Source organism: Jaculus jaculus, chromosome 15 (genome assembly GCF_020740685.1).
Source record: "Jaculus jaculus isolate mJacJac1 chromosome 15, mJacJac1.mat.Y.cur, whole genome shotgun sequence".
In the NCBI taxonomy this organism is placed as follows: Eukaryota; Metazoa; Chordata; class Mammalia; order Rodentia; family Dipodidae; genus Jaculus; species Jaculus jaculus.
In genome coordinates this window covers 73,740,876-73,812,964 of record NC_059116.1, presented here as the reverse complement: position 1 = coordinate 73,812,964, position 72,089 = coordinate 73,740,876, and positions in this window count along the sequence as shown.

Here is a 72,089-nt window from a genome sequence, read left to right as displayed (position 1 = left end):
GTGCATGGACAGATGGAATATCCACACAGGTAGATAAATATGTGGATGATGGGTGGGTGGCCAGATAGCTATAAATGCATAATTGATAATAGCTGTAGTTACATACATATGTACATATACACTGTCAACATACATATGTACACAACAGAGATAAATGATATATATTGACTGGAGTTGTAAAAACTAAATTAAATAGCACATAAAAATACTTTATATAGTAGCTGAGGTTATGAATACTCAATAATAGTTAACATCAGGCCTGAAGAGATTGTTTAGTGGTTACAGTGCATGCTTGTGAAGTCTAAGGACCCAGGTTGGAGTCCCCAGAACCCACAAGGTATGCATGTGTCTTGAGTTCCTTTGCAGTGAATTGAGGCCCTAACATGCCTGTTCTTTCTCCCTCTCTCTCCATCTTTCTCCCTCTCAAATAAATAAATAAAATATAAAATAAAAAAGAAGCAGTAAACATCACTATTATTGCTGGCTGTGATTCTCTGCTTCCACGTGAGCTGAGCTTGCATATGGCTCTGACCCCTTTTGACCAGTGCTGATAAAAGATCCTTCAACTCAACACCTTGGCCGGTGCCAACCACTCTGCATTTTTTTGCTCAATTTATGAAGAGACGGAATGTGGCTGGTCACAGGCTATGCATGGTGAAGCACCTTCGGACAGGCTATCAAAGTCTGAGCACCTTCCACATCTCTCTTGCTGGGAAATCATCCCAGTGATGCTTGTTCTGCCTGTCATGAAAGCCATGCAAAAAGGCCACATGAGACAATGAAGAGGAAGAGTGTTTTATAAACCACACAGGATTATGAACGCTTCAATTATTACTGTAGTGCCTGGTGTTATATGGGTGCTAAAAATATCCCATGGGAAGTATAGATATAGTTCAACTCTGAGGGCTTTCTCAGCATAGTTTATTTCCTACTCATAATATATGAATATTCTTCTCTGAATAAAATACATACATACATACATATTTACTAGTTATGTACACAGTGTGTAAACAGTCATGTTGGTATCATCATTAGCCTCCTCCCTGCCCTCCCCGCTCCTCGTTGGAGAATGTGGGTCATGCATTGTGGGGTTCACCATAGGTTATGGGTAAGAAGCAATGTCTCCGTGCATAATGACCCAACGTGTGGCTCTAACATTCTTTCCTCCCCTTCTTCAGCAGATTTCCCTGAGCCATGTTGGGTTCATTTTAGGTCTGCTTCAGTGATGAGGTCTCGGGAGCCTCTGTGTCTCTGAATACCTGGTTTGGTAGGAGTTGAGTGTTCCCTGTGTCTACCTCCTTGTATGCATAAATTTAAGAGAAGAAAGTCACACCACCTCATTTTAATATCTGGAGCACTTTTAGTAACAAAACTTTGCACAAGAGAACCGGAAAGACCTTTGGGATGATTTCATGCAGGGCCTCATTTTCAAGGTCAAGGTCTGTCTCAGTGTGGTTTCGGCACCGACCGGGCTGTTTGGAACTTGCTATGTATGCAGACCCTAAGTTGGTGGTGATTCCTTTGCCTTTGCTTTCTGAGTACAGTGATTACAGGCGCCTCGGGCTGCTGGCATGATCCACCAGGCTGCCATGGAAGCTGTATTTTAGTGCTTGTTTTGTAGCTAAAAGATCTGCCATTCTCACAAAGGAAGTAGAAGCAAATAGTGGCTTCATAGGACATCATAATGACTATATATCAAAAGAAGGCAATTAAGCAAGATTTCTGGGTCAGAAAAAAACAAATGAAGTGAGATTTTTACTGGTTTTAGAGGAATAAATGTGAAAGGAATTGAAGCCATTGGTGAATGCTGATTTCACTTAGAGACATTGGTATATTTTTAAGTTCATTAAAAAAAAATAAAACTACAGCTTGGGTCACCAACTCTAGCCACGTGATTAGATTTGGTATTTATTGTCCTTCGAAATGAAATGTTATTGCATACAGCATGTTATGTGATTTTACCCTAATTTAACTGCTAATTTGCACTATTTTGCTCTCTTGCTCGCTCTCTCTCTCTCTCTCTCTCTCTCTTTCTTTTCTTTTTCTTTTTTTGGTGTTTTTGAGGTAGGGTTTTACTCTAGCCCAGGCTGACCTAGAATTCACTATGTAGTCTCAGGGTGGCCTCGAACTCACAGGAATCCTCCTACCTCTGCTGGGATTAAAGGTGTGCGCCACCACGCCTGGCAAATTTGTACTATTTAAAGGCAAATTTATTTCTTTCATGATGGGACATACATTAAGCCAAATGAAGTGGAAATGTTAGGGCCCAGAAAAGGCAAAGTGGGAAGCAGAGTTCACCAGGGATGCAGGACAAGACCTGATTACTATTTGCTTCTGGGGACATTGGGAAGCTGTATTCAGTGGATTTTCAATAACGGATTCATTTGTTATCTACTCAGTACACATAGATTGGGCATCTATTACTTTTTATGAAATCAATAAAAACAAGATGAGCCTATATTCGTTCTAGTGTGGGGGGGTCGAGAATACAAGGGAGTAAAAACAGAAACTGACATGGGCAGGACTACGAAGGAGTAATCAGGACAAAGTGCTGGTGACAGAGAGGGAGACCGGGAGGGGTTCTTTATGGATTCACAACAGAGCTGACGGAACTGCATCCAGGTCCCTGAGAAGCTGGTGCACAGAAAAGCCAAGACACTCGGTGCCACAAGCAGATCTGAACAGCAAATTCCAGAGGCCAGGTGGATGAGGCATGCAGTGAGATGGCAGAGGGTGCTGCATAAAGTTGCAAAGATGGGAAGGGGCGGGGAAGGGCTGGTGCAGAGCAGTGTTGGTAAAACGAGGAAGAAACACGAGATCTGACTTATATTTAAGAGCACTCCTCGATGGCTGGGCTGGAATTGCATTGCTGCGTGGTGAGGAGGCAGCGCAAGCAAAGCCTCGGAGCATGAAGAGCTCGGGGAGAAACGGTCCAAGAATGCAGGCCCAGTGGTATTGGTAACTGTGCGGCAGTGGGTAGTGAAAGGCTGAGGAATGAGTCAAGCTAAGTGCGTACAGCGCTGACATAGAGGTCTGGTTCTTGAAGGTGAGGGAAAGGCAGCAAGAAGGGAAAATATAGCCGGGCATGGCGGTGCACACCTTTACTCCCAGTACTCGGGAGGCAGAGGTAGGAGGATCACAGTGAGTTTGAGACCACCCTGAGACTACACAGCGAATTCCAGGTCAGCCTGAGCTAGAGTGAGACCCTGTCTCAAAAGAGAGAGAGAGAAAGAAAAAAAGAAACAAGGAAGGAAACAGGAAGGAAGGAAGGAAGGAAGGAAGGAAGGAAGGAAGGAAGGAAGGAAGGAAGGAAGGAAGGAAGGAAGGAAGGAAGGAAGGAAGGGAAAATATAGTGGTTGGATAAGTAGCTTGGATAAAGAGAAGGCACAGAGAGACGGGCACTCAGACTCTGCATTTTGACACTTTTGCTCACTAATTGCTTGTCCTGGCACTCTCTTGGGACATATCCGCCTACAGCAGCGTCTTTGAAGATGCCTTGGCACCGAGCGTTAGGTTACCAGGCGAAGCAGGTGATGTAAGGTGTGTGTGGTGTGTGTGTGTGTGTGTGTGTGTGTGTGTGTGTGTGTGTATGAAGATATTTACTGTGAAGAACTGGCATGCATGGTAATGAAGTCTGGCAAGAGCTGGGACGGTCGGGAGGAGCTGGTCACCTGAAGACCAGGATCGCTCATGGCTCAGCTTGAATCTGAGGACAACAGCCTTCAGACTGGGCAAGAGCCGTTTCAGGTCAGATCCAAAGTCTGGAAAATCCCATGTTCAAGTGTGGGGACTGCTGGGCGGAGGAATTCACCTTATTGAGAGGGGCCTTCGAGGCCCTGCGCGGAGCCTGTGCACATTAAGGAAAATAATTTCTCTCCTCTACTTGTTTAAATGTTAATCCCCCCAAAAGCTATCTCAAGAATATACTCAGAATAATGTCTCACCGAATATCTGGGTGCCCATGGCCCAATCGAGTTGACATACTCAATTAACCGTTGCGTATGGAGTTAATAACTCCTTGTTGAAGGTTGAGGACCAGGGTAGGTCCACGTGGGTATGTTGCCTTGGAAAGCTCTCTCCACCTGATAGAGTCCATGGTTGTAGGATCTACAGAATACTAACAAGTGAAACAAAAACTGTTCTGAGACCTAATTTAAAAACCACGCATTTTGTGTTGCAAGATTGCATCCACTATAAATATACATAGAGGTTAAGCAGCGAGCAGAGCCGGCTATCTAAGCACCGGTGCTCATAAAGCAAGAGGTGCGGGGCTTCCAGTCTTCTCTCTCCACCATGGGTCTGTCACAGAGGGTATCTAATTTCGTCTACAGGGCTGAGGGGAAGACCCGCGTCTCAGGGTGGGCATGGGCGCCGTCCCGTGCCCTCGGCCCGCGTGCCCGCTGCAGCCAGGGCTCCTCACCCGGCAGTTCCCGCACGCGCCGGCAGGTGGCAGCACGCTTCCGGGCAGTCGCCGGCCCTGGGCCCTTGCTCGCGCGGGCGTCGCGGCTTGAGACCCGGCGCGGCGGCGCGCGGAGGGCCGGCTGTGGATGCTTGCACGAACAGGCAAGTTTTCCTTCGCAAAGCAAAGCAAAGCGAAACAAAGTGGCGCTGCCCTGGACCACATTAAAATGTTTGTAATTTTAAATGAAACTAATGCTGCGGGTGGGAGATAGGTAGCGGACCCTAGTCTTTTTAACCTCTGGTCCACGAGCGTTCAAAAGCAGGTTGCAGTTTTGCACGTGCCACGTTCTTACCTTTGCTCAACAGCTGTAAGCATGAGGCATTGCACGCTGGCTTCCATCAGTTAAGAGCAGATGTCCACCTAGACGATGCCTCTCCTGCTGAACTTTAAAGAAAATGGATGTAGATAGAACTGAACAGCGGACACATCCGCTAAATACGGATGATTTCACGCGGCAGAAGTGTGTTGTATACATCACTAAACACGAAGGGTCAGGGGCTGGGGGAGTAGCTCAGTAAGCAAAGCGTCTGGCTTGCAAGCCCCAGGACTTGAGTTCAATCTCCAGTGCCCAGGAAAACGCTAAGCGTGGTGGGAAGGTGCCTGTAAGCCCAGCGCTGGGGAGGCAGAGACAGGGAGATCGCTGAGGCTCGAGGGTAGCCAGCCTAGCCGACTCAGCAAGCTGCAGGCCCATGAGCACGCCTTCCTTAAAAAGAGGGGGACTTGGGCTGGGGAAATGGCTTAGCAGTTAAGGCGTTTGCCTGTGAAGCCAAAAGATCACGGTTTGATTCCCTGGAACCCACGTAAGCCAGATGCACAAAGGGGCGCATACATCTGGAGATCTTTTTCAGTGGCTAGGGGCCCTGGTGTGCCCCTTCTCTCTTTCTCTCTATCTGCCTCTTCCTCTGTCTCTAAAATAAATAAATAAATAAAAGTATATATATATATAGACACATATATATATGTATGTATGTATATGTGTGTGTGTGTATACACACACACACACACACACACACACACATATATATATATATATATATATATATATATATATATGTATATATATATATCTGTGTATCTGAGAATGACACTCAAGGTTTTTCTGTAGCCTTCACAAACACACACATATAAACACACATATACACACAGATACCAAACACATACAAACAAAAATAAATAAATAAAATACGAAGACTGAAAACATCACAGCAGAATATGGAATTTCCAAATTAAAATAGCAGATATCGGTGGTAGGTGTTTATTTTTCCACATAGAATGTTATTGTTTCTCTAAATAAGTCTATAGGTTGCAGTGAACAATGGAACATTTTGAAAACCTCAGTCTATTCTAAGGAGATAACCAGCAACTGTCTGGGAAAGTGATTAATATTATGCTGATTTGGACAAGTCAGGAAATATAAATATGTGTTGTTCCCTTATAGCCATGTTTCAGGAAAAAAAGAAAACAAAAACTACTTTCCTATCTTGAGTAAATCAGAAACCTTCTAAGTTCTTTCACTGTTCCAACCAACCAACGTTCATGGACCAGCTCAAAATGCTGGATGATGGCATGGTGATAAAACACCTTAGGTTATCGCTAATGTGTATTGTTCTCTAAGCTCTTTGTGAAAGTGCTTTTATAAATAGTTTTCAATAGCTAATTTGCCCACCTAATTTAAAAAGTTAAAGATGGTCTAGCACAGTGGCCCACACCTTTCATCCCAGCACTCGGGAGGCAGAGGTAGGAGGATTACCATGAGTTCGAGGCCACCCTGAGACTACATAGTGACTTCCAGGGCAGCCTGGGTTAGAGCAAGACACTACCTCAAAAGCAAACAACAACAACAAAAAAAAAGTAAAGATGTACTAAAAGGAATACAATGAAAAGTTTCCCTCAGATGTCTGCTGCTCATCTTGAGGTTTTATTGCCATGAATTTTTGATGCGTCCTTCAAGAGCAGAAATGCATGCAAATGAAAGTAAGTGTCTGTCCCTATTTTCTCCCATTTTGACAACAAACTCTTGCCCCTTCAAGAGTTACTGTAGCTCAGACATCTTTCATATCCATATATAGAAAGTCCCATTATTCTGTTATATAGTTGCATGGTAATCCATTATTTAACAAATCAAAATATATCCCATGTATTATTGAATAGCTCCCCAATACTAGACAGTGTTGCAATTAGTTGTCTCAAAATACGTCTTTTCAATATGTGACAGGTCCATGACTTGCTGGGTCTAAGAGCAGAGGCCTATTGTGACTTTTCATCATGTCTTCAAAGTCTGGCACACTTTGTATTTATACTTGTCCACTCATCTCTGCACATGGGGTCTTGCTTCCATTAAGTCCTGTGACCACTGTGAGTTCAGATGAAGGCACTGATTTCTGTATAATAAATGTATACCTTATTATTTTAATAAATACTGTTATACCAAAGAAATGGTTAACAGATTGTGATGGTTAATTTTCATTGTGAAGTTGACTAGGTTTAGAAATACCTAGAAGATATGCCACTAGGTGTGTCTGGGAGGGTGTTAACAGAGACAATTCGCTGAGAGGAAAGACACCCTGAATGTGAGCAGCACCCCATGGTTTGGATGAGCCTCGCCCAGTTAAAAGGAAATAAGAAGCAAGCTCCTCGCTCTGCCTCTGCACATGCGCTGTGAGCAGCCCCCTCCCGCCCCTTCCAGCTACCTTGGCTGCCCTGCGGTGGCCAACTGTGCCCTCGGACTGTGCCCGCGAGAAGCCCGCCTCTCCTTCAGTGGCTTTTGTCAGAGTGAAAAGTAAAGCAACAAAAACACCGGTTCACTTGAGTGTTCCAGGTATCCGTTTTTATCTGTTTTCTGCAAATACTGCTGCTTTTCATTTTCATGTTCCTGTTTTGATTTGCTTCATTTTCTTTTGATTTCTGTGCTGTTGGCGCTTGGACATAGGGCCACGTGCATGTCAGGCAAGCATGCTGCCCCTGGGCTACACTTTTCTGTTCTATTTTTTTTTTAATTTTTACTTATTTATTTGAGAGCGACAGACACAGAGAGAAAGACAGATAGAGGGAGAGAGAGAGAATGGGCACGCCAGGGCTTCCAGCCTCTGCAAACGAACTCCAGACGCGTGCGCCCCCTTGTGCATCTGGCTAACGTGGGACCTGGGGAACCGAGCCTCGAACCGGGGTCCTTAGGCTTCACAGGCAAGCGCTTAACCGCTAAGCCATCTCTCCAGCCCTGTTCTATTTTTTTAATTTAAATTCTCTCATCCAATTTCAGGTGTAATTTCTATTTGCTATTATAAGATAATAATGATATTAACAGATATTCTTGCTGTGATCCTGATATCTAATGGAAATATTTCACAATGACATTTAACATACATATCTTTCATTATGTGCAAATGTCTGTGGATTCCTACTTTATTGAATATTTTCCTCAAGAAGGTTTATTGCATCTTTAAATTCCTTTAGAGACTATATAGATAGTGATGGCACTTTTTTGACTGCTAAGGTCAATTATATGAGTAGATTTCCTAATAGTGGATCATCTTTTAATTTCTTTTAGTGTTTTGGTGAATTCTGTTTATGAATATTTTATTAGGATTTTGGAATTGCTGTTCACAAGTAAAGCTTGTCTTTTTTTGTTTTTTTTTTTGTTTTTGTTTTTGTTTTTGTTGTTTTTGTTTTTTGAGCAGAGAATCCTTTAAGTAGCATTCTCCGTTCAGATATTTTCCTTTCTTTTTTATGAAAGGGAGAGAGAGAGAGAGAGAGAGAGAGAGAGAGAGAATTGGCACACCAGGGCCTCCAGACACTGCCATCTAACTCTAGACACATGCACCGCCTTGTGTGCATATGCAACTCTGTGCATGTGTCACCTAGTGCACTGGCTTATGTGGGATCTGGGGAGTCAAACATGGGTCTTTACACTTTGCAGGCAAGAACCTTAACCACTGAGCCATCTCTCCAGCCTTGTTGGTAGTTTTTAAATTTTACATTTTAGTATTGCCATTATATTTGCTTTAAACGGAAGATCTTGTATATTATTTTATGTCTAGACAATCATTTTTATAACATTGAAAATATCTGCTTTTTGGCTCTGTGAGGCTTTTAGCTCATTGTCATGATTCTTGTCTATAGCAATAGCCAGTTTAGACTTTTTTTAAAACTTCATCTTGTATTAGCTCTCAAATGATACTTTTTCCTGAAAAGTTATGCATTTCCTCCAGGTCTTCAAATAAGTTTCAGATAATTCATTAAAGTGGCCTCATTCTTTAAATTTTCTCTGTTATTTTGGTGTTCCATTTTTGCTTTATTTTTTATTTTTATTTATTGCCTTTTATAAAAAAGTAGGTTTTCAAAATTATATTTTCTTCATAAACATCTCAAGGATTTATTTATTTACTAGTGTACTGACTTTTTTGTCTTCTAAATCATCATTCTGCATTTACTTTTTCAAAAAATACTTTCTATGCATTTATTTGCGAGCAGGGAGCAATAGAAAAGAGACAGAGATTGGGTGTGACCGGTCTGTAGCCACTGCAAATGAACTTGAGATGCATGCACCACCTCCTGTATCTGGTTTATGTAGGTACTGGGGAATCGAAAATACAGCCTTATGCTTTCCAGGTAAGCATCTTAACTGCTAAGCCATCTCTCTAGCCCCGGCATCTACTTTCTTTTTATTTTTTCATTTTTATTTATTTAGCAATTTGACAGAGAAAGAGGGAGGGAGAGAAAGAGAGAGAGAGAAAGAGAGAGAGAATGGTCATGCCTGGGCCTCCAGCCACTGAAAACGAACTCCAGACTGGTGCACCCCATTGTGCATGTGGCTAACGTGGGTCTTGGGGAATCAAACCTGGGTCCTTTGGCTTTGCAGGCAAATGCCTTAACAGCTGAGCCATCCATCCAGCCCCCCTGCATTTACATTTTTATTTTTATTTATTTATTTTTTTTTTGGTCTTTTGAGGTAGGGTCTCACTCCAGCTGACCTGGAATTCACTATGGAGTCTCAAGGTGGCCTCGAACTCACGGCAATCCTACCTCTGCCTCCCGAGTGCTGGGATTAAAGGCGTGCGCCACCACTCCTGGCTGCATTTACTTTCAATAAGGCTATGTTGCAGATCTTTTGCTAAAATTTGGCTTGAAGTTCAAACTGTGTTTATGGACTCATTTAGACCTTGTCAGTGTGGTGAAGAGTCCACACTTCCAGACCCCACGAGCAGCGTCTCCCTCATAAGCGTGCTCTAGAGCAGACCTGTCAGAACCTCTCTCGGAAGTGTCCAGCTCTCTGCCTGCCCCGCTCAGCCCGGGGGTAGCAGCCACCCACGGCCACTGAATACCTGAAATGTGGTGAGGGTGTGTGAGGGAGAAACTCCATGCTCAACAAATTTAATTTTATATAGACATACTTGGATGTTGGTAACCGCACTGGGAAGTGTAATGTCTAGACATTATCCAATTTTCATTAGCATTTCCTCTTTTTATTCAAAAAATATTTAAGGGCTGGAACGATGGTTAGGCAATTAAAGGCAATAGCTTGCAGAGCCTGATAGCCTGGGTTTGATTCCCAGCACCCACATAAAGCCACAAAAAGCCAGATGCACAAAATTGGCACATGCATTTGGAGTTTATTTGCAATAGCAAGAGGCCCTGGCCCAGTCTCTCTCAGCTCTCTCTGTATGTTTTCTCCCTTTGCTTGAAAACAAAAATAAACTTTAAAAATGCTTAAAAAATAATACCATAAACTTAAAAGAAAAAGTTTTTTAAGAGATAGGGTTTGAAAACTTACTTTCGGGTTGAAAGACCCATTAGTTATCCTGTTATGTTAGCTCCTAGTTTTATTGTACTTTGATCAGAAAATATTGTCTTTGTAGTTTGGGGGACCCATTCAGGATTTTTGGCAGCATCCTAGGCTGACCTTCTGTTCACAGTGTAGTTGAGGGTGACCTTGGACTGACTGTCCCGTGCCCACCTGCCCAGTGCAGAGGTGGCAGATGTCCACCACAGCCTCTGGTTCATGCGGTGCTGGCGGTTGAGCCAAGTCCTCATTCATGCTCAGCAAGCAGTCTTCCAACTGAGCTACATCCCGGGGATTCCTTGTGACTCAGCTTGCAGCCTGTTTGGATGCGTGGCCTGGGGCCATTTTAAAAAACAGTCATATTCTCTTGGGCTGACAGATGGCTCAGCTGTTAAAGGTACTTGCTTGTAAAGCCTGACAGCCACGGTTCAATTCCCCAGCCCCCACATAAAACACACACACACACACACGCACGCACGCACACACACAAGGTGGCACATCTGGAGTTAATCTGCAGTGGCAACACGCCCTGGTACACCCAATCTCTCTCTTTCTTGCAATCTCAAGTAAATAAAATTATTTTCTTTAAGTTGGATTCTTGGGCTGGAGAGATGGCTTAGTGCTTATCGCACTTTCCTGAGAAGCCAAGGACTCAGGTTCAATTTCCCAGGTGCCCAGGTATCTGGAGTTCCTTTACAGTGGCTGGAGGCCCTGGAACACCCATTTTCTCTGTCTCTGTCTCTGTCTCTGTTTCTGTCTCTGTCTCTGTCTCTCTCTCTCTCTCCCTCTCTCTTTCTTTCTCTCAAATAAATAAGAAAGAAAAAAGTTGTGCTCTCTGGCTGCACAGATAGCTTAGCAGTTAAGGCTCCTGCCCCAGTACCCACATCACAGAAAGCTGACTACAGTTCGTTTGCACTGGCTACAGGCTCTGGCACACCCATTCTATCACGTGCTCGCTCTCTCTCTCTCTCTCTCTCTCTCTCTCTCTCTCTCTCTCTCACTCTCTCTCTCCACTGTCTCTTCTGGGCATGGTGGTGCATACCTTTAATCCCAGCACTCGGGAGATAGAGGTAGGATCGCTGTGTGTTTCAGGCCAGCCTGAGACTACATAGTGAGTTCCAGGTACCTCAAAAAAACAAAATAAATAAATAAATAAAAACTTTCCCAGATAAAATACCAAATACATATATGTGTATGTGTGTGTGTGTATTGTGTGTGTGTGTGTGTGTGTGTGTAATTGTGTGACATTTTTTAAACTACCATGTCCATATCTTTTGGTACTGGCCCTGTAATGACTTAAGTAGATAAATTAAGGCTTCCTACTACAAGTCTACTTTTGTCTACTTCTCTTATCTTCTCTGGTCAAATCTCTGCTTCGTGAATATGCAAAGCTAATAGGTTTTCATGGTGACATGTGAAAAGCAGCAAAACGCAGTGCTCTTCCCGATCTTGCTGCGGCCTGGGCTCTGTCTCACACGCACGTCTGACCCTTGGGCTCTGGCATGCTGGACATTGATCCAGGGCCCTGCACGTGCTAGGGCGATTGCGTCACACCACTGAGTCCCATCCCTATGTCCCAGGTCCTTGCTGCCTTTTCCATAACATTTCAGTACACCTCTACTTCTGCTTTTACTTTTACATCTTCAGATTCTCAATGTCTTTTCTTTTTTAACATATTTTATTTATGTATTTATTTATTTATGATGTATTTATTTAAGAGAGAGAGAGAGAAGAAGAGGCAGAAAGAAAGAGAGAGAGAGCACCAGGGTCTCCAGCCACTGCAAAAAAAACTCCAGACATGTGGGCCCCCTTGTGCATCTGGTTTACGTGGGTGCTGGGGAATCGAACCAGGGTCCTTAGGCTTCACAGGCAAATGCCTTACCCACTAAGCCATTTCCCCAGCCCAGATTCTCATTTTCTTTGTTTTGGCAATATCATTTATAGTGAACATGAAGCTTTATTTGATTTTGATCAAAAGTGAAATCTTTTCCTATCAGCAGAAAATATTAACTCATTGTGATTAAGAATGGGATGGATTTCATTTCATTTTTGTCTATTCATATGTTTGTGTGTTTATGACTAAAGGCCTCCCATTATGTCATCTGTCAGCATAGTCAGCTCCCAGGTTATATTTTCCACATCTGTGTATCCAATCAATTTCAACTGTGAATTTAAAATATCCAGAAAAAGAATTCATTTATATGAAACATGTACACTGGTCCATTATCATTATTACATGAACAGCACAGTATAACAATTATTTACATTGCATTTGTTATGAGTAATCCACAAATGGTCTAATGTATATGGGAGTAGGTGTAGAAGTTATGCAGAAGCCAGTGATTTTATATAAAAGCTGCAACACCCACAAATAATAGTAGCCACAAGGGAGCCTAGAACCTAGCTCACATGTGACGCTGGCACACTAATCACTTTGTTTTAGTGGTTGGTTGTCATTAAAATTGTAATTATATGAGCACAGGCTCACTTTGGAGATATTAGAGACTTAGTTCCATGCACCACAATAAAGCAAATATCACTATATAGTGAGTCACCTGAATGTTTTGCTTTCCCAGGGCACATAAAAGTTCAGCCTGATTCTATTACTTCCCACGCCAGCATTGTATGCACCTGAATAAAGTATTAATATAATAACAACATTACAGTACACTACACTGTACGCTATTATGTATGCATAGCAGTACATCTAAAAAGCAATATACATGTCTTAATTAAGTATATCTTATTTCAATAGTTAGTGATGATAACAATTTATCAGAATCTTCAGCAAGTCATAATCTTCCCCCTGCAGGAGGCTCTTGCCTGACAAAGATTGCCACTAGCTGATCAGTATGGTGATCATGCTGGTTGAAGTGGCTATGGCAATTTCTTAAAATAAGATCATAGCAGGAGCCAGGCATGGTAGCATACATCAGTAATCTCAGTACTCAGGAGGCAGAGGCAGGAGGATTGCTGCAAGTTCAAGACCAACTTGGTTAGTTCCATGCCAGCCAGGGCTACGTAATGAGACCTTTTCTCTAAAAATTACAAAAAGTACACAAAATAAATTAAAAATGGAAATACAGCTTGTCAAACTAGTTGATTTTCTTTCATAAAAGGTTTCTCTGTAGCATGTGAGGCTGGTTGATAACCTTTTACCCACAGGAAAATTCTTTCAAAATAAGATATGCCTTCTCTCAGGTTATACTCAGTTTATGCAGATTTCTAAAGCCCTTTCAGTCACTTCAAGGGTGTCCATAGCTCACCCCCAGGAGTAGACACCATCCCAAGAAATCACTGTCCTGTCTCGCCTTCTCATCTGGCAGAATTACACCGTGAGGTCGCGGCAGATTTGTTACTGCTTGAGCATCAACTTCTTCTGGCTCAATTACATCTGCAGTGACTTCCTCTTTTTTATATTATTTGAGAGAGAGAGAGAGAGAGAGGAAGACAGAGAGAATGGGTGCAGCCACTGCAAACAAGCTCCAGGCACGTGCGCCCCCTTGTGAGCATGTGAGACATTGCCTGCTTGCATCACTGTGAGTCTGGTTTATGTGGGACCTGGAGGTTCACACATGAGTTTTTAGGCTTCACAGGCAGGCATCTTAACCACTAGGCCATCTCTTCAGCCCCTCTGCTGAGATCTTGACTCCCATAAAGTCATCCATGAGATGTAGAATCAATCCTCACTGGTTCTTAAGTCTTGACCTCCTCCCATGAATCACAAATGATGGCCATGCCATCGTGCTGAGGCCACGATTTTCTCTGATTGAGAATCACTGTCTATGGTGACTATCAACTTATGAAATATATTTCTGAAATAGAAAAGCTTGAAGATTGAAATTACCCCTCGGTCCATAGGCTTGGCAGTGGATGCCGTATACACAGCGTGGGGACATTCACCTTGCCATAAATCTCCACTAGAGCCCAGAAGTGGCCAGGGATTGTCAATGGATAGTAATATTTTGGAATACATTTTTGTTTTCTGAGCATCAGCACTCAGTAATGCATTTGTAAAAAGACATGCTGCCATCGGGGACTTGTGGCTCCATTTGTAGAACAAAGGCAGAATTGACCAGTCACATTTAAGCACTCTAGGATTCTTGGCATGGTCAATGATCATTGACTTCAACTTAAAGTCTTTTGTTGCAATAGCCTGCAATAAGAGTCACCCTGCCCTTCACAGATTTGAAACTCAGCTATAGATTCTCCACTCTAGCTATGGAAGTCCTACATGGCATCATCTCCCAGTGCACATGTACGTTCTGTGAGAGCACGACCATCAGCGACCTTCATGAGACCTTTCCTCTGACCACAACAGCCTCTATCCTACACGACATCATCTCCCAGTGAACGTGTACGTTCTGTGAGAACACCTCTATCAGCGACCTTCATGAGACCTTTCCTCTGACCACAGCAGCCTCTATCCTACACGACATCGTCTCCCAGTGAACGTGTACATTCTGTGAGAACACCGCCATCAGCGACCTTCATGAGAACGTTTGACAGCCTCTGGGCCAGTGCCTGCTCCTTCGGCTTCACTTGGGTGCCGTGGGGATGGGTTTCTGTCCGTGAACATTAGGAGACAACCTCTGCAGCTAACTTCTAGTACACAGTCACTTCCTCAATCCTCACAGAATTGAAGAGAGTGAGGGCCTTGTTTTGGGTTATGTTTTGATTTAAATGAAAGCTGTGGCTGCTTTGATCTTTACAGACATCTAGAACTCGCTCCACATTAGCAATCTGGCTGTTTTGCTTCCTTGTCATTCCAATGTTCACTGGAGTAGCACATTTTTTAATGACAGAGAGAGAAACAGAGAATTTCCCAGGCCTCTAGCCGCTGCAAACAAACTCCAGACATGTGTACCACCTTGTGCGCATTTGTCATCTTGTGCATTTGGCTTACGTGGGTTCTGGGGAATTGAACCTGGGTCCTTAGGCTTCACAGGCAAGTGCCTTAACTCCTAAGCCATCTCTCCAGCCCTGGAGTAGCACTTTTCATTTCCTTCAAGGACATCTTCTTTGCATTTACAACATGGCTAACCTTTATAGTGAGGCCTATGATTCAGTATATCTCTATTTTCAGCATGCTTTTTTTGCTAATCTTCATAATTTCTAGCTTCTGATCTAAAGGGAGAGACATGTGGTTCTTCCTTTCCCTTGAATATTTAGAGGCCATTGCAGGATAATTAATTGGTCTAAATTCAACACCATTGTGTCTCTGAGAATAGAGAAGCCTGGGAGCAGAGAGAGGGATGGGAACAGCTGCTTGATCACTCAGTCAGAATGCACTGATTAAGCTTGCTGTCTATTTGAGCAAGGTTCATGGTGCCCCAAAGCAGTCACATTAGTGGCATCAAAGATAACTGATCATAGATCACCATAACATGAATAGTAATGGAAAAGTTTAAATTATGGGAGAATTACCAAAATTCGACAACAAAGGAAAATCATGTTGTTCAAAGCTGTTGCTGATAAACTGGCTCCAGGATTGCCAAAAGCTTCCATTAGTGAACAATGTCACATCTGTGAAGGGCAGTAGAGCAAGTGCCCTGGAACGCGCCTTGGCTGCACTTGGTTCAGTGGCCACCTCTAGCTCCTCCTCCCTGCTCCATGTCTCAGTTTTGGTTAAGACAATTCCCTTTCTTGGTACTTACCCGGGTTCTAGTAAATATAAAGCAATCAGCAAGTTCCCTGTGGCTTTCTTTCTGCCTATTTTATTTTATTTTATTTTATTTTATTTTATTTTATTTTGAGAGAGACAGACAGACAGACAGGCAGAGAAAGAGAGAGAGAATGGCCATGCCAGGGCCTCCAGCCACTGCAAACGAACCCCAGATGCATGTGCTACCTTGTGCATCTGGCTTACGTGGGTCCTGGGGAATCAGCCTCAAACCCGGGTCCTTAGGCTTCACAGGCAAGCAGCTAACCACTAAGCCATCTCTCCAGCCCACTTCCCCTCTTTTTTGTTCTGGATATCCTCTGTATAGTGGATCCTACCTCGCTGGCTTCCTCCCCCTCCTAACCTTACAGGCTCATATCTTCCTGTATTATTACTCATCCTTTGGCTCCACTGTTCTCCTTTGTCTCTTGGTTGAGTCCAGTTCTTTACTAAGTAGTTACCACAACCCAGAGTGACAGAAACAAGGTGACCTGCGTGTTTGCATTTTCAAGCCTGCCCCTTTGCATTCCACTCAAAGGAGAGCTCGACTGATATAAAGGTTTGGCTCACAATTTATCTTCTTCTTCGCACTATCTTGTGCGCACTATCTTGTGGTACTGAATCTGCTCCAAAGATACCTTCAGTCACCCATATTCATGATTTTAGTAGCTATATCTTTGCCTGGATTTTTCTGAGCTCTAAAGCTCAGTGCTCTTACTAGATTATCGCTAATGGCTGTTTGGTTTCACTGTCCTCTGGACAACAGTGTAACTGTGTAACATGCATACCTACATATTTAATTTTACTAAGATTTTACTTTTGTATATTTGTGCTAGTCAATTCTTTGGAAATTCTTACTGTATTTTTCAAACTTACTTTGTTTATCATTATAGCTATCATTTTCCCTCCAGTGTTTTTGAACCTTTACTTTATTTTGCTCAATTTTTGTCCTAGAAAACTGTCCTTTTTCACACACTGATTCTACCATCATCATTATATTTCCTTTTCATTTCTGTAATGGTTCTGTTTCTCTTTCTTTTCTCACTCACGCTGCAGCACCTACAGCTGTCTTGCTGGGTTGTTCCTTGTTCTTATCTTTCCTTGTCATGGTGTCCCTTCTTATAAGCAATTGCTTCACTAGACTCTTTAAAATCATGGGAAAATGGTTGGTCACAATTTATCTTTGCTCAGTGACACTGTTTTTATAATAGTAACCTCTGTCAATTGGAAAGCTTGTCAGTGCTTTTTCACATTTCTGCTCAGAGAACCTTTTAAAAAAATTACTTATCATTAAGAAATTGGCTTTTTATGATGCAGCCCATAGCAGAACATTCCGTGGTGAAAAATAGGGTAACTTCACAGGATGAACAACAAAGACTTGGCTCTATTCTCCTCTGCCACCGACACCAGTCGCCCCGATGGCTGCTGTTTCCCAGCATGCTTGGCTACCTGAACCTCCCTCGCCTTGCTGCTCGGTGTTATCTCATGCATGGTCTCTTTTCCCTCTGAAAACCACATCTGTTCCACTGCCATTTTTCATACCCATTTACCTTCAAATGTAAAATCATATCGCTCCACCCCCATTCTCAATCACAAGGTTTGGAAATGCATGTTATGTGGAATTGGTAGCAGTGAGCCTGGCAGTGCCCATCACTAGGCCTAACGAACACTGATAAACCTCAACAAACACTCATGCAACATGCTGAGCCTATAAATACTGGTTCCTGGTTACTAGGGAGTTTATGAGCCTCTGAAGTAAGTCCCTTCTTCCCATCACCAACTAATTCATATCAGATAATGAGATCAAGCACAACAACACGGAGCCTTGAAGGTAGGTTGAAAACAATGAGCCAAGTCAGGTGCTATTTTTGTTAAAATAAGGAGACAGCAGCAAGCTGCTCTGCAGTTTCAGCTCTCGCTTCCTGTGCCGCTCACAGAGACCCTCTGCCCTTGGTGACTCCCGGCCTCCCCCGCTGTCAAAGGAGGCTGCATGTTCTCTACATCTCTTGCCATGTTTAACATGTCAAGCAGAACATTCCGTGGTGAAAAATAGGGTAACTTCACAGGATGAACAACAAAGACTTGGCTCTATTCTCCTCTGCCACCGACACCAGTCGCCCCGATGGCTGCTCTTCTCCTCCGTGAGGCTGCATTTCTCATGAGACTCCGCCAAGTCTGTGTGGTGCCGTCAGGTCTCAGTCAACGATGTGCCTGGTTCTAGGACACATCCGCGTACCCCAAGGGGCAAGGCTTAGGCACTGTACCATCCCAGCCGGTCAGAGACGCCAGCCCTACTTGCTCCCTTCCTCTGAGTTCTTCTCTGACTCTGTTAGTTGCACCACAGTCCTGCGCCTGTTTGCATCACCCATCACAATCTTGTGATTGATGCCGTTGTAAGGCATCAGTCTCCGTTTGCAGTGTAACTTGCCGTGTGGCTCCCCCTCTGTTTTCTGGATTTGACTGGACTCAGTGCTGAGCTGTCCCCAGACCACTCACCAGTTACACCTCAGTTCCCAGGACAGAACCAAGCACCGCTGAGCAAGTCGTTTCCCGTTTCTCAATAACATAGCCACTCTTTAAAGAGAAGCTGAACCCACAAACAGGCACCTCTCTCTCTCTCTCTCTCTCTCTCTCTTTCTCTCTCTCATACTGTGTACTCATGTCACAGGAAATGGAAACTTGTTTCCATTATGGGCTTGAAACAAAGCTCTGAGGTTTAAGAGTGAGTCTATCTATAGACTACTCAGGTTTTCTATCTCAGGAAATCAGTGTAAACATCCACCTATGTCCTTACCCTCATTATTTGATTTTTCAGAAACTGATCTTGAATGAGTGCAAGTGACACTCTCCCTGGATACAGTGCCTGGAACTTAGAAATCCCTGTTGTCCTCTTCCCCCAGTAAGGGCTTTGCAGGGATGGTTTGTCTCCATGGCAACCAGAGGAGCTGGACTTTTTGCTGCTGCATTGTTTTTTCTCTCATTTTCATTTTTGCCTTCCCATGTAAAGTAATCAGTTAAAAGTCTATATCTCAATAATCCACAGTGAAGTAGCTGCTGAGACCATATTAGGACAAAATCCTCATAGGCGTGGAGGTGGGTTGCCTCCATGATAGACGGCATCACACTTCCAAGAAGTTGGATTACTTTGTTTAAAATTGAGCTTCTTATTTATTAACTATATAAACTTTAGAAAGGTGAATTCCCCGTCGCTTGCACTTCAGTTTTTCACATGTAAAATTGTAAGACAATTCTAGTCCATGAAGATCCCAGATTATGAAGCAGATAATATGTGAGAAATTGCTGAACAAACTGGAGCTCTGTCAGCTGACTCCTTAGTAGAGCATCTGGCTGACACTGTCCCCACCTCATGGTGTCCCAGGGGAGCCGTGCCGTAGTCTCCAAGTAAAGGCTCTCCTATGCTGTGGGTGTCACAGATGGGCTGCCCCACTGTGCCCGGTATTTGCGAAATGTCTCGTTCCTTTGAAAAGCAACCTGCTATGGTGTGCTGCCTTCACAAAAGAGAAACCCATTCTCTCAACAAGCAGTTGTCAAGTGTCATAAAGAAAGGCTGGCAGGGTAAGTGAGGTGGTCGCTGAGTTTAGGTTAATATGGTGTGAGAGTAAATGCGTGGAACAATCTTGGAAGAGAAGCAGCTCCTCTGTTTATGGGGAAGGCTCTAGCCCAGCTGGCCAGTGAAAGCCGCACTTAGTCGCCGAGATGGAGTGGAGGTCACATGGAGCTAGGAGGAGACCCGGAATTCTAAGCAAAATGTTTCCCAGAATAGAAAGCAAAAACACATGCTCAAGGGTTTACCTCCCTGTCAAATGAACACAGTCGACCCCATTGGAAGCCTTGTTTATTTCCAAGCACGTTTTTCAAAACAAAAAGTAGTTGTACTGCTTTGGTTAGGTAAAAAGGTGACAAGCACTCATTGCAAAGAGCAATCAGATGCTGTAAAAACAGAAAAGAGAATGAAAGAGAAAAAGAGACAGAGAAAGGAAGGAAAAAACGAGAAAGAGAAAGGAACGGAATGGAAAGAAGAGAGGAAATTAGAACAAAAGGAAGTGAAAGATCAAATTACATCACCTCAAATATGCCATTTGGGAATATTATTTACCATGAAATCATTTGAGAAATGGTCAGTTAGTTCAGGAAGGGCTCTCTAACTTCCCTCTTCCCAGGTTAAAGCAAGGCAAAGATTTCCCAAAACAAAAGTGCTTTCCTGGTGCCAGGAAGAGAATGTCCTTGTCACCAGAGAAGGAGACATGACACCGATAAATTCATACAAGCAACCTGACTGAAATAGCTCTTCCTTTTCCTTTCCTTTCCCCGTATGTTGGTAAGTCCCTTTCCCCAAGTGACTATCCCTAGCTCAACCCCTTTCCCTTTGCCTGTTCCTCCACAACTGCTCTTTCTTTACTAAAATGGCATAGGGTCTTCAGCCCTAATCACGTCTTTGAATCTGTTTCATATATAATGTGTCATCATTAATTTAGATTTGTTTTCCTATGTTAATCCATTTCTTGTCAATTTAATTCCCAAAAGAACCACAGAATCAAAGGGTGGATGAACAGTTTTCTTCCCCATTGTAGGAGAGGACAGAGTAGACAGAGGAAGGGAGGAAGATGGTAGGAAAGAGAAGACAAGAAAAGTGTTAGTGATAACTGCGTAGCCCAAGATGAATAGTCTATTGGCTTTTGATTATGGATCATATTGCTATGATTTTCGAAATTTCCCAGAATATTTGTCCAGTAAATACTTAGCATTTGCTATGGACCAGCGACTCTCCCTGGGGTGGTCATTAATGGCTACTAGTCTCCAAGAGTGATGGAAAACCACCCAACTGCAACATATATGAGACCTTCTCAGAAAGTGAGTTGAGAACGGCCCCTGCCACACTCCCAGCTCAGCCTCTGCAGGACCGGCTTGTGAGGACTACTGAGGGAGCCAACTTGTGACCAAGGTTTGAAAGGTGAAAAGAGCCATACAAATGAGCAGATGGAAAGTAGAGCGTTTAGGCAACAGCAAACGCATTCTTGAAAGTGACGTGAACCGTACAAGTGTGGTTCCCTCTGATCCTGCCTTTTAACAGGCCCATCGGTCAGGTAGGGTATGGGGGAGAGTTGTGGACAAGTTTGAGGCCACCTATAAATTCAGCGATCACACTGAAGGTTTTTGATGTGTTTTTTTCTCATGTAGCAGATAACACATTAGCTGAACTAAATGTATTAGAATGTTCAAAGCTGACAGTGACTCCAAATGACCAACCCAATTCGATGCAGAAATAGAGGACTCAAACAGGCAGGGATCTGTATCGACCCTCCATGCTGGGATGTATTAAATTCATTCACTTAAGCCAGTCTACAGACCTGTCCATTGATATTCTAATGAAAACAAGATTTGTGTAGTAAAACATATGTTTCCTGTTATATTGAACATAGTCAACACAGCGCCGTGGGTGAGAGCCGTGCCCTGGGAACATGCGGTGCACATTCATATCCTAGGGCTGCCACTAAACACCGAGACCTTGAATGAATGGCAATCTCCTTGTAAGCATAGCTGGGCAACTGAAAAATAGAAGCATAATAAGTTAATATAGATATTAACTATTACTACCCTCTTCTATGGTCTAAGCACCAAGTCTGAAAACTTCTTAGTTACTTGACAAAAGTTCCGTGCAAATTTTACATAAAGACACGAGGATGAGTTAAACATCCCTTAGACTAAACAAATTTAGGGACATATATAATTTAAATTACAAAACTGGTAAGTTGGTCAAATCCTGCCAGGAGTTCCTAACTCGAGCGGTATCGTTGCATTCCTTCTTCGGCTGGTCTTCTGTAGACGTGCCCGCCGCGGGCTGGGGATTGTCACTGTGGCTCTGGGTGAGCGCAGTTATTGTCGCTCGGGCATTCTGTCAGCTATTCAAAGGCTTCCCCCATTGTTCGGCATTTTTTTCAGAAGGAAACTCCATCACTCTCGGACCTTTTCATAAGCTCTGATTTCACTCAGTTTTGTCATGAAACACTCGCTCCGTGCTTCCTTTGTCTCTGCGCTGTCTCGCGGCAACAGTATTACCAGGCTGCCATCGTCATCATCAAGTCCCTGCGACGCGTCTCTCCCTGCTCCTGCCGAGTAGCAAGCTGTGGCCGCCCGGGTCACGCGGCGTCAGCCTTCGGCAGCAGTCTGAATAGCGTTGTCTTCCCCTTCCTCTCCCTCTTCCTTCCCTCCTCCTCCTCTCTCCCCCTCCTCTTCTTTTCCGTTTTCTTTAGTGCAGAATCCATGGACTTTAAAACAGACTTGAAGTGGCCAGAGTCATTCACTGGCCAATGCAATGAGTGTGAACATAATGTTCTGGCATTTTTCTTTTGCTTTTTGTGCCAAATCGTCACCCATTTAACCCAGTGCAGCAGCGCTCCGTTTCAGCCCCGCTCTCCACGGCTCTTCTCACCCCGCCGCAAGCCCTGTCGATCTCCGACGAAACGCTACCTCGTCAGGTGAGACTCTTAATCACGAAGCTTCCAGGAGCATTTCATACCCTTCACCACCTCTAGGCCCTGCCTGGGGTCACTTAAGGAAAACTGTATCCCCTGGCATGCTTTTCCATTAAAACTATGTTTTCCCCAAAACCTAAAAACAGACACACTATATCCTGGCTTTGCATCAACAAAGCAATACCTACTGAAATAGCAATTAAAGTTAATGATTTTTATTTTTTTTTAAGTAATAGTATGGCTGGGAGCACTTCTATTTTAATATTGGCTTCAGGTAAAAAATATGGAAATCCTTTTACTCGCTAATATAAAAAAAACTTCATATATACTTTCTCAGTGAATAAATATTGTTCAGTCTTATTCTTCCCTTCTGGCTTAGCTAGATAACAAATATAGAAAAACATGTCATTTCCACCTTATGCTTGACTTCCGTACTATCATTCCCAACATAGTTTCTTACCTGTCAGCTAGAGAACCACATTTAATAAGCCTTTGAGGTGCTAAGGAAATAGCTTAGCAGGTATCAGTGCTTTCCACATAAGCATGAAAGACTGTGGTGGTTTGAATCCTATGTTTTTCATCAACTCGTGTGCTCTGCATGCTTGGTAGTGTGATTTGGGAGATGGAGCCTGGCTACAAGTGGTGTGTTGCTGGGTGTGGGCTTTGGGTTGCTATAGCCAGCACCCCCTTGCCAGAGCTCAGTGTGATGTCCAGCCTCTGCTCCACTATCTTTCCCCCGCCCTCATGAGGCTCCCCTGGAGACTGTAAGTGAGAATAAACTCCTCCCGACAGCTGCTTTTGGTTTGGAGTTTTGTCTCAGCAACTCAAAGGTCACTGCAACAGAGGTCTGAGAGGCGCAGGTCAATCTCCAGTGCTCACATAGAAAGCCAGGCGTGGCCACACACACCTGTAGCCCTGTCTTGAGGAGGACGGAGACGGGAAATCGATGGGGTTTGCTTGTCAGCTGATCTGCCTGCAAACAACAACTTCAGGGCCAGCAAGAGACTCCCTCTCCAGGAAGCAATGCAGAACAATAGAGGACATCCTTTGTTCGCCTCTGGCCCTACATGCACGCACATGAGGTATCTGTGCGTCTCTACACACATCATGTGCTCTATCTATACATCCACCACACATCCATTGCACATAGCACATGTAAAATAAAATAACGATTTTTGAAAAACAGAAGCCCCTTCCAAGTTCCACCTATCTTTCAAATTATAGCTCACACAGTCACAATCCTACAAAATCCTTTAATACCAATCTTTCTCTTTTGAGACATAATTAAAAAGTTAATTAAGTAATTTCCATATTTAGTTATTAGTGCTTAGTTCCCTTCCATGTGATAAATCCCACAAATGCAGGATCCCACTTACCAATGGCTGGCAGAGAACAGAGTGATTGTAGCATCACATTCAGTGTACTTGAGAAGACACAGTCACTTGCGACCGAAAAGGTAAATGGGCAGCAAGGACAGATCAGCGGTAGAATTTTCCAGAACCATCTATGGAGAAAATGACTGACCATATATGATTTGAATGTGTCTCTTAAAAGTTCATGTGTTCAGCTAAACAATGAATGCATGTATGGAAACACATATGTGCCCTCCAATTGAAACACATGGGGAAAAAGAAGCCAGGGGATTGTCTTAAAAATTAGTTGAAGAAGCCGGGTATGGTGGTGCATGCCTTTAATCCTAGCACTCAGGAGGCAGAGGTAGGAGGATTGCCATAAGTTCAAGGCCACCCTGAGAATACAGAGTGAATTCCAGGTCAGCCTGGGCTAGAGTGAGACACTACCTTGAATAAACAAAAATTAGTTGAAGAGCTGAAGAGATAGCTCAGTAGATAAAGCACCTGCCTGTAAAGCCTAACAACCCAAATTTGATTCCCCAGGACCCACATAGAACGAGACACACAAAGTGGTGGATGCATCTGGAGCTTGTTTACAGTGGCTAGATGTCCTGGTGTTCTCTCTCTCTCTTCTTTCTCTGGCTGCAAATAAAGAAATAAAAATATTTATAAAAATTTGACCACTGGAACTAGGTCACTCAGGGTGGGTCAGCCTATGTTCTCTACCCCCCTGGCTTAGTCATTAAGGCACTTGCCAGGGAAGTCTAAGTTTCCAGGTTCGATTCCCCAGTACCCACGAAAGGCAGATGTACAGGGTAGTATAGGCACCTGGAGTTCATTTGCAGTGCCTACAAACCCTGGAGCACTCTGTCTCATTCTCGCTCTCTCTCTCCCTCTCCCTCCTTCTCTCTCTCCTAAATAAATAAATAAAATATTAAATGAAATAATTGTATATATGTGCTTTGTCCAAGGGTTTAGCAGTCAATAAAAGATAATATTTGTTATTATTAAATTAGAAAATTGGCTTCAAAAAAGTTTATGTACTTGAAATTTAACCCACAAATTTATGTGAAAGATCTTTGGAAGTGAAGTGTTTGGGAGGTAATGAGCATTGGATGAAATGATAGGAGCAGAGCTCTGTGATGTTGTGGATGGCTCTGTAAGAAGCCAACACACTTGCTTTGCCTTACCATGCCATGCCCCCCGCCAACTTTATTATAATACAGCAAGAAGACTCTCAATAGTCCAGCATGGTGCTGTTCAATTTAACAGCCTCAAAGCATGAGCCAAATAGCTTCATTCTTTATAAATTACCCAGCATCAAGTACTTTGTAACAAAAAGGGGACTAAAATATCTCAGGGAGCTGCAAATATCACCATTGGTCTTTGAACACACAATGTCTTCTCTATCTCAGACAAAGATTATAGGGAATGTGAATGGGGCCTTGAGGAATTTTCATTCTTTTATTTTTCTAAATGTTTTGTTAATTTATTTATTTGAAAGAGAGAGAGAGAGAGAATGGGCTGAGCAGGACCTCCAGCCACTGCAAACAGACTCCAGATACAAGCACCATTTTGTGCATCTGGCTTTATATGGGTCCTGGGAAACTGAACCCAGGTCCTCAGGCTCTACAGGCAAGCATCTTAACCTCTGAACCATCTCTCTGGCACAAGGAATTCGCTTTTTAATGTGTGTGCACATGTTCACGTGTGTGTAGATGCACCTATGTGTGAAGATCCACATATGAATACACTTGCTTGTGTGTGTGAGGACGCACACAATCATCTTCAAGAATGCAATCCACTCTTTTTTTTAATCTTTCTGAGACAGGGTCTCCCATTGGTCTGAAGCTCACCAATTGGGCTCTACTGACTGGCCAGCAAGCCCCAGGGCACAGAGATGACACTGGTGCCTCATCTAGCACTTTCCATGAGTACTGGAAATCAAACTCACACCCTTACTCCTGTGAAGCAAGCCCATTACCAGCTGAGTTCGCTCTCCAGTCCACCTGAGGACTTCTTATCTTACAACCCTGCACTCTAAAATGTATATTTTGTCCACTAAGCCAATCAAAGTCTGGCAGTCCTAACAGGCTTTACAAAAGCTTTTAGCCACCAGGAATGACTTCATGAATTGACTTGGCTCAATTCACTCTAAATGAATACCAGGAACACTGGAAGCCTTGTTAGTCACATCCTAGCCGATTCTCAGGAAGCCTCCGTTTCTTTTCTGCAGAATGCAAATGATAACAATAGGAATAATGCTGTCGGGGGGCTTGGAAACTGTCTATTGATTGAGAGGCTGCTACGTTCCAGGTGCTTTTTTATTTTAAAATTGTGTGTGTGTGTGCTGCTGGGCATGGTGGCGCACGCCTTTAATCCCAGCACTTGGGAGGCAGAGGTAGGAGGTTCACCTTGAGTTCGAGGCCACCCTGAGAATACAGAGTGAATTCCAGGCCAGCCTGGACTAGAGTGAAACCCTATCTTGAAAAAAAAAAAAAAAAAAGTATGTATGTGTGTGTGTGTGTGTGTGGTCTAAATATGAAATGTTTCCTATAGGCTCATGTGTTTGAGCACTTGGTCTCTAGCTGGTTTTGAGAGGTTGTGAAGCCCTTGAATGAGGCAGCCTGGCTGCTGGAACTAGCTCACTCAGGGTGGGCGGGTCTATGTTCTCTACCTCTGGTATGTATCATGTGGAAGCTTCCGGGGCCGCATGCACTCACCACCCCTGGCAGAGCCTCTCCCTCTGTCCTGCCTTCCCTGCCGTGGTCACCTGACACCCTTCTGACACCCTGAACCAAAATAAACTCCCTCCCATTAAGTTGTTTCTGTAGGGTGTTTATTTGACCATGTGATGAGAAAAGTAACTAATACAGTAACCAATTTGATGAGGAAAATGAAGATGAGCAGCAGAAAGCTTTCTGATCAAATGTCACAGCAGAGATTTGAAGAAACCACAGAAATGTAAATTTAAATAATTATGTTAACAGCTACGCTTGGTCTTCACAAAGTAACAATCGAAAAATAAAACTGGGGGGCTGCCACCAGATAGTGCTGGAGAGGTTGGGGATCAGAGAGTATGTCGAAGGGGAAGAACCAGAGGAATAAAGATTAACATAAGGAAGAAGCCAAAGGCAGAAAAACAATGGATATCTTCCAGGCTGCGTATAACAAAACAGAGCATGCTCAGAAAAATGTCTAACATGTAAGTGATCCATAACTCTGTTTTAAAATATTTTATTTACTTATTTGAGAGAGTGAGAAAGAGGAATAGAAAGAGAATGGGAACTCTAGCCACTACAAATGAACTCCAGATGCATATGGTTTCTGGGGATACTGGGGAATTGAACCTGGGTCCTTAGGCTTCACAAGCAAGTAACTTAATCACTAAGCCAGCTCTCCAGCCTGTAACTCTTTTATGCCCCTGGATCTGGCTCTGGCTCTGGCCCATTTATAGGCATATTTGTTTCTCTTTAATAAACTACTTTTTTTCTTTTTTCTTTTTCTTTTTTGGTTTTTTGAGCTAGGGTCTCACTTTAGCTCAGGCTGACCTGGAATTCTGTAGTCCCAGGGTAGCCTCAAACTCATGGGGATCCTCTTACCTCTGCCTCCCGAATGCTGGGATTAAAGGCGTGCGCCACCACGCCCGGCGACTTTTTTTTTTTTTTTTTTTTTTTACTATCCATGTTTCTTCATCCAAATTTTTGCTGCAAAATACAGAACCCCAGAAATATCAGCAGATGCCCTCTTGGCTTCGGGCCACACCCATACCATGGAGAGCATCTGGGACAACTCGGTTCCAGATCAAGAAAGCGAATTCCACTCCTTCACCTTCTGGGCTTATCCTGTTTACACTTCTGACAGAGGCCTCTCCCGGGCACTAAGGAAAGAGAAGAGCAGTTGAAATTTCGAGAAAAGAATCAAACATGGTCTCAGTGGACCACTGTTAGGGTTGTACCTCCTGCTATGTTGAAAGCTCCCTTGGAAGGGAGGATACTCAGGAATTAGATGCGCATGCAAGTGTGTGCTGTGTGTGTGTGTAATGTGTGATATATGGTATGCACATGTGCGTGCAGATGCCCACCACACACATGTACAGAGACCAGGGGAGAACAAGGGGAGCCTTCCTATCACTCCTGTCTATGTTCCCATGAGATGAGGTCTTTTCCTCCACCTGGAGCTGTCTGTCAGCAAGGCAAGCCCCAGAGAGTCTCCAGTGTCCCCCTCCTCAAACTGGGGGTGAAGACCTGCATGGCTAACAGCATTTTATAAGGGTTCTGAAAAGTCAAGCTTGGTAGTCTGCAGCCCAAGAGGCCCTCGGGCTCAAGTGACAAGCGCTCTTGACTGCTAAGCCATCCCCCAGCCTAAGATCAGTTGTTTTAGAAACCTCTCCAGGACAGGCAATGCCACCTCACACGGGTCCTCAGGAGCAGATCCTGGGCCCGCTTCCTTGTTCTTAGTGCAGGCCTTCAAAGCCCTTGAAATGTTGTCATTCATAATAAACCCCTTTAAGCCATACTTGAGTTTATGCTAATAAGAGAATTCATTATGAGTCATACATAATTTGGCCAGATGTGGGGGGGGGGCACACCAAAGAGCCAGCTTATGCCAAATGACTAGAAAGTTTCTGTCCTGTGGGCAGGGAGAAGGATTAGAGATTGAATTCACTCAAGTGGTCCATGATTTGGTCAGTCGCGTCTATGTGATGATAACACCATCCCCAATATAGAAACTTGACTTCCAAACTCAAGGGTACTTCCTAGTTCATGAATAAATGATTCTGCAATGTGAGTGGCATGTGCTGACTGCACAGGGATGACACACTCCTTTGTTCGCAGGACCTTCTGGCTCTGTTCATCCTTTATAATAAAACAGCGTGGGGCTGGGGAGACTGCTCAATGATTTGGGGTGCATGCTCGGCAAAGCCTGCTGGGTTCAATTCCCCAGGGACTCTCGTCGCTAGATAGGCATTCATTTGCAGCAGCACGAGACCCTGGCATGGGTAAGTACAGTTTAAAAAATAGTATGCAAAATGCAAAGTTTTCCTCAGATCTGTGGTCTGTTCTAACAAATTATCAAACCTGGAGAAGTACAGAAAAGTAGCCAGGCAGAAGTTCGGGTGGCTTGGGGAGACCCCTGGAATTTGTGATCGGTGTCAGAAGGGGTGGCAGGCTTGTGAAAGGCTTCCACGTGTGGGGCGTGCAACCTCTAAATACTGCCAGTATTGAGCTTACGTGTGCAAACTCTAAATACTGCCAATATGGAGCTGAACCTCAAGACCTCGGGTGGAGCTGGAGCTCCGTGTTCAGAGCATGCCTCCCCTTAGTGCTGATGTCAAGCTGGCCGTTGACATGAGTCTCGGGGGGAATATTTACAACATGGGGATTGGCACATGCCTCCAGTCAGGACTTATCCCCCCACAGCTGGTAGTTAGCCCTTCATCAGTGGCCTGTGCCATTCAGGGCTTAGCACGAAACACTGGGAACTGGGAACTCATCTCACGTCACCCTGTGAATGAAAAGACCAAGCCCAGCCTGTGAGTTGGGGGGAGATCTCCCTTTCCAAACCTCCTCCGGATACCCACATTTCTTCCTCTGAACTTTTGTTCAACTTGTGCATTACATTGACTTTTAGTCAATAGGCAAAATACTTCTTAAGAAGTCAATCCTGCCAGGCATGGTGGCACACGCCTTTAATCCCAGCACTCAAGAGGCAGAGGTAGGAGGATCTCCATGAGTTCGAGGCCACCCTGAGACTACATAGTGAATTCCAGGCCAGCCTGGGCTAGAGTGGGACCCTACCTCAAAAACAAAAACAAAAAAGAAGACAATCCTGCCTCTAAATAAGTCAGAGGAAAGCCATATTTACCTCTTTGAGCCACTTTCTTGTGTTGATTTTTCAGGTTTTTATGACCTGTTTAATTTCTTGCATATTTTTAATAATGAGCAGACCCTCTTTAGCCTTGCTTTGACTCAAATTCCTTTCTAGGAACTGAGAGCAAAGGTTCTTTCTTTGGGTTCCAGGAACTTCACTTGTGGACTGGGAGCTTTCGGAAATAATTAATTGACAGTGTAATTCCCACCTGGAAGCTGCCCCTCCCCCCTCTCCACTCTTCTAATTTTCTTCTAATTTGCTTAATATTTCTGCCTTCCTGACTCATAATTCACTGAAGAGCATGAGCACACATACGTTATCCCAGGGAGCCTCTGTTTGAGAAATCTCTGACCCTTTTCAAAGCCATTTTGTCACTGTTCATTTAAAACAGAAATTCAACCATTTCCTTGCCAGCAGAAGTTAGGGTCTCGTTGCATTCTAAAGGGACTCTGTTGACTTCTTGTTGCAATAAATCTGTAAGGCCTGGCTCGTGTAAAGTTATGAATCACATTAAGAATTTAATTAGAGTATCAAAGGTGGAGGTCCGGGAATAAGAGCTGGGAGAGACACAGGCCCAGGAGCTCAAGGTAAAATTTCATCTTCATGAAGGGAGGTCCCCCTTTTACACACACAGCCTGCTTCTCTTGGCAATGCCTCATGTTGTGCCAACCTACAAGAAATCGGGTACATAATCCTACCAATCTATAACTACAAAATTCACTTGATATTCAATTTACATCTGCTCCCTGTATGCATATGTGGTAAGAACAGTTTATTGGTTTAGATCTACCCTCAAACTTCCCTATCTGATAGAATTTTCTGTGACAGTGGAAATGTCCGTAATATGTTACTGTCCAATACAGTAACTATTAGCACATAGGGTTACTTAGCACATGGAGTATGACCAGCAAGACAGAATTTATAGCTCTACTTAATATTAATTAACCTAGCTTTATTTGAACATGTGCAGGTACGGGTCATCAGGTTGGATAGCTTATATGTAGATAATGAGACATGAATCAAGGCGCAAGGGACGACGTTTGAGGGTCGGCACCAGCATTGCTTTGCTCCGGCTGCGGTATGGAAGCACACCAGGGTCGGTGGCTTTTATGTTCCCCCAGTTCTGGGAGCAGGCGTCTGAGATCCAGGTCTCTTAAGCGCTTGGTTTCCCACGAAGGCTCTCTTGCTCTCTGGGGCGGGTGCGCGGCTGTCTTTGCCACGTTTCTTGGCATCGTCTGCCTTGGGCGTGTCCACATTTCCTGTTCTTATAAGCACGCCAGTCGTATTGCATTCGGTCCCAGACAAATGCCTGTGTTTGAAGCTACCTGGATAAACATTAAGGACCCTATTTCCAAACATAGTCACCATGTTTGTTAGCTGTGTCAGTCACTGTGACAAAATAACCTGAGGAAGTCAAGAGAGAAGATTCGTTTCACTCCTGCTTTCACAGGTTCAGTCCATGCCTCCTTGGCTCCGTGGCTTCTGGGGAGATGGGAAGAACATCACGGTACAGGGGACCTGCTCACCTCATGCGAGCCAGGAAGCAGGGGCTGTGGTGTGAAGGGGACACAGGGACATAGCGCATCCTTCAAAGGGACACGTCCAGTCACTACTTCCTCTGAGCAGGTTCCATTTCCTAGGGCTTCTACTATCTGCCAACAGCGCCGTCAGCTGGAAACGAGGACTTCAACCCTGCGCTTTGGGGAAAGTTTAAGATTCAAGTTAAACAGTCACTGAGGTGTTCAGACGTCAGCAGGAATTAGGGGGACAGAGTGCAACCACAGCAGAATCTTCATCAGTGTCCAGATGCCTCAGAGAAGAAAGATGAGCCGCTGCCTGCTCCGCGTCGTTCTCGTGTTGGAAGACAGGGACAATTCCCGATGGAAGCAAGCCGGTCACGTGGGTGCCATTGTGACGCCGGTTCCTGACTTCTTTTCCCTGAAAGTTTCTGCCACACAAGATTCATCCTCCTTGCTCTTCTGCCATGTTAAGCTCTTTCATTTCCTCTTCCTTGAACCTCTTCCTAAACTTCTCAGCCAGAAAGTAAAAAATGATACATTTGTAGCTAAGGCTTACTCCTGGGGGAGGTTTGAGAATTGGGTTGGCTATAACCAGCATATTTCATCCTTCTTCATTATTAGTTGGGTTGCGCATCCGTGTGTGTGTGTGTGTGTGTGTGTGTGTGTGTGTGTGTGTATTGTGCATGCATGTATGGACGGACGTCCGTATGGGTATGTGTGGATATGTGCATGCGTGAATGAATGATGCCAGAGGTTGATGTTACGGGTCCTGCTCAATACTCTCCACCTTACTTTTAAAATATTTAATTTTTTAAATTATTTATGAGAGAGAGAGAAGAGGGGCACAACAGGGCCTCTAGCCACTACAAATGAACTCCAGACGCATGTGCCACCTTGTATATGTAGCTTTACCTGGGTACTGGAGAATCAAAGCCAGGTCTTCAGGCCTTGCAGGCAAGTGCCTTAACCTCTGATTCATCTCTCCAGCCCCACCTTATTTTTTGAGACAGAGTCTTTTCATGAAACCTGGAGCTCAGTAGCCTACCTAACTAGTCAGCCACTGGGATCCAGCTGTCCCCACTGTCACAACACTGAGATCACAGACACCGCCGTACCGGCTTCAACACGGGTCCCGGGGATCGGAACTCACCCTCATGCTTGCATGTGAGCCACAACCCCAGCCACAGCACAGTTTTTCAAGTTTGTCTGTCCTTTGAAACCTATTAGATTTATTTCCCTTTCTGTTAAGCAACCAAGTATATTAAAGTGCTTGATAGAATACTGATGTTAGAAGGCCGTGGTGGCGCACACCTTTAATCCCCGAACTTGGGAGGCAGATGGAGGAGAATCACAGTGAATTTGAGGCCAGTCTGAGACCACATAATGAATTGTAGGTCAGCCTGGACTAGAGCAAGACCCTGCCCCAGAACAGACAGACAGACAAACAGTACTGATATTAAATTAATTGGGTAGAAGAGGAAATATGTGGTGATACTGCATGTATAGGCTTTGGAATCCGACCTGCTCATTGTGTCTATTCCCTGTGAGGTGAAGATTCTTTGAGTCTAATAGCACATCTATGAAATAAGAATAGGAACATAGACTTCTTGCCAAGTGTGGTGGCACACGCCTTTAATCCCAGAGTTTGTGAGGCATAGGTAGGAGGATCACTGTGAGTTTGGGGCCACCCTGAGAATACATAGTGAATTCCAGGTCAGCCTGACATAGAGAGAGACCCTACCTCAAACAAACAAAAATTTCTTGTGGGCATTACCTAAGGGAAGGCATGTAAACTACTTGATACATACAGCCCCTTTTGCATGTTAGCCATAATTGTTATTTGTGTTAGAAATATTCATACTAAACAAATGAGGGAAGGGAAATACCATGTCAGATTCACTGAAAAAACTAAAAAGATTACCCACAAGGTCTCCTCACTTGTAAAGTGCTATAATGCACAGTTCATTTTTAGAAAGAATAGAATAGCCGTGCCTCCCCATTGGCTGGGTTATAACACACTGACAGCAGTGAATTCCACGTCCATTTGCAGAAGTGGAATTCCTCAAGCATTTTTAATTTCCAAGTAGCATGCTTTTCAAGGAGAATTCTCAAAGCACCTTTGGTATTAAGCATTCTCTTTCAAGAGTGCAGCATGGGTTCTTCAAGGCACATCTTTTTGTACCACACCTTACCACAGCGAATTTTTTTCTGATCCCAACATGTGTTCTCAATCCTGTTTAATTTAGGAAGATTAGAACCACTGATCAGCCCTAGATCCCACCTGAACCTTCATCATTTTGTATTGTGGTATAAAGCTTTTGATGCCTTTGTACTTTGGATTTCAAAAAGTATTTCAGATTCCCATTCATGGTTTAAGGAGACCAAGAACCACTTACTTCCACAATCTTCCTCTTTTCCTAAATCACCTCAAATCTGTTCTCAGTGTCTTTGTTTCCCTGATAACATAAGCTCTCTGAAGGCAAGTTCCAAATGTGTGCTGCTTTCTACCTACGCTCAGCACCTAACTCAATTCCTCGCTCATGCCCTTGCTAATTAGTTAGAACTGCTCACTTGTTTTCCCTATTCCATTTTTCAAAGTGTTGGTAGGAGCCATAGGGACAAGAGCCAACAAAACCAGACTACTGCCCTTTAAATCTCACTACATCTGAAGTATTTTGCACACTGGAAGATGTTACACTTATATACTACATAATGACATTTTGGTAAATGACAGCCCCTGTATACAATGTTGGTCCCATAATATTATACAATATTGCCAAGTGATGCTGGAGTCATCTTAGTTTGTTTAAGCCACTTGGTGCAGTCAAGTGCACATTGCTGGCAGAAAAGACCCAACCAAGAGCAGCATATGGGAAAAAAAGATTTATTTTGGCTAAAGACTCAAAGGGAAGCTTCATGATGGGAAGGGGAAATGATGGCATGAGCAGAGGGTGGACATCACCTCCTGGCCAACATCAGGTGGACTGTTGCAACAGGAGAGTGTGCCAAACACTGGCAAGGGGAAGCTGGTTTTAACACCCAAAAGCCTGCCCCTGACAATACACTGCCTCTAGGAGGCTTTAATTCCCAAATTGCCATCAGCTGGGAACCCAGCATACAGAACACATAAGTCTGTGGGGGACAACTGAATCAAACCACCATGTCACTCTATGGTGTTTGTACAATGATGAATTCACCCAGTTATGCTTTTCTCAGAATGCTTCTTGCTCTTAACTGATGCATGATTAGTCATAAGTACTACTGACTTCACACACACACACACACACACACATGCACGCATGCATGCACACACACACACGCACGCATGTGCATATTATGACTATAGGGAATACATTACACATTTTCAAAGAAGACAGCTGATGTCTTAGTTCACAATCTGAGATTAAAGAGTTCACAGAACTAAGATGAGTGTCCTCTTCGTTGAAATCCTGCCCTTGATCACTGCCTGCACGCACCCACTCCTTAGAAGAGCGCTGCTAAGAGTCACGTGAGACTCGGAGCTCATCGCCTGCTAAGCATACGAAATGAAATTAAAGCCAGGACAGAAAGCAAAAGACCCCTTCTCCGAGTCAACGTCCTAAGCACTGTGAGATGCAATGACAGGATGACAGCCGTGACCAGTGACAATGAGAACCCCCTCGCCGCGTGTGGAGGGCCTCTGTGAAGGGGTGTAGAGCCGCATGCGGCCGTGACAGGGACTCGGTGCTTACCAGAAGCCTGGCCTGCAAACTGCCTTAACCCTCAGCTGACGTTTTCAGGGACAACTTGTATTTTCATCTTTCAAGTGAAGAAAAGGCATGGGTTGTCCCCTAAAGGAACAAGGGCAAAGACTTTGCATCTATTCTAATGCACTGATACTTGTGGGCTTCCAAAAAATTGATTATAAAACCACTCTCAGAATTCTACTGGGGTCATCATTTTTGTATCAAGACTAACAATGACCAACAAATAATGACAGGCAAAACTAACAGTAAGGTGAACTCTTCCCCAAAAGATTAACACTCAACTGCCAACTCCTTAGACCTATGGAAAGAGAGTTGAACTAGAGACATCAAGTGGAGGTAGTGAAATTTCGTGTGTCCTGAGGAAAGTCAACCAACTGAGAGGGTGAGTCCCACTTGAGAAATTTCAGCCATGGATGAGCTTGTGGTCCCTGCCTCCATGACCTCTCTTTCTTGCTTTCTTACAAATTTACACAGTAGGGCTAGAGAGATGGCTTAGTGGTTGGGCGCTTGCCTGTGAAGCCTAAGGATCCCTGTTCAAGGCTTGACTCCCCCAGTACCCATGTAGGCCAGATGCACAGGGTGGTACATGTGTCTGGAGTTTGTTTGCAGTGGCTGGAGGCCCATTCTCTCTCTCTCTCTCTGTCTCTGCCTCTTTCTCTCTCTGTCTTTCTCAAATAAATAAAGAAAAACAGATTTAAAAATTTGCAGAGTAAAACCATTGTTAATTTCAAATATCAATTTTTTAACTCTAAGGAATGAAATGGACTCTCTTTTTATTGCAGAAATTCCCCATTTTATACAAGTAGATTTTCTGAGCAGATAGTTTTTACTTTGTGAATATCCACTTAGTAGCCCAGTGAGTGGTCTTTTTCCTTTTCTTCATTTCAAGGGTTTTAATAAAAGCATGGATGACTCAACTTAGGAACATTATATAATGGGAAGATCCTGGCTCAATTATTTAGTAGGAAGAACCTTTGGAGATGTGTGTTCAAGATTAAGCTCGCCTGAGTATTTTAGCAGCCTTGACAAAATAACTCCTATCCTCAAACCTATGTTCCTTTGACTAAACAATCATTAGGAATTGACATTTTTGTAAATAAACCTTTCTCCTAGGGTGTTTGCCAGGGTATCAGCAGCAGAAACTTAGCAAATCAGGAGAATGGGGCTGGAGGGATGGCTTATAGGTTAAGGCACATGCCCACAAAGCTCAAGGACCCAGGCTGAACTCACCAGTACCCACATAAGCCAGATGCACATGATGGTACATGCATCTGAGGTTCATTTGCAATGGCTGGCACCCCCATTCTCTCCCTCCCTCTCTTCCTCCTTCCCTCCCTCCCTCTCTCTCTCTCTCTTTCCCCCTCTCTCTCTAATAAATAATATTTTTTGAAAAAAGAAAGCAAAGGAGAGAATAATCATGCCTGCTCTGCAGAGGGAAAAACATGGAGCAGCAAAGTATAGACAGGTATGCAGAGATACCCTGAACCTACCACTGGCTTTCTACGTTAAGCCAGGTTGGCCCTAATAAGAAACGTCTCTTGGCCAGACATGGTGGTGCACACCTTTAATCCCAGCATTCACGAGGCAGAGATAGGAAGTCCGCTGTGAGTTTGAGGCCACCCTGAGACTACATAGTAAATTCTAGGTCAGCCTGGGCTTAGAGTGAGAACCCACTTCAAAAAAAAAGTCTCTCTTAACAATCCTCCAATAATTAGATATCTCAGAACCAATACGGTTAAGATTAATTTCACTAAACATTGAAGAATTTCTGCACATGTTGATATTTAACACGAATACCTAAGAAGTTGCATTCATTCAGAATATCACTGTCTTTTCAATGGTATTAAGTCATCATATCACCATAAACACATACATGTGCACATGTTGGCACACACAGCTGGTTTTGCTGTTAAACTATTGCTTGTTGAGTTTTTAAATTTTCAGTATGTCACAGCAGGTTACTTCAGAGCACAGAAAAACTGAGTGGAATCGTTCTCTTTTTTTCTTCTATGTAAATTTATTATATTTTCGTTTTTAAATCTGAAAGGAAAAGAAAGAAGAAATAAAGAAAGAAATCTATGCCCTCCAGCCGGAGCTGCAGAGCTGTAGCCACTGCACAGAAATGGCATGCACGTCCAGCCTTGGCGGCAGTGTGAAAAATGCAGCCAGGCCGCGGAGGCGGAGCGCTGGTTCAGCGTGTCGCTGCAGCGTCCGTAACAAGGATCAGCTCTTTATGCATCAGCGCACTGACCCTCAAGGGGAGCAATGAAAAATGTCTACTTTTTCCAGTAATATTGGACAAATATTTCAATATCACACCAAACTTGCGTATGTGTATAAAGACAGACTGATAAAAGCCTTGAGGCTTCCCATTGCCACATACTGTCGCGGGACAAAACATTCTTATCTGAAACAATGAGAAATATAGCAGGAAGAACCCTGCCGATACTCTACCTAACAGCATTCTTGAAAATAAACATCAAATTAAGTGCCTTTGAGGCTGCTATTTTCCAGGTTTTTGTTGTTGTTGTTCATTTGTTTGCTTGAGGTAGGGTCTCACTCTAGCTCAGGCTGACCTGGAATTCACTAGGTAATCTCAGGGTGGCCTGAGCTCATGAGGATCCTCCTACCTCTGCGGCCCTAGTGCTGTGATTAAAGGCATATCCCACTGCAACCAGCTTGCTTTTTCCCAGTTTTTTAAAAATTATTTTTATTTATTTATCTGAAAGAGAGAGAAGCAGAGAGAAAGAGAGAGAGAGAATGGGCACACCAGGGCCTCCAGTCACTGCAAATGAACTCCAGACACATGGACCACCTTGTGCATCTGGCTTTATGTGGGTCCTAGGGAATCAAACCTTGGTCCTTTAGCTTTTTAGGCAAGTGCCTTAACCGGTAAGTTATCCCTGCAGCCCCCAGTATTTTGTTTTTCAAAGCCAGCTTTTTAGCCCAATAGTGAAATACTGCCCGAGTTGTGGGTTTCAGGATCACCTTTAAATATTTAAAATATATCTACAGTGTACCTTAATTTTCTTTATATTTGAAACATTTTTTTTGACACTTCAGTGTGAAAATGTTTCACTCCTAAAGGAGTGAATGTTTCCTTGAGGATGGGCAGATTTTTAACAAGAATGGTCAGATCATGGGGAGAACTTAATTTGTGAAATCAAATTATCTTTATATCCTAGATTCTGGAAGAAAAAGTGCCATCAGGAAGCCAAGTTATAGGAAGTACTGTCCATGATTTGCTATACACCTTGAACTGACAAGGACCGTTTTTAGAGTTCTAATGTTCTGCTCTTTACAGAAATCCTTCGGAGTCGTCAGGCTCTCAGGAAGCTAATAATCAGCCCACGTTACGTGGTGACCCTGGGCTCAGGACTCGCCTGATGTCCAGACCTGGGGACTTGGTAGCATTTCTTTGATTACTGCTGAAAGCCCTGCAGAAAGATAATTTCGTTTATTAGAAGCAGACAACTTATAAAATTATGTGAGACAACAGGCTTGAGGATAAAGGCGGGACACTAACAAGCCACTGGACACTTGCCCTGGAGAAGCCAGAGCTGCAGTTGAAACCGTTTGCATTTCTCTTTAGACGCGAATCAATCCTTCACATCTTAGCATGCCGTGGCGGAAAGTTTTCATCTAAACTTATCGACGAGTTTGCGCTTGACCACGAAAAAAGATGGAATAGAGGAAAATTGTGTGTAGTGCAGGTGATTAAAACAAGTGAGTCTCCAAGAAGCAGTTTAAAGAAAAATAAATAATCAGACAAACATCTGATGACTTCACTTACCTTTTGGAGAAATGAAGTGCTATACATCATAAAATCTTCCAGCTATGGGAATGCAATTCTTTGAGCTCCTAAACTTTAAACAATTATGTAGAAGGATACATAATAAGCATAAGAAATTGTATAGAAATTTTGATGCTTAAAAGTAAAACCATTGAAAACAAAATATTTTAAAATTTTTAATTTATTTGCAAGCAGAGAGAGAAAGAGAGAGAGAGAAAAATAAATAAATAGGTATGTTGGGGCCTCTAGCCACTGCAAACAAATTCCCAGATACAAGTGTCACTTTGTGCATCTGGCTTTACATAGATACTGGGGAATCAAACCTGGGCTGTTGGACTTTGTAAGAAAGTGCCTTAGCTGCTGAGCTAACTCCTCATCCCCAAAAGCTTTTATATTTATTTATTTATGAGAGAGACAGAGAGAGAGGAAATGGGCATACCAGGACCTCTAGCCATGGCAAATTCCAGGCACATGTACCTCCAAGTGCATCTGGTCTACGTGGGTACTGGAGAATTGAACCTGGGTCCTTAGGCTTTACAGGCAAGTAACTTAACTGCTACCCCATCTCTCTAGCCCTAACAAAAGAGGTTTTAATTGGGCTGGAGGGATGGCTTAGTGATTAAGGCATTGGTCTGCAAAGCTAAAGGACCCAGGTTCTATTCCCCAGGACCCACATTAGCCAGGTGCACAAGGTGGTGCATGTGTCTAGAGTTCGTTTGCAGAGGCTGTAGGCCTGGCGTGCCCATTCTCTCTTTCTCCCTCTTTCTTTCTGTCAAATAAATAACTAAAAATAAAAAATATTTAAAAAGATGTTTTAATTATCTAAATATATGTTGTATAATATGGCAATACAGATTGATTACAGATATTTCTTTGCATTTCCAGCAGGATGAGCTATTCCTTTGTAGATGCTGCCAATGACTTCTTTAAAGTGCCAGGAGACTGTGCCAGACACACTCGACAGGAAGCTCCAGGGCTCAGGAGGAACTGGAGTCGAGAGCGGATGCTACCGTTATGATGCTGTCCAAGTGACCTTGTAGGTAGGCAGGGATGGTGGGATTTGACGTGGACGGTGCCGTAGTCATTGTCTTCTATACAATCCTCACGTCCCTTGTGTCTGCCTCAAAGGAGATCCGTGTCATAACTGCCAACAGCAGGCACAGCCAGCCAGTCGGGACCTCAGTCCCAAGGAATCGTGCTTTAAGACTGTGTTCGTCTTCCTGTCTGGAGAAATGGCTCAGCAAATAAGAGCATTTTCTGTGCACTCATGAGGGCTTGAGGAAGCCTGGGAGATTGCTCCAGTTCAATCCCAGGCTGACGTAAGCTCCTGGGCGTGGCCATGTGCCCCTGCAACTGCAGCCCTGCAGGCGAGCTGAGACCTGAGAAGCTCTGGATCCAGTAACAATGGGTGAAAGAGCAAAGCAGCAGGACCCCGACGGGACCATGGGGGGCACTGCCGTCCAGAGCGCTGCGCGCGAGCACAGGGAGCCCTGCGAGGCCACGCACACGTGCATATACCCTCCACACACGTGCATATACCCTCCACACACGTGCATATACCCTCCACACACGTGCATATACCCCCGTCTCTCTCTCTCTCTCTCTCTCTCTCTCTCTCTCTCTCTCACACACACACACACACACACACACGCTCGTGAAAATAAGACTAGATCTTCCAATGACAGTGAGGAATAGGGGCGATTATTGTTTCTTGAAATCGGACCTTTGAGCCATCCATTTTCTTTCCTTTCTGTTGTCCTTGAGACCTTGAATAAAACAGGGTCTCTACTCCCCTTTCCATATAGTCCATTTCCCCATGTGCAACCCTGGCCACACTTCCTGTGCCCCTCTGTAACCCTAATCTGCCAGAAGGCACCGCCAGCTGCCAGAACTTGCCGTTCTTCCCCAACCACACCAGGCCTTGGTTCCAGATCCCTGAAGTCCCCTGAAGGCTGCCCTAACAGTTCCATGAAGACAACACACACCAGCGGCTGTCTTGTTAGCTCTAGAAGGTCAGGGACTGTCTGTCCCAGAACGTGGCTTCCTTAAGTCCAAGTCATCATCTCTGTGACTCAGATTATTTTTTGGAGTACATCTGTTTAAAAAAAACTCATTTCTCAGGCTCGCGCTTTCATCCCAGCACTTGGAGGCTAAGATAAGAGGTTATTTGAGAACACAGTGCGAAAACAAAGTAACTCAGTAACTAACTAACAGAAACCCAAAGATATAATTTATCAGCTAATAACATTCTTCTCATAGCCAGGGCTACCTAAATCTCCGAGCAGAAGAGTTGGCTCAAGGTCAATGCCGATCCTGAGAGTCAATCCAGATCTGGATTCTCTGTTCCTTCTGAACTTCTTCAAACAGAACAAGACTCCATCTATGGCACATGCCACTCTGGGAGTGGCAGGTTCTCTTTGAAATGGAGCTTCTCTCTGCCACGTACTCACGTCCAAGGCCAGCTCACACCTCAACCCACCGAGGTTGCAGTGCCTTCCCAATTACTATCTCGCACAGATTCACAGTCTCCAAGAGGGCATATAGATTATCCAAGGTAAGATGATTTCCTTAGTCAATTATCTACCCATATTCATGTTTCATGTATTTAAGATGAACTGATTCAATTTTAATATCTCCCAAAAGATCTTCACCTTTGTATAATAGTACAGGTTTAATCTCTCTCTCTAGATGGTAAGAATGTTACTAGAAAGTTCCTTTCTTTCCTTCTTTCTCTTTCTTTCCTTTCTTCCTTCCTTCCTTTCTTTTTTTCCTTTCCTTTCTTTCTTTCTACCTTTCTTTCTTTCTTTTGGCATGGTCTCATTTGAGCCCAGATGAACTTAGAACTCACTCTATAGCTCAGAGTAGCCTTAAACTCACGGTGAGTTTTCTACCTTAGCCTCCTGAGGGCTGGGATTATAGGCATGAACGATCACACCCTGGTCTTCCTTTGCTTCCGTTTCAGTCTATGGATTGATCTCTGAGTGATCAGCACGGGGCTTGCTCAGGCACCTCAGTGAAAGGCACTCACAGGCAAGTTGGCAGTTTTCCTCATATCTAAAGTAAATATGCCTTTGTTTTCAAATTTAAGTGAACTATATTCTACTAACTGACCATTAAGTCCAGTTGTTCTAGAAGAAAAACAAAAGTAAAACACTACAAACACAGAAAAAAAAAAGAATTCAGAAAGCAAACATGTGGTACTTGTATCATTAATAAATGATAAATTACTATTTCTTCACCTTGAATGTCAGAATGACATAAAGTTATGTTTTGAAGCATGCCCTACAAGAATAGCTTCTTTGGGGAAAGTTATTTATGAAATCGAGTATTAATAATCTCAATGGTTCAGAAAGTTAATTCTATATACTAACCCTTGTTGGAGGGAGCATTATTAAAAAAGAAGAGAGTGAGAGAAAATTACATAATAAAAGGAAAGAGAACTAAAATATCCTAAAACATAACATCAAATTAAAGACTTGTCAGCTAATATCAAAAAGCATGAGGTTTCAGGGCCAGTAGACCTCAGATGTCACAAGGGAACTTTGAACCTGGAAGGCTTATGAAAATAAAAGCAAGAGAAAACCTGAAGTTGGATCAATTAGGCCAAGAAAATACCATGTTTCCAGGTCATTTCCATAGGAACTTGACAGGAGCTGGAGTCCAGCTCTACTCAGCAGTGTATGAAGGAGCAGGAAGTCCAGCACGGAGCCTTCCTCAGGACCGGGCCAGGTCAGCGATGTGCCTCAGGTAGAATGACCTAGAGTCTCCTTGCCGTGTCATTTCCCAGCGCGTCAGATAATCAGCGCTTGTCTTTCTGTGCCTTCTCTCAGGTGCAAGAAGGAGCCAGAAGGCCCACACATAAGCCATCCACTGCACAGTAGCCCCACACCTACCCCACTGTAGCTGACTCAGTGCATCCACTAAAGACCAGCAAAAGCAGCCCAAGACCGGGTAATATTTTATGTATACATGTGTGTTCGCTTTTGGGTACACATGCCCATGTGTGCATTTGTACAGGTATGTGTGTGTGCATGGGTGCGTGTACATGTCTGTGCATACATGCAGAGGCCAGAGGACAGCCTCAGGCATCATCCTTGGGGATGTTGTCCTCCTTCTTTGAGACAGAGGTTCTCATTAGCCCGAAACTCATCAACTGGGCCTGACTAGCTGGCCAGGAAGGCCCAGGACGCTGCTGCTCGGCACCCCCTCAGCCGGGGAGTCCGCGTACATTCTACCACACCTGTTTTTTGTTTGTTTGTTTGTTTTTGCTTTTGTTTTTTGAGATTTGATCTCACTCTAGTCCAAGCTGACCTGGAATTCACTATGTCATCTCAGGCTGGCCTCAGACTCATGGTGCTCCTCCTACCTCTGCCTCCCAAGTGCTGGGGTTAAAGGCGTGTGCCACCAGGCCTGGCTTCACACCTGATATTTTTACACGTGTTCTGGTGATTGAACTCAGACCTTCCAGCTGGACTGCTCAAAGCCTGAGCTGGCAGCTCTCCTTGGCAGCCATCGTAAGTCCTTTCATCTCTAAACTCCTTGAGTCTTTACTGCAACCGCAGCTTAGTTTCATAGCTCCATATAGTGGCTGTAGTGGCGTCTGCTTCACACTGCTGAATCTCAGCTGCTCCTGGAACCATGTGCACTTCATGGCCTGATTTTCTGCATTTTTAGTGCTTCCCAAACCAGCACCAAGTAGACAGCATAGCCAAATCTGTAAATCCAGGGGAGAATAAAGCTTGACCAGCATATTCCTTCACCAATTGTTGCAGTCAGGTTCACATTGCCGGTAGAAATCACCCAACCAAGAGCATCTTATGGGGAAAAAAAGAGGTTTATTTTGGCTTACAGGCTCAAGGGGAAGCTCCACGATGGCAGGGGGAAATGATGACATGAGCAGAGTGTGGACATCACCCCCTGGCCAACATAAGGTGGATAATAGCAACAGGAGAGTGTGCCAAATACTGGCAAGGGGAAACTGGCTATAAAACCCATAAGCCCACCCCTAACAATACACTGTCCCCAGGAGGCTTTAATTCTCAATTGCCATCAGCTGGGGCCTCGCATCCAGAACACCTAACCTTATGGGGGACACAGGAATCAAACCAGCACACCAGTCTTCCTTCAAGCCCCCTCCTTTCAAAAGGATTTTCATTTTAGCTTGAGCCTTCCATTGGTTGAGTTTCACCCTCAGGGCATCTTTATCACCATCCCAATGCAAAACAGTTATCCCACCTTTAATGATGGTAATCTCCTTAACAATTGCAGTTTAAGTCTAAAACAGTCTCTGTATGCCTATATCTTTAAACTTGCTTGAATTTTTTCCAGGGACAAACTGTGTATCTTTCATATTACTCTGTTCTATACCTTCTGCCAAGCACACCAGTACATTACATTTAAACTTTACTTTGCTCAAATTCTCTAGGTGTAGATAAAAAGAATGCAGCCAGCCTTTCTTCCAGTAGTCCAGCTCCAACAAGGTTCTTTCCTTCCACTTTAAACCTTTTTAAACCTAGCCTTGACAATCCATAATTCTTCCTACAACTCTATGATTTCCACACTCACCAGAACAGCCCATCAAGCTCTGCTTATAGATCTGTAAGGATTCTCCAGTTCCAACCACCAAATCCTTCTATATTCCTCTCAAACACCTTTCAAAAGACTAAAACCTGGGGCTGGAGAGATGGCTTAGCAGATAAGCGCTTGCCTGTGAAGCCTAGGGACCCTGGTTTGAGGCTCAATTCCCCAGGATCTATGTAACCCAGATGCACAAGGGGCGCATGCATCTGGAGTTTGTTTGCAGTGGCTGCAGGCCCTGGCGCACCCATTCTCTCTCTATCTATCTGCTTCTTTTTCTCTCTGTCTCTCTCAAATAAATAAAAGTAAACAGCAACAACAAAAAAGACTAAAGCCCACGTGGTCAGATTTATCACAGTAATGACCCCACTTCTCAGAACCACTATCTGTTGCAGATACTTTCATGTTGTTGGGTCAAACACCTGACCAGAGTCAACTTATGGGAGGAAAGAGTTTACTTCAGACTCACAGGTTCCACAGGAAGCTTCATGGCGGCAGAGGAAGTTGGCTCATTTCAACATACATCTACAGCAGGAAGACAAGAGCCAGCAACAGCAAACACCAGCTGACTCTGTACACGCCATGAAGCTGGACTCAAGATCTTCCCCCAGTGACACACCTCCAGCAGAGCTCCATCTGCTGGAGACGGAGATGGAAACCTAATCAAAAATACCTGAGACTCTAGGGCCATTAATTCAAACTCCATTCCCCAACTCTATTCATAATGTAAAAAATTAAGACCTGGGGCAGTGTCATGTTTTCTTTAATGACTTTGTTTACTTCTGCATATAACTGAGTTAAAAGGACACACACTGGGTGGGCTTGACTTAGAGATTGTCAATCAGAGCACCTCCCTTTTCAAGTGCTTTATATTTGAATGTTTCAGATCATACATAATTTGAAAGGTAAATTTACTTTCTAAAAGAGGGTGAAGATCATTGTCTAGCAAAGTGCCCTATATTTTTAAAAAACTGGCATCATTTAATGGAGTTAAAATTAAGTAATTTAACCACCAAAGTGTTTTGAAGGTTTCAGGTAAAATAGAAACATATTCTTCTCAACACATCAGAAGTAACAAACACATTTATCTCTGTCCCCTCACCAAACAACACTGCAATGATATAAAAGATACAAGGATCCAAACACATCAATGCAGACAAATAAAATAAGAGAAAATACAGCAACAGAAGCTTGAAAGCAGTTGAAGGACAGTAACTGCCTGAGAAAAATAAAAATATAAAAGGTACAGACTTGAGTAAGCAATGGAAGAAACTTAGAAAAAATGGCACATATCAGAGAACAACAAAAAATAAAATAAACAAAAATCGAATATATCAAGTATGTTTGAAAATGATGGGGCTGAAATAAAAGATTGATTGAAATTTTGAATGAAAAGAAATCAGACTTTACAGCTAATGATCTATACAACTTTTCAGGGGGGACAAAACAAATATGTGAAGTAAACCCCACAAAAGAAGACTCCCGTGTCCCATGAGCCCTGGGAGAGTTAAATAAAAAAAGGAGGCAAGCCTATGGAGTCTTGTGTGACTGAGCAATGGAGAGGAAAGAGGCCCCCTCCAGCAAAGGTGTGCATGGTTTATCTGACACCATGTAAATCAGGGTCAAACAAGAGCCATGTGAGATGAATCCTTATCCATATTACTCTAAAGTCTGTACCAGGGATACATGCATATTAAGTGTGTATTGAGTAAATGTTAGTACTGGTAAGGAGACAAAGTGGAAAGTGTTGACATAATCTAGATATCTGATGAGCAGAGTCTTATTTCTAAGACTGGAACTAACAAGTTAGCCCAAGCAACTATTAGAGGTTGAATTGTGTATCCTTTTCCAAACCAAAAGGTTTATTCTTAATCCCCCATATCTCAGAACTTGACGTCCCTTGGAAACAGGTTTATGGCAGGATCACTTAATTAATCCAAAAGCGATGACACTGGAGTAGAGCAGATCGCTAGTCCTGTATGATTAACATCCCAACAAAAGGGAAAGGAAACCATGCAAGGATAAAGGCAGAAGCTGCGGTGATGTTTTTGTAAGCCAAGGAATGCCAAAGAATCCAACAAACCACCAGGAGCAATAAGAGATAGGGAAAACATTCTCCCTCACAGATCATAGCAGACTACGCTGATGTTGCTATGGGTGTGATACTTAGCAGTTGTTTTAAGGAAAGGGAGAGGGAAGTGCCAACTTTGTTTATCCCAGGCTTCTAGTCTTTGAAACTGTGAGTCAATGCCCATGACAGCAATCCTAGCAAACTAACAGAGCAAGTGACTGGTTTAACATTGAAAAAGTTTATATATATATATATATATATATATATATATATATATGTATTTGAGATTATAAACTAGAATTATTTCTTGGAAATTTTTAAGATTTCTTAAAAAAAATGAAAGTCCAATGTGAGTCCATTTGAAGGTATATGAAGAGCATATGTTGAGTTTGAGAGTGAAAATGAATCCAATAGTATGTCTAGTAAATGAATCTAGAAATATTCCAGCAGTCCTGGAAAAAGATTTCCAGGGGAAATCAGTTGGCAAAGCAATCTTCATTGAAGGTAAAGTTAAAACCAAGAGAGTCAGTACAACCTCCTAAGAATAGTAGAACAAGAGAACAAAATAGCCATGTAGCATCCTTCCTGGCCTCTGACCTACAAACAGACTTGGAAGAAAACTTCTGCTTTTTGCAAGTTTCCTCCTCCTTCTTAGCAAACATCCTGAGCATTTCATCCACAGCACCCGAGGATCAACAGGAAAGCATGAAAATGAGAGACCAGTGATAGGCCATCTGGCTGCGAAGGTCACATTTGTTCCTCTGGCAAGTGACGAAAATAACGAAGACTGAATCAGTCATGAAAATGTGACAACACCCTGGGACTTGTCAGATGCTGGGACAAGGATGTGAAGCAAAGCTGGTAGGAACACAGGACTCAAGGAATTCAATTTGGGCCTCTGTGGAATCCATTTCTACTCCAAGGAAGAGATAGCCTGAAATAATGTGGCACACAGAATTCTTATGTTCTCTCTCTCTCTCTTTTGTGTGTGTGTGTGCGTGTGCGTGTGTGTGTGTGTGTGTGTGTGTATGCATGCATACATGCATGCCTGAGATAAAAACACAAATCAATGAAAAGAGCAGGTCAGAAAATAATTTCTAGCCAGGCGTGGTTGCATACAACTTTAATCCCAGCACTTGAGAGGGAGAGGTAGGAGGATCACCATGAGTTGAAGGCCACCCTGAGACTACATAATGAATTCCAGGTCAGCCTGAGTTAGAATGAGACCCTACCTCAAAAAAAAAAAAAAAGAATGAAAGAAAGAAAAGAATTTCCAACTCATCCTAGAACTTTGGACCTACCAGTGGTCCAACAGCCAACAGTCCTTGACTTGGGAAAGACAGCATCTTGGATGAATCATGTCAAACAGGAGACTAACTAGACTAACTACACTATAAGTGGACAGGCTAATCTAGTTCAGGAATACCCCACAAACCACCTGCATCTGAGCTGTCCCGCAGCCCTGAGCTCCATGGCTGGCCCCATGCTCAGTTTGCTTTTCAATTTGAAATTTTTCAATAGGGTACTTAACTGTGGACTCCAGGCCCCACAACCATTGTTTGGTCCTTATTAATGGTAGAATTCAAAAGTAAGTTTCCTCTTCCCCAAATTATTTAATCAAAGGCAAATCTGGATACAGCTGTGAGGAGATTTTGCAAATTAAATTAAACAGGTCTTGTCTTTAAAAGTATTAGATTTAAGTACATAAGAGCTGCAAAAATCATTACTAATTCAGAGAAGGAAGGGCTGGAGCTGGGGTGAAGCTCAGCGGCAGATCACCACGTAGGGGTACAAGACTCTGGGCTTGACCTCCAGCACAGGAAGGAGGGGGAGGAGGACAAGAAGGAAGAGGAGGAAGAAAAAGCAGACTAAGAGGAGGAAGTGGAGAAAGAGAAGAAAGAGGGCAGATAAAGAGGAGAAGAAAATAAAGAGTAGGAGGAGAAGAAGGAACAGCAAGAAGAGGAGGGTGAAGGGGAAAAGAAGGAGGAGGAGACAGGGCGGGGGGGGAGAAGATCAGGAAGAGGAAGAGTATGAGAGAAAGGAGGAAGAGGAGAGAAAGAATAATAGGGGAGAAGAAAGAGGAAAAGGGGTTGGGAGAAAGAGAGGCTGTTAACAGCTATCTTCTCATTGCTGGAACAAAACATTGAACCAGAAATAGGTTGTGGGAGGAAAGGGTTTATTTCAGACTTACACTTTTGAAGGAAAGTTTTCTCACAGCAGAGAAAAGTATGGCAGAGCAGACAGCTGGAACAAATCCTGTCAGAGCCACAGAAAGGAAGTAGTCTGAGTGACTTAGCTGTGACCACCTGATGGACTGAAGTAATTAATCTCAAGACCCACCCCCAGTGACACACCTACTCCAGCAAAGCTCCGCCTCCCAAAGGCTCTACCAGCTGGGGCTTAATCACAAGCACACAAGGCCATGCACACTTTATATTCATCTCCAGAAGGGAGAGTCAAGGAAGAAAGCAGGGTTCGCAAAGGATTGTGGAGCAAAGACCTTAAACACACAAGAAACTGAACACAACCACATGAACTTGGAAGAGACCTACTTCTGCAGGGCGGCCATCTTGATTTTAGGCTTGCAAGACTCTAAGCAGAGAACCCAGGTGAGATACTGCACGTCTGCCGCAGGAAGCTGTGAGGTCACACTTCATGCTGCTAAAACTGTGATGTTTGTGTTCATCTTGTGCAAAATAGAAAAAGTAACACATTATGTAAGGTTTAGAGATTTGCGATACAGTCCTCAGAATATGGAAAACAATACACACACACACACACACACACAAAACAAAACAAAACAAACAAACAAAAACCTTGAAATCTGCTTTCTTCTGAAAGTCCGGGCTCTATTCTGTTTGCTCATGCATCAGTCACTGAACACATATTTTTGAATGCCTGCCTTGTGTCAGGTCCCCTATTACACACTGGATCTACACAAGCAGGGTCACGTGAAACTGTTTCCCCCAGGGAGTCTCAGACACAGCTCTGTTCACTGCAAATAAGGCACAAATGGCCGACCAAAGCATGAGGGCACCAGACCCCTTTTGGGTGAACCAGTGATTTTACTGGGGTTACATGCAGAGCAGAGAGAGGGGTTGCATAGAGAAGCCACGTCACCACCAAGCCCACCCCAGCACAGGTGGTGACTCACGGACGCGGCATCTCTGGGGCACGCTGCAGGCAGCTTGGCTGGCAGGGGTCTCGGGCACATGGTAAAACTTACGGAACACGTGGCAGACTAGGGGTAAAGCCACTTCCTAAGCAGTTGTTTAACCTTTATATAACCTTAGTGAAGGGGTCTTGCAACATTTTTCTCAGACTTGTTGACCTTCTAGTCGTCTTTCCCCCCAGGAGGGAATGTTTCAGTTCAGAGAAAATTGTTACATAGCCCTGGTCAGGGTTGGCTGGAAGCAGTTGTTTACACCCCCTATGATTTTGGGGAGTGGTCTCGTGACCTTGTAAGTTTCAATTCTTCCATATCTGTTGACCTCTTGACTCCTTCCTTCAGGAGGTAATATTTTAAGTTGAGAGAACTGACTATATGACAAGTGGGCGATGGTGTAACTCCCGTTTCATCACATCCCTCATACAGGCCAGCTGATGAATTCAAGGGCATGGTGTGAGCAAGTTCAATGTCCACCCACTAGAGAAGTGAATTGCGGGGCAGACATTCCTTGATGTATAGTCAGTTACATCCTTATTAGCCCATCATAAGTTGAAAATGCCCTACTTTGAAAGTACATTCAATACATCTAACCCGACCAAAAATGACAGTTCAATCTGGCCTCATGTGTGCTCAGGGCACTTACATTAACCTGCAACTGGGTAAAAGCGCCTAACACAAGGCCTGTTTTATAATGACAAGAGGAGCAGCTCATGTTATTTATTGAAGGCCTACATCCAAAGCAGCCCTCAGGCCACACAGGGCTGCCGCACACTGATCAACAGCCTTGTGACCGGAACGTTCAGTGAGAGCTGCGGCTCAGCACTGCCACCGGGCACACAAGAAGCTCATGCTGCACAGCAACAGCCTCCTGGATTAGTGGCTCTCTGAAAATGCTACAAGACACCTGGCAGAAGCAACCTAGAGGAGGAAGGTTGGCTTTGGCTCATGGTTTCGGGGCTGTCAGCGTGTTAAAGCAGGGAGGGCATGGTGAAAGTGGCTCTGCGGCAATGGGAGACCATGGCTGATTTCTTCACATCACGGCAGGATGAGACAAGCAGACCACTGCATCACAAACAGGGCCAGGCTTTAACTCTTGAAAGAAAGCACACCTTCAGTGACCCATCTGCGCCAGCAGACCCCACACACTAAAGGCTCCACAACCTCCCCCCAAAGCACCACCATTCGGTGACCCTGTGTTCAAACACATGAGTCTATAGGGGACATTAAAGTTTCAAAACCAAATCACCTGAAAAAAATTCAAAATGCACAGTACAGTTTCTACTGAATGTGTATTACTTTTAAAGTATCATTAGTCAGAAAACTTGTGTGTCAAATCAGGAAAGGTCAGCGACCATCTATATTTATTAAGTGTTCTAATGAAAAGCCAAGTAGTCTGAGGCCAGTAATAGCCTTGGTGAGCTTTGAAGTGATTGTAATCATTGCATTTTAGTTAAAATAAATGTTTTGCAGGAAAGTGGGTACAAATTGTCAGACTGATAATTTACCAAAATGCATGTTTGGTTTTTGCAGCATTGTGCTCAAAGTATATATTGTAGTTCCTTCCTTTTTCCATCAATGCAAAACTCAAATAAGCAATAGCACTTTATACTTAGTTGGAAGTCGTCCAGATATAAAGTGTATGTTTCATATATTTTAGTACTAAGCTGTGCAAACTTCTGGACTGATTTCATGGATACATGTTTTCTTGCCTATGTGTATGTAGTGTGCACACACATATGTATGTGTGTTCACATGTGTGTGCGTGCGTGTGCATGCAGGTATGTGGGAGAGGCCAGAGGATAACCTCTGGGTATTTTATTCAATTGCTCTCCACCATATTCCTGTGAGACAGGGTCTCTCACTGAACCTAGAATTCACAGATTGTTCTAGATCAGAGAGCCAGTAAGCCCCATGGGTTCCCCGTCTCTACTTCCCCAGCACTAGGATTACCACTTGTGCTACCACATACAGCATTTACATGGGTTCTGGGGCTCCAAACTCATATCCTTATGCTCACACAGTAAGTGCTTTGTCTCCTGAGCAATCTCCACAACCTTCATATCTAAGTTTCTTAAAAGAACAAGGGGAAGAAGTGATGTGATCCCAATAGCACTCAATGTGGTTATTGTTATCAAAGTTCTGATTTTATCAAATATACTAAAAAGTCCAATATTTATCTTGTGTTGCTGACAGCACATTCTGATGTGATCAGTTTCCAATTCAAAACATAATGTTTCTAATCCTACTGCAAATGGCCTGAGATTTGAAAGTCAACATGTTTCCTTTCAGCTCTGCCTCATCCTCCTCCAACAAAGAGGCCTCAGCCAGAACTGAGCTGCCAGACTGGAGGATGACTGAGGAGGAAGAATGGGATTCAGCCTGGCTGCTCCACTGGCTGCACAGAGCCAAAAGGAGCAAATGTGTGTCTCTTCCCACAAAACCAACAGCTTTCACAGTGACACATTGGGGACAGCCACTGGCAGGAAAATGATCATATATTTTCTCTGTAACATGGCCTGCTCACTCGGGAGATATGAGCTATATGTGTCTAATAAATATGATGCACAAAAATCTTGAAAGTTCCTCAGGAAAGGTCTGTAAAATCTGACTTCTGCATTGTCTTGGGCTTGGTGGCCAAGAATTCAAACTTGGATCTTCATAATAACCCCTTTGAGGTCTAGAGATGTAGCGAAGTTTAAGAACGGTTGCCTGAGTTCAGTCCCCAGCACTGCACGGACTAGGAGTGGACTACAAGCAATCCTAGCGCCTAGGAAGTAGCAGTGATGGGACCCGATCTCCGAGGTGACCCTCGACTACACTGCATGTGTGATGCCAGCTTGGGCTACATGAGAACCTAACCAAAAACCAAAGCCAAACTAAAGACAACCCTTTGAGAGAACTAACTCATCTCTTGCTATAGAGCCTATTTTTAGGAAAGAAGTATTTGGCTTTCTGCCCACGATTTTAATTTTGAAAAGTTCTTTCAAGACTGTGTGAACTTATATAAGCAATAATAGAGGTATCTGTTTTACTTTTGGAGCCCCCCATTAAGGATTACTCAGTAGCATGCATCCAGCTCTTATGATGCCACAGCCATAATTTTTTTCCCTTGTGATTCTCATTAATTCATCTCAAGGTGTTCCATTCCTTTAATTGCTATCATTAGTTTCTAGTATTTTTAATTTTTTAATTTATGTATTTTTTATTTATTTGAGAGCAAGAGAGAGGAAGAAGCAGAGAAAGAGAGAGAGAGTGAGAGTGACAGAGAGAGAGAGAGAGAGAGAGAGAGAGAGAGAGAGAGAGAGAATGGGCACATGTGCCACCTTGTGCATCTAACCCACAAGGGCCCTGGGGAAGGAACCTGGGTCCTTTGGCTTTGCCAGGAAGTGTCTTAACCACTAAGCCATCTCTCAAGCCCAGTTACTAGTATTTTTAAGAAATATTTTTATTTATTCATTTATTTGAGAGAGAGCGAGAGCAAGAGAGAGTGAGAATGAGCTTACCAGGGCTTCCAGCTACCGTGAACAAACTCCAGATGCATGCACCACCTTGTGTACCTGGATTACGTGGGTCCTGGGAAATTGAACCTGGGTCCTTTGATTTTGCAGGCAAATGCCTTAACTGCTAAGCCATCTCTTCTAGCCCTACTAGTATTTTTATGTCATACCTTTCAATCCAGAAAGTCCTCCAGGGGACTAGAGAGATGGTTCAGTGGTTAAGGCGCTTGCCTGAAGAGGCTAATAACCCAGGTTCAATTCCCCAGTACCAGATGCAGAAAGTGGTGTATGCATTTGGAGTTCATTTAAAGTAGCTGGAGGCTCTGGCACACACATTCTCTGTCTCTCTTCTCTCTAGCTCTCTCTGCATGCAAATACATAACTTTAAAAAACAATCTCCAGGGTTTCACTTTTATCTGTCAAATAGCCCAAGTGAATACAACTCCAGTGTAGTTTTAGACCACAAGTCTTGAGAGAGCTGTGTGTTGGAGACTCTTGGCCATTCGTCACCATACTGTAATCACAGTGTAAGGCACCAAGTTGGTACTAATGAATGCCTCCTAAAGTAAATATTTTCAGACTCTTTTCAAAAATGTTATGTATTGGCCGGGCGTGGTGGCGCACGCCTTTAATCCCAGCACTTGGGAGGCAGAGATAGGAGGATCACCATGAGTTCGAGGCCACCCTGAGACTACATAGTTAATTCCAGGTCAGCCTGTACCAGAGTGAGACCCTACCTCGAAAAACCAAAAAAAAAAAATGTTATGTATTTATTTGTTTGAGAGAGCAAGAGAGGGAAAGATTCAGACAGAGAGAGAGAGAGAGAGAGAGAAAGAAAGAGAATGGGCGCTCCAGGGCCTCCAGTCACTGCAAACAAACTCCAGACGCCTGCACCACCTTGTGCATTTGGCTTACATGGGACCTAGGGAATCAAACTGAGATCCTTTGGCTTTGCAGACAAACACTTTAATTGCTAAGCCACCCCTCCAGCCCATTTTCATACTCTTAATTATCAACATTGTTCTTTGGACTATTTTGTTCCTTACATTATCAAGATTATTGATCAATATAGCCTCAATGGTCGTGGAAATGTTGGCTCACTTCCCAAACCCCAGAGTTCTTTTCCCCAGGTATCCTGGTCACAATGACTTTTCATCCATGACACTTTTGGAAGTTCTCACAATCCAGCAGCTAAAGGGTTAGTAACAACTGCAGACAAGGGGCTTCACGACTTGTGAACTGGCGTATGTGGTGCGGGCTTTGATCCTTCTAAGTACACTTGATTCTTACCCGGGTTAGGAGAGAGGTAGCCTTTCTTTTGGTAAGTAGTCAGCTAGGGACTGGTCCATGGAAATGTGGACGCCACGTTGCCTGCCGTGGAGGACTAGAACCTGCATGTTATTCCATCTTGACGGCTGCAAGCAACATCTCCAAGCAGCAGATTCCTGCCCGGGTCTCCCACAGTTAGCACACCTGTGGGCTGCCCTTTCTAAGCCAGCATGTTGAGTGCACCAACCAGTCACTTCCCTCCCTTACACCGCCGAGTCTCATGGGGAGGGTCATCGAGTGGGATGTTTGATCCATATAAACGGTCCTGGCTCATGAGTGTGTTGCCTCTTCGCTCTTGGCCTCTTGGTCTTTCTTGGACCTTTGGCCATCTTAGCTCTTGGCCCCTTTAGTAAGCTCTTAGCTCCTCTTACAGGCTTGACTCCCTATGTGAGGGGGCTCTTCCCAGTCTCCTAGTCCTCCCGGGAGGGAGTGACTTCTGTCTGTCCAAGCTCCTAGCTGCTTTGTTTTGGGTGCTCTGTGTGTGTGGGGGGGGGGGGTTGAGGGGGCTTCTCTTCAAGCCCGAGGCACTGCGCTGTCTTCGTCCTCTTTGACAAGACAAGGCGGATCTTCTGGCTTTGGCTCTCCTGTGTTGTTTTCCACTTATGTAGGAGCCCGTTCCCCAGAGCTATTAAATTAATGCATGAACAAGGAGCAGATAGAAAAATTCAAATCAGAAATCACAAGTGTTATCAACAACTCAGCTTTTCACTCATTCTGACTATAGCTGATGAGCTGCGAGAACAAGGGCCTAGAAAGCATCAGGGAGAGCAAGGGGAAGCGCAGCAAGTGGGAGGTGCGGGGACGGAGCCTCGGCCCCGAGGTAGCCTGTCCCACTAAGGACGGTAACGGAACAGCTCCGGCTTTCCAAGTCTCCCCAAATCTCCACATTCACATAAATAATCTTGAGAACCCTTGCAAAACTTACAGAAGATACCTACTTGCTGAACAGTTTTCTAAGCTTTCTTCCCAGCACTGACTTGGTTCAGGTGTTTTTGTTGAAGTCTGTTCTGTTTGATTTTTAGGTGACATTATGGGACAGCGGGAAGGACAGTGGGAAAGACATTGGCAGTGAGGCGCTGTGGAGGCAAGGACAAAGCTTTCTTTCAGAGCCATCTTCTTTCCCTCTCTGTGTGATAACATAAGAAAGCAGATATTTTACACATTATGGACACCTGGAGAGATGTTTGCTTTAGAGCTGGCAAAAAAGATTCAGGATTATTATTTGAGAGACAAAATTTCTAGCAATAGTCTTGTGTATGGACTCAAAACTATAGGCATTTGGCAAATCTCCGTTGGCAACATAGTAGGGGACATGTGTGTATATTTCATTACCTGGCTGAAAAATTAAATAAAGGAAGAGAACCAACTGCCATCTTTCTACTTTAAACATATGCCATGCTTTTCATGCTGTTTGGTAATCCATTTCATGTAATATAGTCATTAGACTAAGCTGCTATTGAATATTTAGGTTGCTACTAATCAATGACTTGCATAGGACTTTTGCATGCATATTTTTATTGGTGGGTGTTTTAGTTATCTTCATGTTACTAGCCAAAAGCATCTGACCAAAAGTGACTGATGGGAGGAAAGTTGTTTATTTCGGCTTACAGACTCAAGGGGAAGCTCCATGATGGCAGAGGACAACCTTGCATAAACAGAGGCTGGCCATCAGGTGGACAGCAGCAGCAGGAGGGTGTGCCAAACACTGGCAAGTGGAAGCTGGCCATAACACCCATAAGTCTGTCTGAAACAACACACCTCCTCCAACAAGGCTTCAATTTCCAAATTGCCACCATCTGGGGACCCAGCATTCAGGACACGAGTTGATGGAGGACACCCAGTTCAAATCACCAGTTAATCTTGGGTCCTTAGGTTTCACAGGCAAGTGCTTTAACCACTAAGCCATCTCTACATCTACACACCCAAGGACTCTTAAATGAGCCATAACACCAAAAAAAACAAAAACAAACAAAAAAAAACCACATAATGGCACAGAATAAATGTTCATACGGCAAAGGATGGCACTGAGCATAGCAAAGAAAGATCGAATCAGGGCTGGAGAGATGGCTCAGCTGTTAATGTGCTTGCCTGCAAAGTCAAATGACATCAATTTGCTTCCCCAGTATCCGTGTAAAGCCAGATACACAAAGAGGTGCATGTGACTGGAGTTCGTTTGCAGCTGCTGGAGCTTCTGGTATGCCAGTCTGTCTGTCTGTCTCTCTTCTCTCTATCTTTCTCTGCTTGCAAATCAGTCAATCAATCAATAAAAATAAATCTTCTCCCTTTTCCCCAATCTTCTCCCTTTTTCTAAAAAAAGAAAAAAATTAATCAATACAAGATCCAAAACAAGCAAGGTAAACATCAAATTCCATCACTCCAGTCTGACATCTGTAACCAGTGACAAAGTTTGGGGTTCCAGTTCCACCCCTCCAGCTGGGCTGTTCATCAGAGAAACAATGTATACCAAGCTGGCATCTCTCCCTGGCAGCCATCCCATAATTCTGGCATCTCCACTGGGTCTCGCCCTTCATCCTCATGGCTCCATCAGACTCCACTCAGGGGCTTCCAACAACCCTTCCTCACATTGCCTGCATTGCAAATTCAGGGACTTTCTCTTTCCTGCATGTATTATACTCCACAGTCACAACAGGACTACCAAATTTGTTGATCCAGGGGTAATGGAGCCGATTTTTACAGCAGGAAAGCTTTAGCAGTCAGGCCCCCTACTTTCAAAGAGGCCACAGTCATCCCTCTCTTTCAATGGAAAACCGCTGCTCCAGTCTCTATGGTTGTAATCTCTCAAGCAACTGCAGCTGAGTGGGTCTCTTTCATCCCAAAGTTTTCATCGCTTTCCATGTCATATACATGGAAGTGGACTGTTCATACTGCCCATTCCTATACAACGCAACCCTGCACAAGTTCTCAGGACACAGGCACACAGAGCACAGCAAGCCCTTCATGCAAATTGCTTCTAGACCAGTCCCTACAAACTTCCTTCCTCCATCACAAGCCAAACCTCACAGTCCATAGTTCTTACTGCATTCAAGTCTTTCAACTCTGACCAGAATTGAAGCTCTGACTTCAACCCTTCAAGGCACAGCTTAGAATAAGGCTTCAAATCCTTCCACATGCCTCCCTCAAATCATTTCCCAAAAACCAAAAAAAAACACAAGTAAGGTTTCTAGCAGCAACCAACCCACTTCTTGGAACCAAAATACTTTTGTAATAAGCTCCCCATTGCTGGGACAAACATCCAAACATACACAGATTATGAGAGAAAGGGTTTATTTCAGGCTTACAAGTTCCAGATCAAACTACCACAGTTGTTGTTCAGAGTTTTGTATACATTTGTTAGAGAAAAAACAAATTGCAGAACAGTATCTGTAGCAAAAGTCTATTTCTACTTTAGCATCTGTGCATGCTTATATAATTGCATATGGAAAAGTTTGTAAAGATGTAATATAGTTCTAAGAAGCTACACATGAAATTGCTTCGGGCCTTCACCTCTATAAAATGGGGGATCAGAGTAAAGTAAGACATCTTCCACTCTTATTTTTGTAAGGCATATTTATCAAGTCTCACTGCTTATAACTATTTTCTGTGTGTGTCTGGTATGCACGCATGAATATATACATGCTTGTGTGTATGTGTGCACACATGTGTATGCAGGTGTATGTGGACATATATGTACTTGCAGAGGCCAGAGGTCACTGTCAGATGTCTTTCTCAGTAGTTTTCCACCTTATTATTTGAAATGGTCTCTCACTGAACTTGGAGGGCCCCGATTCAGCTAGACGAGTCAGCCAGCAAGTACTGGTAACACTGCTGTCTCTCCCTGTGCAGTTCTGGGTTTACAGACATGGTCTATCACACCCAGCTTCCTTTTTATTAGTTTTGCTTTTTCGAGGTAGGGACTCACTCTATCTCAAGCTGACCTGGCAATCACTCTGTAGTCTCAGGGTGGCCTCGAACTCATAGCAATCCTCTTACCTGTGCCTCCTGAGTACTGTGATTAAAGGTGTGTGCCACTATGCCCGGCTTATACTGGCACTTTTAAGTACAAAATTATATCATCTGAAAACAGGGAGCTACATAAAATTAAAGAGTTTCTCCCCAGCAAAGCAGACAGATAGCTTACAGAATGGGAGACGGCGGGGGGTCGGGCAGCATGCTCAGTGGTCAAAGGTGCCTCCCTGCAGAGCGGGAGAAAGTCTTTGCCAGCTGCACTTCAGACACGGAACTAAGAACCAGAATTTATGAAGAACCATTAACATTAAATACCCAAAATAATAAGTCTGCCAAGCACTAAATGAATTAAATAAACAAACAGTTCACAAAAAAACAAAACACAAATAGCCAATAAGGTTTTTAAAAAGTGTTCAACATTCTTAGCCATACTATCTTGTCATAATCAAAATTGCTTTAATCAAGAAAACAGACAAATGCTGGAAAAAATGTGAAGAAGGTGGAACCTTCATCCACTGTTGCTAAGAGTGAAAACTAGTAAAGCCACTATGCACGATTGGAAATAATACAGAGGTTTCTCAAAGAAAAGCCGGAAAGAGAACTTCCATGTAACTCAGGTATACTCCTCCTGGGCATATGCCTTAAGGACCTTACAGTCGGCATCGGAGATACTTGCAAACCCGTGTTCGTTGAAGCTTTGTGTACAATAGTCAGCAATTGTAATCAGCCTAGATGCCCACTGACAAAGGAATGGATAATGAAATGAGGTATATATGCACAGTGCAATTCTATTCAGTAGTACAGAAAAATGAAAGTACGCAACTGTAGTAAAGTAAAAGGACCTGGGAATAGTAATATTAGATGAAGTGACTCAAACTAGAAAAAGTCAAAACCCTGTGCTCTGTCTGACGCATGGGTCTCAGCTTATAATCTCTATGTTCACTGCTCGGGACAAAGCAACTGACCAAAAGCAGCTGATGGGATGAACATGGCACGGGCAGAGGCTGGGCATCACCTCTGCCACAGCAGGAGAGTAAGACAGTTCTGGCAAGGGTGCTCTGGCGGTAGCACCCCCAAGTGCGCTCCCAACAACACACCTCCTCCAGCAAGGCTCCACCTCCCAAACTGCCATCTGTTGGGGGCCAAACCCTGAAGACACATGAGTTTATGGAGGTCATTAATTCAAACTACTACAAATGCCTTAGGCCTATTGTGAATAAAATTATTCTAAATTAAAAACTAATGATACAGGGGAACTGGAAACAAATTGTCTTCTTAAACCCAAGACATTTTTATTTTATAATATGAGATACTGAGAGGATCTAAAGCCATGGGGAGGAAAAGGGATGTCAAGAAAGGGAGAGATAAGGAAAAAGATAACTGAGGAAGGATGTAAGAAGAGGAAGGGGAAGAAGAAGAGACAAAGAAGCCAAGGAGAGGGAAAGTATGTATTTGTGGTAGCATGCCAGTGAAAGAGCAAGAGAGGGCACGGCGGGGGAGTGAGAGGGTTTTAAGGGTTCTGGCAGAAGGGGAGGAAACTGCCTTGAGGGAGGGGCTTGGGTGATGACGTAGGAGGTGAGGAACGGTGGCGTTGCCTTTTCTCAGCATGGCCAGGTAGGGCGGGGGGTGGGGAGAACGGGAAGAGACAGCTATGGAACTCCTATAGCTCATCTATTATTTTCCTATGAAGGACATTAAACCCTCAAAGCTGTAAAATTTGACAGAATTAGCTACATTTTTTATTTTACCAAGAGTAAAATAAAAGTCCTGGAAAACATAGGATTTTTGAAAGTTTAGAAAATCCGAGGAAAAGATGATCTCAGAAAAGATTGGGAATAACATAAATAGAAGGAACCAACAAAGCAAGTGCTGTAAGCATGTGGAAAGATCTTTAGCGTCACTAGCACTCATTAAAGTGTATAGTTAACGTATGATACGGTATTGTATATTTTAAAAATACTACTATTATAAATTTTTTACTAGTGTATACTTGTTTTACAAAGCAATGGGTTTCACAATTATATTTTTGTTCAAGTATATCCTGTTTTTGTTTTACCATATTGATTTTCCATTACCCTGTTCTATTTCCTCTCCTTCTTCTGCTAGTCTCCTTCCTTTTCCCAAATAGCCCCCTTCTGTTTGCATGTCACAGACACATATATAATCGAGGTCCATATTTGAGAGAAAAGGTAATCTTTGTATTCTGGGCCACGTTTATTTCGTGAAATTAAAAAGCTATATACAGCAAAGGAAACAATAGAGTGCAGAGACGGTATACAGAATGAAAGAACACCTTGGTAAGCTATACTTTAGAGAGAAAATTAGTAACTAGACTCTACAGAGAACTTAGACCTTGGTATAGTGGTACACAACTTTAGTCCCATCACTTGGGAGGCTGAAGTAGGAGAATTGCTGTATGTCCGAGGCCAGCCTGGGCTACAAAGTGAATTCTAGATCATTCTTAGCTAGAGTCAGGCTATGCCTCAAAATTTCAAAAACAAAACATATAATATAGAGAAAAATTAAAATACAAACAAATACACAAATAATCAGAAATTAGCAAACAAAATTGCTGCAGTTACCTTCGTGTTGCTGAACAAACATCCAACCAGAAGCAGCTTATGGGAGGAATTAGTTTATTTCCAGCTTACAGAACCCAGGAGAGACACCATCGACAGCGAAAGAACTGGCCCCCTCCTTGATCACAGCATGGAGAGACCACCAAACAGGCAGCAAGCACAAGTAGCCCAATGTTGCAGCAGGTTCCCAGTGCTGGCAGAAAACACCCTACTAAGATCAGCTTGTGCGAGAAAAGAGTTTATTTTTGTCTTACAGTCTCAAGGGGAAAGTCCATGATGGCAGGGGAAAAAGACAATGGCATGAGCAGAGGGTAGACCTAGAATTCACTGTGTAGTCTCAGGGTGACTTTAAACTCATGGCAATCCTTCTACCTCTGCCTCCCGAGTGCTGTGATTAAAGGCATGTGCCACCTCTTCAGGATGATAATCTCATTTTTAAGTAGAGAAAATAAATGGCTAGAGGTTCAGAGAGAAAAGATGAAAAATGTAAAAGACAACAAAGTTGAATTAGCCTAAATGTCTTAGGCAAAAACAAGCTTGACAGACAGATTGTGAAATGAGTTAAGAAATGAGAAAAAAAAAATATTCCCTTTCCCTTGTCTATGTAGATGCATGAAATTTACAGACAATTTTTTTTAAAAAAAGGTGAAGGAAACATCGCACAACCATAGACAGACAAAGATATTTGTATGAAAAAGAAAAAAAAATGACACACAGTAAGTGAAATTGTCTTTCCCTAACCAGGTAGTACCTATTAACGTCAATGTCATCTACCCAGGCTAACAAAATAATCAGATGAAATTAGTGATTATCCCAAGAAAAGTTTTATCTGACATGGTTTGTGGGTTAATACACTGATCAATTGCCTTTCCCTAGCCTGTCTCTGCTTGTGTATCTCAGCTCCAGTTTCAGTTCTGAGCTATAGAACAGAATATGGTTTGATCCAGAATCTTGGTCATCATTTACTTGAGTCTAGGGATGAGAATGATGGCCCATGGCTTGGATCTTTTAGACAAGGCCCAGGATACAGAGTGGGCCCTGTCTGCTGTGGTAGCTGACATGTGAGAGTTTCAAGCATGCTAATTTGATAAGAAGTTCAGTCAGTACAGAGCAGACAGCATATTAGCTATTGGTTAGTTTTATACTGCAATGACCAAATACCTGAAAGAAATAGCTTATGACGGCTGGAGAGATGGCTTAGCAGTTAAGGCACTTGCCTGCAAAGCCTAAGGACTCATGTTCGACTCTCCAGATCCCTCATAAGGCAGACACACAAAGGTAAGGCAAGGGCAAAGTTGCACATGCCCAGTAGGTGGTGCAAAATTCTGGACTTCAATTGCAGTGTTTGAGGCTCTCTCTCTCTCTCTCTCTCTCTCTCTCTCTCTCTCAAATAAAAAAGAAATAGCTTATATAAGGAAAGGTGGGGGTTTTTTTAGCTCACAGATTCAGAGGGATCACAGTTCATAAGGGCAGGGAAGACAGGAGGGAGTGGTTCTCTTTATGATGATGGGAACACATGGTGGTCAGTGTTAACATGGCAGGAGACCAGGAAGCAGAGAGAAGTACATCATAATCTGGGGTGAGTATAACCTTAACATGCCTCCCTCCCCCAGTGCCCTACTACCTCTAGCCATGACCCACCTCCTAGAAGCATCTCAACTTCAAAATAGTGAGACAAGCTGGGACCAAGCATTCACAACACGAGTAAGTGAGGGACAATTCAGATTAATTCTATGAAAACTTAGTACAAAGTAGTCCTGTCTCACTTATGATTTTCATGTTAATCACATGCTGAAAGATACTTAAGACATCATGACTTAAAATATTATTATGACTGTAGAAATCAGTTTCACATCACTGGGATGAAACTCCAAACCAGACACAGTTTATGGGAGGAAGGGAATTTATTTGAAGCTTATGGGTCAAGGGAAAGCTCCATAATGGTGGAAGAATCTGGCCCCCTTTCACAGGTCCATGCAGAGAAAACCCTCCACCAGCACCAGCAAGCACAGTCCAAGAACCCCAGGCAGAGCTCACGAGCTCTGCTTTTCTCTGACTGGAATTCAGATCCACCCCAAACACACCTGAGGGATGGACCCTAGGATTTACCCACAATGACATCAAGTTACAAGTTTGAATCTGAGTCTCTTGGGGGACATGCATTCAAACTACAACATTCCACCCTTGGCCTCCAACATATTCATACCTATCTCACATTGTAAATTGTACGTAGTCCAACTTCAAAGTCCCTCATAGTCTCTACCAACTTAAGATAGCTCCCAAGTCCCAAGTCTCTTCTGAGATTCAAGACTGTCTCTTAGCTGTGAATCCTGTAAAATAAAAACAAGTTATATACATTTAATATATAAAGGCCTAGAGTAACCATTTGCAACTGCTATAAGACATAGCAAGGAGACAGTGGACCAGTGCAAACTCAATAACCATCAAATGTCTGCAGTTCAAGTATGATACCCATAACCAGTGACTGATAGTCTCCAGAATTCCCAATCCCACCCTTCCAGCTGGGCTGAGTAGCCAGGAAAAACTTCCATCTGGAGTCAACAGCACTCCATGGTAGCCCTTGTACAGTCCTGGTATATCCAAAACATCTTCTGGTCTCCATGCAAACCATAGTCCATCTTCCAGTGGCTCCAGTGGTGTATCAGGGTCATCACACCCTGCCTGTATACTACCTGTCTGTAGCAGCTCCTGGAACTACATGCCCTTCATGACCTTCTCCACACATTTTTCATGCTTCTGAAAGCCATACCAGCCGTTCAGGACCCAGCCATGTTGTTAATTCAGGGACTAAGCAAATTGTGACCTTGAAGAGCAGGTTTCTTCCTTTCAGCCATCTCCTTTCAAAAGTGTTTGTTTGTCTACTGTGCAGTCTTTCCTTCCATTGTTTCAGTGTGAAGGAGTTGGGCCATTTTCCTTCCAAATGCTAACGTATCTGATAATAGTAGCTTCAGCAACAAGTCTTACTGCCTGTAATTTTAAACTTGCTGGAGTTTTTCCAACTTTAAATCTTAAATTTGTCAGTTTCTTATCTTTAGCCAAGCACATCAGTCCATTACCAATTCAACTTTGATCAAACTCTCTGAATATGGGCAGCAGAATACAGCCAGCCCTTATGTCAGAAGCCCAGTTCTAACAAAGTTCTCTGCAGACTTTCCTTCCCTTAGAAATTTCACAAGCAAATACAATTTCCTCTTCACTTAGCATTTTCAAATTCTCACCAGAATAGTCCATAAAACTTGGCTTACCAAGATGGAAGATGTCCTCAGTTGCAAGTGCCAAGCTCATGCCCATTCCTCCAAAACAAAAGTTCCAAAAGACCAAGTCCACACGGTCAGATTCATTATGCAGCAACACTCCATTCTCCAGTACCAACTCTGTTGCAGTGGGCTTCACGTTGCTGGGATGAACCTCCAGACCTGACCCAGTTTATGTGGGGAAAGGACTTTACTTGAAGCTTACAGATCCAGGGAAAATTCGATAATGGCAATCCTCCTACCTCTGCCTCCCAAGTGCTGGCATTAAAGGCGTGCACTACTGTGCCCAGCTTACCTTTGTTATTATGTGCGTATGTGTGTGTGGATAGGCAAACATATGCTATTGCACACATGTGTAGACCTAAGGGCATCCTTGGCAGGGTCTCCTTTATTGTTATTGCTGCTGGGTGTGTGCCAGTTCAGCTGGCCTCTGAGCTTCCAGATCCTTCTGGCTCTGCCTCCCATTGCTGGAGGTGTCATGGAATTACATACACCTTTGCCATTTTGTTTCTGAATGTGGGTCCTGGGAAATCGGAATCAGGCTGGTAGGACTGCATGCAAGTGTCGTTAACTGCTGAGCCATCACCGCAACTCTGTATTTTTAACTTTTAAAATGTAATTCCTTAAGGACTGGGGAGATGGCTCAATAGGTAAAGTGGCACATGTGAGTCTGTACACACACGCACACGCACACACCATGTACACAAAGAATAATGGATAAATAAGTAAAAACAAATCCTTGTAAATGTGAAATTGAATAATCTATTCAGTAGTACTGGTCTCAGGTTATAAAGAAGTGTTTGACAATGACAGTAAACTCTGAGGCATAAAATTATTGCATGATATCAAGAAAATGATCTGAAAGTGATATTCTTCACTTCAAACCAAAATTTCACAACCTGTAGGTAAAATTACCTTTATTTTTCTGCATTTTGAAAAAGAATTATTGTTAAGTATCATTTGCATAGCATTTGCTATAATTTATTGAGGAAGTTGAGGTTTTGGCATTCCCAACCTCAACTGAAATGTTTTTTTCTTCTTAGAATCATTCACGGCTCTGGATGAGGACAGCATGAAGGAAAGGCCTTTGTGAACTTTGCCTCTGATTTCCCAGCTCATGAAACGGGCCCAGCACGTCGAGCTTCTGTACTGACATATATTTAACTTGTCAAATGAATTTAAGTTGGCTGCTACTGGGTGTAGGGTTGTTATCGTATCAAAACTAGACGACACTTTAAAAAAGTATGAAATAAAATGTTATTACCTGCTTTAGGTCAATGATTCCTGAGACATGGCAGGGATGGAGCAGGATCTTCCACAACAATAAAGACTTCCCTGTGAGCTATGCTTTGCTACTGACAGGATTGCTTGAGAGCCCTCTGCTATGAAAATTGTGACCTGGGGAGAAAGTTAAGGACAGCACTCGAGTTTAGTCTAAGTATACATGTGCTCTGTCTCCCTCCTCTTAACTCCATTCCAAGTCAGAAAGGACTTCCTGAGCATACTGTTCCCATAACTGCACAGGGCTCCATGCTAAGAAGTACCCTGGTCTATTTCATGATCTGCTCGTATGCCTTGAAATTCTTAATAATCTTGTCCTTGGACTCTGTTGCATAAATGAAGCCCAATGGACCTGTGGGTAGAAGAGGCGTGTCCACTATGAGTCCACTCCCATTCCCGTGTAATGCTCGTGACGCCCTGTGATCACAGCACACAAGTGGATCCGTACAGCAAATTCAGACTCACAGTGAATGTGAGGAAGGAAGGGAAGACGCTGGGAGCCCAAGAGGCCTAGACCATTCAAAACCGAATTTTCTTCTAACATAAAAAGGATGCACTGGAAGCCTGAAAAATATAAACAACCAAGGCAACTTGTCATGTCCTTTCTTATGCTGGCGCCCCATGTCAACAGTTCACACACAGTGGCATAGAAGGAAAGGCAGGTACGGCCAGCCAGTTCCTCTCCCTTTATCTTCCTCACTCACCCAGAAGGGCGACATGCTGGCAGAACGCACACAGATCAAGAAAAGAAGTAAAGGGCTGGGAAAATGGCTTAGTGGTTAAGGCGTTTGCCTGCAAAGCCCAAGGACCCCGGTTCAATTCCCCAGGACCCACATAAGCCAGATGCACAAAGGGGTACATACATCTGGAGTTCTTTTGCAGCAGTTGGAGCCCCTTGGTGCACCCATTTTCTCTTTCTCTCTGCTTCTTCCTCTCTCTGTGTGTCTCTCAATAAATAAAATATTTCTTGAAAAGAAGTAGAATCTTGAAGTTGGTTTTGAACAGAATTTCCAGTTAGTGTCCTTTGGAAATGCACCTGTCCTTGACAGTCTGAGTTTATTCCTCATGGCGGTGGGGGAGAGCACACTCATGCCATTGGGATCAGGGGGAGGCTGCGCTGAGAGGTGTTGGAGCCACCAAGGGCTCCAGGGCTTTGGTTGGTGATATGGGAGCGGACAGAAAGAGACAGAGGTTTGCTCTAAATTGGATATCATCAGAAAGCGGCAGTTATTTTCTAAGTGGGTAACTCAGTAACGCTGACCTATAGGCAATGAAGACTGAAGTGAGGACCAAGAAAAAACTGGACTCTGAGCATGGTGGCACACGCCTGTAATTCCAGCCCTTGGAGGAATGCGCAGGAGCACCACGGGCTATGTTGTGACTCTGAATGACATAGCAGTCATTTATTGAGGAAGAGAAGGGTGTTTGGTCCCTCTGGATCCCACAGGCTGTTGCTCTCACTGACCATGACTGAATAGAACATGTGGTTCCGTGGGTCACACCAGTTTGGAGAAACATAGAAACCAGGCTGTAAACATCAAATCTGATTCCAAGACATCAGAAACTTCCCTTCTTCCTCACACTGTTCTATAAACAAAAACAAGTGTAAAGACCACATAAGACAAATGGTTCTATGTAGGAACTGCACCAATAATTGCACCTAATGCTGGTATTGAACATTCAGACTCGCCAAAGGTTGTTCCGTTTCAGTTTCACTAAAAACACTTCCTGCTTTTGGAACAAGTCAGCTCTGCAGTGTCTTGTGCACCAGTTCACACACATTACACATTACACATTACACATTACACATTACACATTACACATTACACATTACACATTACACAGCTGGCTCTCTTCCTAAGACTGCCTTCCTTCATTTTTCTTTCCTTCCTTTCTTCTGTAGCAGACGGCTTCAGGTCACTGAGATGAACTTCCAGACCAGGCACAGTTATGGAGGAAGGAACTTATTGAAGATAGTGGGGAAGCTCCATAATGGCAGAAACTGGCCTGCTTTCACAGGATCACACAGAGAGAGAGAAAAAGCCACAAGGCAAAATCCCAATGCCATACCACACAGCACGCTCAGGAACCCCAGGCAGAACTCAGGCACGGTGCATATCTTTAGACTGGTATTTTGAATCCACCAAACCTTAGGGCTGGACCCTAAAATGCACCCAGTGGCACCTCCTCCAGCCAGGTGACTGGAAACCGAGAAGCTTTAATAAACTCCTGAATCTATTGGGAGCCATCTATGCAAACTACCACACCTTCCTTCTTTCCTTTTTTTTCATTCTCTCTCTTTCATATTTTAAATTTTTAATTATGTATATGAGAGAGAGCGCATGGGCATTCCAGGGACTCTTGTTTCTGCAAACAAACTGCAGACACATGCACCACTTTGTGCATCTTGCTTCATGTATCTGCTGGGGAATTGCACGTGGGCTCCTGGGCTTTGAAAGCAAGTACCTGTAACTACTGAGCAATCTCCTCCTTCTCGCTTCTAACATTCAACAGTGCCCTGAAGAGCAATTCCGGGTGTCATTTTCTTTTGTCCTTTACAGATCACTGGATAGTTTTAACTCTCCTACATTAGCTAATGCTATAGGAGTTAAATCCCTATGGATTTCTTTATCAGTGAGCAGTTTGGTGAGATGGAGAAGAGACAGTGTCACCTCCATTATCTCTTCAGATCCTAAATGCAGGAAGAGTTCAAAGACAGAAGATCTATCTCCTGGAGCATTGAAAACAATAATTTCTGGACTTGCATTGTTGCAGAGAATTCCCTGGTTAATATTGTGATTTTCCTGTCCCCATTCCCTGAGGCATGTATATCCAATTTTCTACTCACTTTTTCAATCAACTTATTTTTTCCATATATATATATGTGTGTGTGTGTGTGTGTGTGTGTGTGTGTGTTGTGTGTATGCATGTCTGTTATGTATGTAGGTACATGTGTGTATGTTGGTGTAGATGTACATGTGCAAACATGTGTGGAGGCCAGAGGTCAATATCAAGTGTCTTCCTCAATCTCTGTCCAACATATTCATTGAGATAGGGTGTCTCACTGAACCTAGAGCTCACCAACTCAGCTGGTCTAGCTACCCATTAAACCCTATGGACTTCCCTGTCTGTCTCCCCAATACTGGGGTCACAGGTGTACACTGCCACATCTGGCATTTTATGTGGGTGCGGGGGATCCAAACTCAGAACCCCATGTTTGTAAGGCAAACACTTTACCCTCTCCCAGCCCTTGATCAACCTATTTACCATCCATTTTCCAGTCCTTATCTCTCATTGCACTGAAAGGCTTCTAGCAGCAATTCAGTTCATATTTATATATTTTGAGGTAGGGTCTCACTCTAGCCCAGGCTGACCTAGAATTCATTATGTAGTCTCAGGCTGGCCTTTAACTGATAGTGAAGCCTCCCAAGTGCTGGGATTAAAGGTGTGTGCCGCCACACCTGGCACATTTCTCTTTGAGGAACATTTCTAGTGAATCTGTTCCCTGGAAAGGTATTTTCCCATCACAGACACAGAGTACAACTTTGCAAAATAATTCAGAGAAAGATGTGTGAACAGAGATTTAAAGAGACTTCACGTCACACCAGATGAGACCAAACAGATGCGCTGAACTAGAAAAATAGTGAACTTTATATAGTCCATCCTTTTCTCTTTTAGGGAAGGAGAACACCTGATAGTCATATCAGATATTGAAAGGTTGTTGCATGTGAGGCAAGAGGAAACTGAGTAACCCTTTTCCAGTGTTGTGCAAACCGCCCCTGGTCCATGTTCATCATCATCATGCTACATAAGAAGTCCAAAAAAGAGAGAGACAGAAAACTATTTCCCAAAGTAGACATAGGAGGAAACCATGCCTCCCCTCCCCGCCAACACACACTTTACAGCTCCCTTCCCAGGGCAGAATCCTCTCCTCACCTGCACACCCTCCCTGGATGGAGATGCCTGATAGCAGATGTCATCTTGGTGACTTTTTTTGACTGCCAGCATTCAAGTGGGGAGCCATAGATTCTGTATCCACTGTCACCCTGAATGTGAACATTTCCCCTTTTAACATGGCTTATTTCTCAAGTAATTCTTGTACCTTGTCCCCCATCCCTACATAATTTTTCTTTTCCACACGTTAGAAGACTACTAAACTATATGGTATATGGACTAACTGAATTTGAAATTGCCTTCAAGGTTCATGGCTGAAATTTGTTTGAAGGCCCTTTTTAAAAAAAAAAAAATTACTTTTTTTATTTACTTGAAAGATAGAGAAAAAAGAGGCAGAGAAAGAGAGAGAGAGAGAGAATGGGTGTACCATGTCCTCCAGCCACTGCAAATGAACCCAGATGAATGTGCTACTCTGTGGATCTGGCTTGAATGGGTCCTGAGGAATCAAACTAGGGTCCTTTGGCTTTGCAGGCAAGCACCTTAACCACTAAGTCATCTCTCCAGCCCTGAAGGCCACTTTTTATATGATTTTTTTTTTTTTGCTTATTAAAAACATGGTTATGGTGAAAAATCCAGACACATATAGGTCTCTATTTCATACAAATCCTTGTAAACATTAAAATCTATTCACACACATACTTGCTAGAGAAAAAAACACTCAGATACCACTTCTAACAAAGGTTTTACATGTATTGTATTGGCTATTTTAAATACTTTTGTAAGCAAAGGAGTGAACACTAGAGAATTGAGGTGTGATCTGCATTTATCTAATACGAGTGATGCTGTTCTTACTGGCCTCCTCATCCCCCGAAAGCTGGGGGATGCTCTTAGGAACAGTTATTACTGTAGCAGCTCCCCCAATTGTTCACTTTGCCTTTAGCAATGATAAAACATTTTATAATAAAAAGGTCCAAGAAGCTAAAAATAATTATTTTTCATATATATATTTTTTATTTATTTATTTTTTATTTTCACAATTTTTATTAACATTTTCATAATTATAAAAAATATCCCATGGTAATACCCCCCACACACACTTTCCCCTTTGAAATTGCATTCTTCATCATATTACCTCCCCATCTCAATCATTGTACTTACATATATACAATACTAACCTATTAAGTACCCTCCTCCCTTCCTTTCTCTTCCCTTTATATCTCCTTTTTAACTTACTGGCCTCTGCTACTAAGTATTTTCCTTCTCACGCAGAAGCCCAATCATCTCTAGCTAGGATCCACATATGAGGGAGAACATGTGGTGACTGGCTTTCTGGGCTTGGGTTAACTCACTTAGTATAATCCTTTCCAGATCCATCCATTTTTCTGCAAATTTCATAACTTCATTCTTCTTTACTGCTGAGTAGAACGCCATTATATAAATGTGCCACATCTTCATTATCCACTCATCAGTTGAGGGGCATTTAGGCTGGTTCCATTTCCCAGCTATTATAAATTGAGCAGCAATAAACATGGTTGAGCATGTACTTCTAAGGAAATGAGATGAGTCCTTCGGATATATGCCTAGGAGTGCTATAGCTGGGTCATATAGAAGATCAATCTTTAGCTGTTTTAGGAACCTCCACACTGATTTCCACAAAGGCTGGACCAGATTGCATTCCCACCAGCAGTGTAGAAGGGTTCCTCTTTTTCCACATCCCTGCCAGCATTTATGATCATTTGTTTTCTTGATGATTGCCAATCTGACAGGAGTGAGATGGAATCTCAATGTAGTTTGAATCTGCATTTCCCTGATGACTAGTGACGTAGAACATCTTTTTAGATGCTTATATGCCATTCGTATTTCTTCCTTTGAGAATGCTCTATTTAGCACCATAGCCCATTTTTTCATTGGCTTGTTTGATTCCTTACTATTTAATTTTTTGAGTTCTTTGTATATCCTAGATATTAATCCTCTATCAGATATATAGCTGGCAAAGATTTTTTCCCATTTTGTAGGTTGCCTCTTTGCTTTATTCACAGTGTCCTTTGCAGTGCAAAATCTTTGTAATTTCATGAGATCCCAGTGATTAATCTGTGGTTTTATTTCCGGAGCAATTGGGGTTGTATTCAGAAAGTCTTTGCCAAGACCAATATGTTGAAGGGTTTCCCTACTTTTTCCTCTAGCAGCTTCAGAGTTTCAGGTCTGATGTTAAGGTCTTTAATCCATTTGGACTTAATTCTTGTGCATGGAGAGAGAAAAGAATCTATTTTCATCCTTCTGCAGATATATATCCAGTTTTCCCAACGCCATTTCCTAAAGAGGCTGTCTTTTCTCCAGTGAGTATTTTTGGCACTTTTATCGAATATCATGTGGCTATAGCTACCTGGGCTTACATCTGGGTCCTCTATTCTGTTCCACTGATCTACATGTCTGATTTTGTGCCAGTACCATGCTGTTTTTGTTACTATGGCTCTGTAGTACACGTTAAAGTCAGGTATGGTGATACCACCAGCCTTACTTTTGTTGCTCAGTATTATTTTAGATATTCAAGGTTTTTTGTGATTCCAAATGAATTTTTAGATTGTTTTTTTCTATTTCCATGAAGAAAGCCTTTGGAATTTTAATAGGGATTGCATTAAATGTGTAGATTGCTTTAGGTAAGATTGCCATTTTCACAATATTGATTCTTCCAACCCAGGAACAAGGGGTGTTTCTCTACTTTCTAGTGTCTTCTGCAGTTTCTCGCTTGAGTGTTTTAAAGTTCTCATT